The 57,229-nt window shown below is 42.7% G+C and overlaps 2 protein-coding genes across 2 annotated transcripts; both read right to left on the minus strand.

Moving 5' to 3' along the window:
* Positions 1-7,742: 7,742 nt before the first annotated feature.
* On the minus strand, positions 7,743-36,287 carry LOC119226183 (LIM/homeobox protein LMX-1.2-like). Its single transcript, XM_037483794.2, has 8 exons — positions 35,977-36,287; positions 34,759-34,945; positions 13,691-13,923; positions 13,419-13,594; positions 13,197-13,274; positions 11,576-11,642; positions 10,349-10,516; positions 7,743-8,678 (listed from the first exon to the last, which is right to left on the minus strand). Exons 1-8 carry the CDS (start codon positions 36,041-36,043, stop codon positions 8,521-8,523), a joined length of 1,134 nt encoding a protein of 377 aa, XP_037339691.1. The 5' UTR covers positions 36,044-36,287; the 3' UTR covers positions 7,743-8,520.
* Positions 36,288-43,999: 7,712 nt separating this feature from the next.
* On the minus strand, positions 44,000-56,603 carry mvb12ba (multivesicular body subunit 12Ba). Its single transcript, XM_037485285.2, has 10 exons — positions 56,338-56,603; positions 54,134-54,256; positions 53,249-53,356; positions 52,987-53,083; positions 51,278-51,407; positions 50,916-51,053; positions 49,156-49,250; positions 47,269-47,324; positions 46,987-47,046; positions 44,000-46,588 (listed from the first exon to the last, which is right to left on the minus strand). Exons 2-10 carry the CDS (start codon positions 54,242-54,244, stop codon positions 46,502-46,504), a joined length of 882 nt encoding a protein of 293 aa, XP_037341182.2. The 5' UTR covers positions 54,245-54,256; positions 56,338-56,603; the 3' UTR covers positions 44,000-46,501.
* Positions 56,604-57,229: the final 626 nt, after the last annotated feature.

Genomic DNA, 57,229 nt, shown 5'->3' on the forward strand with positions numbered 1-57,229 from the left:
TAGGGTTGATACTGTTCAAAAAGCTCTGCATCTGAGTCTGGTCTGCATTTATTCATTTACACTGAAGTTTATGCAAACGCAAATGCAACCATGTAGATATACTATAAAAGTCTAGATAGATAGATGAATAGATAGATAGATGAATAGATGGATAGATGAATAGATAGATGAATGGATGGATAGATAGATAGATAGATAGATAGATAGATAGATAGATAGATAGATAGATAGATAGATAGATAGATAGATAGATAGATAGATAGATAGATAGATAGATAGATTGATGGATGATGGATGGATGGATGGATGGATGGATGGATGGATGGATGGATGGATGGATAGGGATATGTGGATAGATAGATATTATATATACATATACAACATTATTATGGACAAAGCCCTGTTCAAAAAGCTACTCTTCAGAAACAAAAGGAAGTTCATGAAAGAACAAGAACAATGGGGCACATGTAAGAACAGTTGAGTATTACATTTTTGTAACACAAATCATTCCCCATTTTCTTTTCCTCACTGAAAGAACAAGTGGTGTGTTCCCCCAATTCTTTTCTAATATTTCAATTTCACAGGGAAAATCTTTTGCCTGGAGCAGCTTGCGTAAGCATCCACTGATAACATGTCCATAATGCTTTAATAAGGAGCTGAGTTTGTCTGGGGAACGAGGTCCCATTTATCTCCCTGTGTATCTAACTTGGGATTTCCGCACTGAAGCGTTCTGTTTGAGAAGCACCTAAGTCCGTTTTAGAAGAGAAAATATGAACCATGTGTATCTAAACTGAGGGAGAGTGCAATCCAACATCACCATTTGTTCCAATGTTAATGTGCCCTCTGGGTTGTGTTTTCTGCTCTGGAGTCAGAGGACCTTCAGTTCGGGCCTCATATAGTACCAGAAACTCACCTTTATATGACAACGTGAAAGACAAAGCTGAAGGTAAGCAGATTTTCAGGTCAGGTGTCCATGCGTACAGGATTGATTTGTTGAGAATTGACGACCGTGACAGTATCCTCCTGATCCCCTTAAGTTCAGCAAAAGAAAAAAGAGGATCAATCAATCCTGACAACACCTTTCGATTAAATACGTTTTAATCTGCATTTAATCGGTACCCAAAGAACATTTATCTGTATGTTACAAGTTCACGTTAGTGGATTCAATACCATTTAATGTACAGTAATCCTTAAATGTCATGAATATCTATACACAATATCCTTGTCATGACAGTGACAATGAAGTGTTGTTTGGACAGACGAACACGGCTACTAACATAATATTTGATTCAATTTAGATATCATAATGACAATAGGATTAACATAAGTAAAGAATTGAATAACATATCATTTGAATATCATTTGTAATAACATAACTAAATAATAAAATACTGTGCTGAAATCAGTCAGTTAAAGTTACAACTTCCATCATTTTACACTGGACATTTTTGGGTCTTCCAGGCTTTTATGTGTATAAGAAAAGCTCTTCTCCTCCAGAGCTCTGTCCGTATTCCCCAACTAATAACAAACCAATCAATATATTGAGCGAAGTTAACGCTGGAGCCGTGGGATTCAACCATGTTATGAGAAGACGCAGAAACCAGGGCGTCAACTGACAAATCTCTTTGGTATTTTAGAATGTTTTCAAAAGGCAGCATAACGCGGTAAATCATTAAAAAGCTTAAAGTAACTCCTCACCTGAACACTAATTAAATGCACAGTAAATGTAATAATTAACTTAATTGTTGTCAACTTTATAACACAACTGCAAAAAAGATCAAATATAAACACAAGGAGTAGTTTGCACACGTGAGAGAGACTATTCATGTTCAACATTTCGGAAGGATATTCACTCCCAATGTTCTGTGACTAAATATTGTGTTTATATAATGTGGAAACAAAATTACATACAATAATACGCTTCTAAAAACAAATTATGAAAATATACTAAATGTGAGAGTCATATTCATTCTCCGTTTAGCTCTGTTTGGGTCTCCACCTACTGCTACGTCTCTCAGTGACTTAGGAGGGAATGAAAAAACACAATCTGACCTCTTAGGGTATAAACCACTGGTCTGCCTCTTAGTGCCGGCTGGTGACAAACGTCTTTCAGACTCACCTGAAGCCGCATGTGACAGAGAGACGAGCCTTTTTGGTGCACTCCAAGCAACCTAGCACAATGCTAACGTAGCCGCAGACAGGTGTCAGCCTTCTTTAATGTTTATGACAGGGCTCTCTTTCCCTGCTGATGTCATCAGGAGCCTGTTGTTATTAATGAATAATGTCTGGCAGTGGGAGCTTGGGTTTCAGTGCAAGTTCAGACCTAAAATGAGCCCATAGCCTCTAATGATGTCATCAGAGAAGGAGCTCTTTGTAAGACAATAAACAAATCAGCGTAATAAGTCGGGGAAACAACTCACATTACAGACCACAACAGGGCCACGGGGCCTCATGCAATGACAGACTGCAGAATGGGGCCATGACCGTGAGCCTCAAACATTAGGTCCATATAGCACTTTCTTGCCTCAGAAATGTGTACTTTATGCACACGGTATATTTCTGAACAGAGCAATTTAAGTCATTCAAACTGTAAAGAGATTTCTTCAGATTGTGCCGCGTTCTGCTCTGACTGAATGTTTACCGTCTCCCGGAGCTAGCATGCGCTCTTCTCTGTTGAGAACGAGCCGTAGCCATGCTAGTAGAATTTATATAATTTCTGCCACTTAATTAAAACCAATTAAGATACAATATAATACAATAGTCTCTTTCTAGTCACCAAAATTCAAATTGTGTCGAGGCACAATGATCAGATATACTATGAATATGTGTCTCTCATCAAAAGGAAATGTTAACTAAACATGTGAGCAGCCCTTAGGACAATAGAGATTGACACACTGTCTACCATTTTGTGTACACTCCAATGACAATAAAAAGAAAGCAAACAAGAAGTTTCAAGAGTGCAGCCTTGGTGTCGAAGGGGGAGGGGCATCACACCTGAAAGGGCCAAACACAACTACCTGCCCTCTGGGAGCCATTCGTCTGCCCGAGACGCAGACTAAATCAGTGTTTTTCTCCAAAGTGCGTGAAAGTATGGTAACAATGTGAGAGAGGGCAGCAGGTCACAGGCCTGAGCTGAAAGTGAGTTTGATCTGCGTGTCGGACATCGTCTTCAGGTCAGCCCACAGCAGGTTTGCTTTCGACAGCCATCTCGTCCCCAGGGGGGAGAGCGGTTTCGTGCCTGCGCGGCGGCTCGGCCTGATTGACTTCTCTGTTTGCTCACACCTGTGATGTCAGATTCCCCCCCCCCCCCCCCCCCCCCCCGGATAAGACGCGCGGTGCCAGTGCATTGTCAGAAGCTGTCTCACAGCTCAGTGCGGCAGGCCCAGAGCGATGCTCGCAGGGCCTCCAGCACCCGACACTCACCTTTTATCTCATGTTCACAGCGCCAAGAATGTGGCATGTGTGAAGATTAGGATTCCTGATAGTGAGATCAGACTTACAGATGTGGGGAAAAGGCAGGGCTACCTTCACTCGTGTTCAACAATCACATCTCACTTGATTCTTCACCGCAACACGCAACCTGTTCTTTGGAAGAAAAAAAAAAACTCCAGCATTCACTTGATCTATTTCTGAGCTTGACATGGTGAACTTTTTATTGTGCTCCGGCAAATGAAAATAAGAATTTTGAAGAGGATAAACACAGAAAGAAGCATTATTTATCAAGCAAGAAATTATACATATAAAACATGTACATCAAGGTTATAAAGGTTTGGTTTGAAATGACCCAATAGCTTTAGCTTACTGTCCTTTGCTCTCAAAGATCTCAAAGAGAAATCCCTTGCCAAAGTTTACCTTCAGTGTTCCAGGTGTAGTATGGAGGGAATCATCTTTCACACGCACATAAAACAAGTTTTTTTTACATAATGATATATCGATCAAGCTAGATGAAATCAAACAATGAGTAAAATGAACTCCTCATGGCACACTTTTATCCAACCAATACACGGTGCCTCCAGAATACAGGGCCACTTGGGTTTCCTGGAGTCTCTATGTTCAACGGGAGTCACATTATACATTAATCTAGCACTTCACCTGTCGAACCAGTTTCCAGTTCCAGTCAGGGCGGCAGAACCCCTCTCCGCATTAACAGAACTCTTTCCTTGTTGTTAGGGCTGGCTCAGGCTTGCCTCGGACTAGCACCTACCTTTGCTGCTGTAGGCCTTGACTGTTGGGGGACTTAAGGGCTAATAACACTGAAATGCGTTGGTACATGCTGCTGCTTCCAAAAAATAATCTTGTTTATGTTAATCGGGCATTACAGTGATGTGCACCTATGTAGTGGGGCTGGGTGCACAATTGATTAAATTGGAAAAAAAGGAATTTAAGCAGACGCTAAGTTCTTCTTCTTCTTCTTCTTATAATAATGGGATGACCTTGAGTAATATTTCTTATAATACTGCTAATAGTAACCTCTCTTTAACCATTCTTATTTACCACGTCCTACTGGCATCAAAATGGAAATGAAGTGGCAGTGATGTAAAGGTACTGTATAAGAAAAAAAGGCAATTGAGTAGTACAATAAAGTCACATTTTCATTTGGTTTTTACATGTCCTCAGCAAAGTTCTTGCTTGCAATAGCCGTTATTATACCACGTACCTCTCACACAATGGGGAGGCTCATTGGTGGAGCAGCTCGTCTAATGATCCAGTGGTTTCCAGTGCCGGCTCTTCTGGTCCATGTTGATGGTGCATTGTAGCACCTGTGTGTGAATGGGTAAGTGACATGTAGTATAAAACTACAGCTGTTTTGTACTTTATAAATCAAATTTGGTAAACTTGAGATAATAATACAGCCATGTGCCAATAAACCACCAGAAAAAGAAAACTACCTAAGCCATAAAACTGCCGCCGTTTAGGAGTAAAACAACATAGAAAACCTTCCTGAAAAACAACGTGTCAGTTTGTTTTGACAAATACATAAGACACATGTTACTTTACTTCATGTTACTTCCTCTCCCGAGTTGTCTGATGAAAGCTCAGCATGCAGCCAGCAGGTCCTCTCCCCTCGGCCTCTGAATCACCTGAGAAACGCTTTCCAGTAACGCCGAGGCCGAGCGTTGTTGGGTGGCAGGTTTCATCGTGCAGAAAGCCCCTGACATCTGTCTCCCTCTGTACCTTCCACCTGACTGAACTCAAACCATGAGCTGCCTTTGTGTGCTGCAGTGTATACGCATCAATTTTTTATGATCAATTGTTTGGCAAGAGGCAGCTGTTTGTCTTTCACCCTGCAGCTTGTCGGAGTGGAACAAATGGCAGTAATTCCACTCATGCTCACTCACAGCACATGCAGAGGAGCAAGGGCTTTGCTGCGCAGAGGGTAAATATTGTTGCTGTCTGTCAGTCACGAAACCTGCAGGTCGAGAGGTGAGAGAACCTCGTGTATTTTCTAGTCGACCAAATAATGCATGTAAGCCTTCAGGTGTAAATTACAGAAGAGAATTCTGGACTCAGATCTGGGGTGTGAGGGTTCAAAGAACCTGTCTGGGCTGATGGAAGTAGTGTGTGTCTGCAGGTGTGTGTGTGTGTATACTATGAGTTTAGGGATCAGATGTCCCAAGGTCACAGAGTGAGGACACCAAGGGATTGGGTCCAGGTCAGAATTCAGACAATAAGGTTTGGACAAGGTGTAATATTTCATTGGTTCTCTTATTGGCCGCACACACCATCTGCAGTACACACACACACACACACACACACACACACACACACACACACACACTCTGTACAACTAGTTCTGGTTGTCAGTTGTTTCTCCTTTTAATTAATGTCCTGATGCACAGAACACTTATTTGCATGTTAAGACATTGTTCTCATTCCACCCTATTCTGCACTAGTTATTTTGACATCCTTTAGTGTCATTTAGAGTGTCTGAAACACATCGAGGTCACATGGTCCCGAATAACTATGTACTGCATTCTGATGTTATCGCAAATATGAGACCCCTTTTGACTTGTAATCCAATCCAACACAAATCAGAGATCCTTGCTGACAGAGAGGTGTTTATTCCCTTTTGTGGTGACCACATTGAAAGATGCTTCTCATATCGTTTCTTCTCGATGTGTGCATTAAAAATGTGCAAAATACCTTCAAAGGTAGTTTGTGCGTCTCTAGGCCCGAGTTTGGGTTCTTTATAGATTTTAAGAGAAGCTCATCCAATCATTTAAAATAGTAACAACAAACTATTCCTATTATTATTTTTTGTTGATGTAAGCTCTAAAATATTGTTTGGCCGTAGTGTATTATTTACTTTCTGAAGTTGAAGAGAAACGCTTTGGAAGAACACATTGGAAAAACACGTTTTATATGAAAAAATACCTTTGTAATACTTGGTGTTAGTGGCGTCGGTGCAGTTCTCGCGCTGCAGTGGGTGAGAGGGGAACAAACCAGTTCTGCTTATCAAGATAGATCTCGGCGTAGGTTTGGCAGAAACGAGGTGGAGCACAGATGTGGAGCTGATGTGCCGTCAGGGTGATTGGGGAGGCGGCCAGGTGTCGCCTCGCGTCTCTCCGTGTTGCACCTCAGGCACAAACTCTCAACTTCTAATTCCTGTCATTTCTTCACTTGTTTTTCTCTCCTGCAGTCTGACTCTCTCCCTCCTTGGCGTTTAGCTCTGCCGTTCTCTGTCTCATCCAACTTTTCTGCTTACTATGTGGTTCCTTCCATCCAGCTGGTGGGGATCTTCCCTCAATTCACATTAAGACATCAGGATATCTTTTTGGGCTTAAGGATTCTATTGCTGCTCTACCCCGTGCATAAACGCCAACACGTGGGTGCTGAAGCTAATGCACACCTGTCATCCTCGCACACCAACTTAGTACAGACTCTATGAGCATGTGATGCATACCACGTGCTAGAGGAATAATCATAACACCGCATAAATCATTTCATAATGAGGTTATATGTCATCGGGGAGCACCCGGAGAAAGCCCATGCAGGCCCAGGGTTAGGGTCAGGGGGTTAGGGTCAGGGTTAGGGGGTTAGGGTTAGTGGCTAAACTGTAGTTTATTTTAGAATAGTTTGTATAACTAGACAGAGCTTTAGCGAGATTATAAAGCCAAGCCAATTTTTAAAACTTAGTTATGAACATGTCCGCCATAGAACGAGTTATGCCTCTGATCTGTACGCCCGAGTAGGGTCACACAGGGCGTATCATTGTATAAATTCATAACCAAATATGTTTCGCTGTCTGTTTTAAAGGACAAAATTCATTTGACCTGTTTTATGCTAAGTAAAAAAAAAAAACCTCTTTGTTGTTTCTAATCAACCATAAAGTTGGCGTTTCTCACACACAAAGTCCACAAACTATGCAATTGCATATAATAACTCTCATGTGATTGTTTGGGGTTCCATGTTTGCAAGGAATAAGTAATAATGCAGAACTTGTTCTTTCCTCTATGTACCACTGTAAACTGATGGTAGATGGACTGGCATCATTACAGCGCTGTGCACTTTGCTTGGACATGCACACTGATGGCGGAGGAAGCCATACAGGGTGCAACCTGTCATCGGGATCAAAGCCAAAACACATTCACGCGCACACCCATGTCACATCGATGATTAGAGGCCCGCCCGCTCAACACCCGGTGAAATGTCCTGCCGTTGTTGTTCATTGACGACAAGAATTCAAGAGAATGCATTTTATATTTTTATTTAAGCACCAACACTTTTGATAAGTTAACAAATCTAAAATGCCGTCTCGACAAAATCCATATGATTTCAATGGAAAAATAAATAGCAAAGCAATATTAATTTACACACTCACTAAACAATTGAAATAACATGATAAATAGCAGAATCAAATCATCAACGAATTAGGTAAGAAGGTGTTTTTTTGTATGGGATCTTATTGCCAGAATTGTTTTTTCTTATTGTGTACCAGTACGTTGGGGAGAAATAAATAAACCGCTGTCTAACCTAACATGCAAAACGGGATGTGTCTGAAGAACAGTAAATACATTTAGAACATTATTTACATTCTGAAACAGGTATCAATCAGTTGGCTCACTGCTTTTTTTACACAAGTGCTTGGCACTACATTACATCACCAAAACTACATTTGCCTGATTGTCCCATTAAAATAAAGTACGTATTAAACTGTGTTACAAACACGCAGCCTTACTTTTCTGTGACAGTCTGATTTTCATAGCACTGAACACTCCCATATATCTGTACAAAGGTCCACATCCAACAAAAGAAAGCCAGTTGAAGACGGAGGCCCCACGCCTTCCAGACTCCTGCGCAGACAGCGGGTGGCAGGAGAAGTTTAAGTTTCAAGTTTTCCCCCCTCCTTTGACGGGCCGAGGCCGCTCCGTTATATTTGGTGGATTTGGTCTTGGAGTCACATTTCCCTCCTTACTGATTCATGTCTTACCGGACATGTGTCTGGTGTCCACTCCGGTGCAGGCTCGCCTGTTTGTGGCCCCGGGGCCACGGTGCTGTGGGCTGGGACGGTAGCACTTCTCAAGAGGCAAAGTAGGAGCTCTGCATGGAGTACAGGCGGTCGATGGGGTTCCCCGCCCGAGGATGCGAGGAGCTGACGTCTGTGGGGGCCATGAAGCAGTCATTCAGACTAGTCAGAGAGGTGTCGCTGTCCATGTCATGGAAGATGATGTCGGTACCTTCGAAGAGCAGAGAAGAAACGGTGACGTCCAGCACGACGGCCGTGTGTTGACAACAGCTTTAAGAAGTCCACTGAAAACGGAGGGACGAGCTGCACAGCAAGCTGACACAGCTGAAAAAGGCTGATGTTTGATCTGTGGGACTCAACTGTACAGAACCTTCCATGAGAAATAACAAGGAGTAATGCGGTTGGAAATAGCTCTCTTTTGGGTTGCTTCCGATCATCGGGTATGTCCGTATGAAAGATTGAAAGATTTAAAGTTGAATAGTCTTTAATAAAAGTTTAATGAATACAATTATTCACAATAGAATGGGCCCTCCTTGGTTGGCTGTCTGCACTGACGAGGTGGTATATTTAGCATATTATTCATATAATGACGGGCTACAGTTTGATTTTCTATTGTCCTGCTCCAGATGTCGAGAACAAACTCCTTGCAGGTCAGCTCAGACATTTCAGCTGACTTTTCTTTTTGCTGCTGCATTCAATTGAACCAGATTTAATGATGTTGCTCTTTCAAGACCTTTAGTTCAGGGAACTAAACCCAGACTAAGGTAAAGCCTTGGTTCTGGGAACCTAAAAAACAGTTCAGTGAAAACCTAAAAACCTTGGTTCCAGTGGTAACCTTGTTTCTTGGAACCTAAAACAGTCCCAAGTAAGACTTTTTCTTTCTTTAATAAACTGCACTGCAACATTTTGGGCTTGTTTATTTTGTCCTTTTCTTTGGCCTTATGTTTTGAATCTTTTAATGGGTTAATGTGAAGCACTTGCCTTGTTGCGGAAATGTGCTAGACAGGTAAACCTGCCTTGCTATATTAATTAAGTACTCAATTTGACAAAAAACCTCTCCTACTTTTATTTATTTGTTGCAATTGCGTCAGTCTGATGACTGATGGAGGCTTGGCTTTATTTGTTGGGTGAATGTGTTACTTTTTCCTGTTGCCAAGTTTCAATTGCCAATATCTCTGCAGACTATTTTCACACGTGTGGCCCCTTCTTTCTGAGTTGTGATGCTGTGTGGGCAGTGGTTGGTGTATTTCTGCTGAGTTCTTGCTTGATTGTTCTGCAACCTCTTTATCTGGAGCACTGTGTCATTTAGCGAGTGCTTTGTTTGTGCACTTTTCCACGGCCCTGTCGCTGTAACACATTGTTCTAATGAAAAAGCCAAGAAGTCAAAACGCAGGAGAAATTAGAAATCATAGCTTGCATAAGAGTTAACCAGATTGAACCACTTACTAAGATCAGTTAATTCATTGAAAACTAAAAAAGCAATATGAGTTACAGTATGTTCCAAAAGTGCTAATAGGATAATACTTAAATGCAAATAACTAAAAGTCAGGCCTTACATGATTCAACTGAACAGGTTCTTAACGATCAACTATCAATTTTGTATCTTGTACTTCCCATAATGCAACTTGGCAATATCTTAAATCAACATGTTTCATATGGAGTATCGCAGGGATGTTGAAAAAGAATGCACTTCTCTACTGCTATCTAATGTGTTTGAGTGCTGCAGTTTTTCCCAACATGCACCGGGGCGCAGCTAAGGAAACACCTTGGACAGGTCTCCAGTTGGAGACCTCGACATCACCATGAAAGGAAACAAGGAGACTACAGAGAACGCCTCAAAGCAAGGCAGCAGGTCCAGACGTGGTAGAGGGCGGTGCTCACCGTAGGGGTTCATGTGGTCACCCGGCATCTGTGGTGGCGTGAGGCCCTGCTGGAAGGGATCAGGGTGGTAGCCACCATGCTCCATGGTCACCAGCTGCTGCTGCTGGTTTGGAGGTAGATGCCCTGAGTAGGAGCTGAGCAGGCCCTCCATACAACCTGATATCCCCTCTGTAACAGATGAAAGAAATGGGAGCAGGGTAACAACTCTCAGCTATAGTGGTGACGATCCATTTTCACCCAAACCTCGTTCCAGCTAACGGTTTTCATCAGTAAAGTTACAGGGTTTTGAAGTACATCGTAATGGGTTGGCTTATTCGCTTCCTTACTGGACAAAAGTTGGAGGGGTATTATTAGTTTGGTCCATGCAGAGCTCTCCCGCTCCAACAGAAAGAGCTAACTGTAAACTGCTAGTGGGCTAGAAGATCTTGGGGCTGCTGTAGTCCCACATAATCAATTCATTAAATACACTGTTATTGTGAAATACTGTATAATGTTAGTTGCCCTAAATAAGGCTACTTAATGACCACACCGTACTATGAATGCTCCACAACAAATGGTTCTCTTAGAAGAGGGTATACTGTAAATGAATTGTCTAAACTGACTGGCTGTTTGATCTTGAAGATATCTCACCAGTCATCCGTGAGGCTTCATCTCATCCGAACATCAATGTCAAACAACCCCCCGTTTGCTGGTTTGCTTAGCTCATTTGGTTAACAACAGCATTTTCCACTATAATAAACCCCGCTGCTATGCCAATATTGACACGCTGGAAGTCCCAGAACAGATAGAGGCCGTGCTTGCCAAAGCACTGAGACACTTATCTAAACTGTCTGCTCATATACGCTGGGAGACCACAGTGGCAATAAGCCCTCAGCTATGAGGAGCTGTGCTGCAGCCAGGATCCCGGCTGCGTCCCTCCCTTTATAGCTCCACTGACGGGGAAAAGTGATATTTACCAGCGGAGATGTAACTCTGGCTCCCGAGTATGGGACTCATTTCTAAAGCCTACAAAACTGGAAGTGTTTGCTGAGTGACTCCACTCAGTTTATTGCTTCTCTAATGAATGTAATATTTCAAGCTGTTTCTTCAAATAATTCATGAGTTACCTACGTGACTCTGTCCTTACGGTTTGAATGGACGGATCAAACCATGCCGCTGGACATCAATTGTGCTTTTTTCAGAGAAGTCACTAAGCGCCACAATATATAGGCACAGATAATTCCTCACCTTGGCTGAGCCTCTGGCTGTTGTGCTGCTCCTGCTGTTGCTGTTGTCTACGGGCTAGCTTCTTCATCTGGAAACAGATTAACAGTGGAAATGATATGCGGCATTTGCATGAGGAGAGACATACTAAATAACGAGACTTAAAACGTCATCACTAGAATTTTTCAGGATGTATATTTGTAAGCCAACCTGAAATCTTTCAATTAGAAAAAAGGTGAATTTAGATATTCAACAGTGTGATATGAACTGGCGTATTTCATGACAACTTGTTTTATCACCATAAAGCTTATTCCAGCCAACCAAAAGTCCCTCAACACTTGCCTTTCCTAAAATGTCGGTTCGCACCGAAGATGTAAATCTTAGAAGGACTTCCTCCCAAGTGTACAAGTTACTACGGTGCTCTACTAACCTGACGGGCCAGATGGTCGCTGTTACACACAACCATCTGAGAAGCCACTCATTGGAAACTGTTTGGTAAAGGGCGTGCCCTTTCAAAAAAAATACTTGGCAGGTGACTGGATGAACCATCTGTCAATCAAACTCTTGCCAACGCAAGTTGAGAGAACAGCAAAAAGCCAATAGCGCTGTTCTTTGCTCTTCTTTCAGCCATAGATCTCAGTTAAATCAAGCGATCCCAGCTCCACTACTACTGATGCCGATGCAGCAGACAGTCGCCTCCCTGTGTCACAATCACCTGAGGATGCTGCTCATTTCAGGCACAAACGCACCAATTCCAGTCTGATTTGAATGCTTTGTGTTTGATCTTGTGACAATGTATGAATCCAGCTGCCATTGCCAGGGCTCTGAGGCATGGTAAAAGGAGATATAGAATGACACTTACTAGGAGACACATTCAGTATTTTCAGTAGACATAAGGAGCCAACTAGTGTACTGACCATTTCTCCCCAGCAGAAAACAAATTCCATTAGATCAGCTGTCTTATATTCAAAAGAGAAGTGGTTGAACAGAGACCATCAAATCATAATACATCGTTGTCCAGTTTTTCAGGGTCCATTGGAATATGGACAAGGACTATGTGACTTGCTAAGACAGATAACTGACTTCAGTAAACGGCCTTTTGGATATTCTGACTTTGATGAGCTCATTCTCTCAGATGCCCCCAAGCCAAACAAATAGTAGATTATAAATTCTTGATCCACTGGAGCTTAACTGGTTTAGACAATTAAGCACTTTTGGCAAAAAAAAAGCAGTAAGACCCCATTTCACATGTAATCCAGATCTGGATAATGACATCACTTCTGCCAGTACTGTGTCTTGTCACATGTTAGGTAGTTCGACTTGGTGGACCTGGCAAAAAATACAGTGCTTCTAAGGGCAAGTTAATCAATGTGAGAGACTCTGAAGAGACCACTAAGAGACTTTTGCCCAAGAGATGTGTATGTGTCCTGTGTAAAAAGTTCCATACTTAACTAACATACCCAATCAGATAAGACATACATTTATTCCAGCCTAAATCATCATCTTTTTTTACTAATCTAACCAATTCAACACTGAACTAAAGCTAACTGATACATTGGAAGTTCCTTTTGAAATGAGCATAGAGGCCACTGACTTATTTGGTGATAATTGGTGATTTGGGAGATAGAACATTTTGGGTACTGACCTTTGCTCTCTGGTTCTGAAACCAGACCTGGACCACCCGTACAGTGAGTCCTGTCTCTGCTGCCAGGGTCTCTCTCACCTGTGAGACACAGCAGAGACACACTTTCAGCCATTTCTACATATTATTATCATATGTTTGCATCACAACTTTGTTTTTATTTCCCAAATACCAGACAGGTGTAATTTTCACTCCATTAAAGGCACAATAAATCATTATCGTCACCTTTCTGCAGGGTTTGGAAGACACCTCGAAGGAGGCCTTGAAGGCCCTCCTCTGCTGGGTGTTGAGGATGGTGCGTGGGCGTTTGGGGCGGCGAGGGTCCTTGCCATCGCTGCTTCCTTTCCCTGCTGAAGGGCACTTCTCTGACTTCACATCCATATCCTCATCCTCACTCTTCTCTGTAATCAGACGGATATGAACAAACACATATCATTTGGACTCATTTTTAAACGGTTTTCGCTCATAATAGCCTACGACGGTATCCCCAATGTTACCTGAGTCCGAGTTGTCTGGGCTGACTGCGCTGAGCAGGTCCCTCTCCCTCTCGTAGTCACTCTTGCAAAGCAGCTGACCTCCTTTCAGAACAAACTCGTCTCCTTTGCACAGCTGGCGATCACAGACGCAGCAGCAGAAGCAGCCGAGGTGGTAAACACTCTCCAGTGCTCGCATCACGAACTCTGTAGGCGCTATCTTCTCAAGACAGCCACTACATTTGGTGGCAAACAACCTGAGGACACACAGGGGAGAGGAGAGTTTTAACCATGAATAACGAATGTCAGGGAAAGGGCTCTAGAACCACATGGTTTCCCACTGGGCTTGAGGCCGACTGTCACTAATAGCCCCATTTATATACTGGGAAGCAGGGGAGAAGGTGGCAAGTCATATTTAGAGTCAAAACAAAATTCAAATGAAAAAGTCTTGATTAAATGTGTGAGATTGGGGGTGAGGTAGTGGTTATAGTTAGCATCATTGCAGATGGACAGCATTTGAAAAATGGTGGAATATACTTTAATTAATCACTACTTTAATGCACCACGGAGCAAGCACGCTCAGTGAACTAAACCAAAGAAACCATGTGATACGAGTGGATCGCTACGCTATCAGAAAAGACCAAGAACGTAGCGGGCATTAAAACAACAAGTTGACAGGAACACCAATGTCTTCTGAGAGAGACTGACAATTAAAAAGCACGACCTTTCCTCCGGACCTAAAGCTACAATGCTGCTATGATTTAAACTTTGATGTCCCCAGACTCCGGTCTTGCAGGCCTGCAACATTCCCACGTAGCCTAGCTCGCTAGCAAGCGAAGGAGTAATTCATAACCATAACAAAAATGATATTTCACTCACGGTTGTTACCGTACACATTATTTCTGAAATAAGTACCGATGGGGACACATTGTTCCTCATGACAGAGGGAGAAGCTCTTCAGAGAGAGCGATAAATCGGAGTGGAGAAGCCAAGGAGAGAGAAAAGATAAATGACGGACGGGGGAGGGCCTTTTTGGAAGTCCTAACAATGTGGGGGGCTGTTTGTGTAAATATGCCTGTATGTGTGTGTGTGTACGTTGAGGTGGAAAGATCCTTCTTTCTGTTCCCTCTTTCCTGTCTCTGGATGGTGGCAAGTTGTCAGGTTTTGAGTATAAAGCAAATGAAAAAAAGCATATCTATGAATGAATATGTAGTTGAGCAGAGGAACATTATATTTCAGATTTATCATTTAAAATGCATTCATTCCTTCAAAGTTACTGGCAATGCCGACAGACCAACCAACAACATCAATGCAAGTAAATGTTCACTACTGGATCTTTTGCTACAATCTGGCAAAACCTAATGCTGCGTTCGCACTAAAAGCAAAGCAAAGTATTGGCGTGATTATATTCCTTTGAAAGTGCAGCAGAACCAAACTAAACCAACTGCAACATTTCACAACGTTAACCACGTGGAACTGAATGTTTCTGTGGGCGCAATGAAAGGCTGATTAGAAAAGAATTATGGGAACGTACTTTTGGTTCAGAAACCTTTGGTTGGGGGAGCTGGTTTCTGTTATTTGAAAGTATCATTTATGATTAGTAAAAAAAAGGTTGTATTTTTGTAACCATATTAGTATTGGACTGATAGTTTGGGGGATTTGTCTCTTCCAAGTTGGATTTCACAGTGGCAGAGAGCTGTTCATCATGGCCTTGAACCCCCACACGGTTATCTGCCGTTCCCCCAGCGCTGTGAAGCTTGAAAGGTCCTCTCTTTGAGGCAGACCAAAAACAGAAATTAAAATCAGGGGTGAACATTGGTTACATTCATCAGTTAGAAACACCAATTAATATCAATGATAATGTTGCTGTGTTAGCGCTTCTCCAAAAGATTTGTTTTTTCACAGATCCATCTACTAGCTAAATGAATTTTAGAATACTGATCATGTGAGATATGATCAGTATTTCACGTTAAATCAAGATGTTTTTGAGGTTTTGATGTTTATTATTTGGGGAAAATAAAGCACACACACATCCATATTGACATGTTATTAGCATGTGGCCCATAATGCAAAACAATTACCTAGAGCTATCTGTTAAAATCTAATGAAAGACCATCTTTTCCCATATTTCAATGTGATATGGCATCGGCTGCTATAAAAAGACACGTGTTACTCAAATGTAATGCTGTCTACTTTGGTCAGTTTTGCAGTAACAAGAGTGTGGATCAATGGTGGAAGTGGTGGTGCGTGATCTGGGAACTGGTTTAAAGGAGGATAGGCTCGAGGGATGGAGGAGGTAGCTTAAAGACAGGTACAGAAGGGCTCAGTGTTTGGACAGCTGTCCTCCTCCTCCTCCTCCTCCTCCTCCTCCACCCCGAGTGTGACTCCCTTTCTCTATTCAAGTTATTTCCCCCTGCTGTCCACCAGCCTCCTGCACGTTTACACCACAGGCACATCACAGGCTTTGAATGTGCACGACTTTTTTGAATGTCAACAACAAATGGACCTATTCAGTCAACATAAATTTGAAATGATGTACCCATAAAATGAAGTACTTTCCCTCCGCTGACAAAGAAGCACACTAATTTAAATGAGCTGTTAAAATGAATAATAAAAAAGCTAAAGCTAAATGAAGGGATCTGAACCCGAGACCTCAGGTTTCCACACGTGTAAGTTGTACAAACTCATTAGCTGTAATCACTTCAACACTGTGGTTGGTTAAATAAGCAAAAGGCCAATTCAGGGGCACTGTGTTGGTCAGTTACATGGATTCATTATGATGCTAATAGTTTTGGTGCAAACTAACCCAACACATGGCAAACACATGGGACTACACGAAAATCTAACGGTTACCAAGGCCTGGAAAAGAAAATAATAATCCAATACTTTTACTTACCAATACTTAAATCTAGTCAGAATTTTCTTGATCTTCTTGTTTTGTTGCCTACAGCCCACACATTGCTTCACAACAACGAGGCGGTTATGATAAACACATTTGTGATTCAAAAATGACCTTTCACCTGGACAAATGTATCATTAATAATGACATTGACATAACATTAGCATTGTGCGGTTGGTTCTGTGCTCCACATGTGCGGCCTGTGGAACCTCGCAGCTTCAAGGAGCAGCTAGCGAGGCTTTTGACCTAAACAAACAGCTTCTACCAAGTCTGGACTCTTAAGTCCTGTTTGTTGTGTGCTGCAGCCCTCGATGTGAGCGAACGTTTGTTCCAACAGAGGACTCATGAAAAGTCCTCAGCGGTTGATTTCAGTGAGGACCTGGACCACCACTGCTGGGGGCCGCCTCTTTGGAGGAGCCTCCTTGACCCCTGGCCCTGTGCCCTATGCTTCCACACTGCTCCAGCAGCTTAACAAGCATAAAGAGGTACAGGATTAAAGAGGATAAGAGGAGTGGAGAAAGGATGAAGCAGAAAAAAAACAGACTGTGTGTGTTCCTTCACTGTTCCCTTGTTTGCTCCCTCTCCTCGGGGAGCCGGGTGACCTAAAGGAGGAGGCTGGGTGGCAGCTTCGGGTGGCAGCTTGTTGGAGGTTTAATTAGTAGGCCTAATCAAAAGACGATTGTGAAGGATGCAGGAGGAAATAAAAGCTGCATTCGGAGAGTGGGGATGTGCTGTTTGCTCAGTCAAAGCTCAAGAAGTCAGAGTAAGGCCTAGGATTCTCTGGAGACTCACTTCAACATGTTTGTGAGCAGCGAAATGATCTCAACAAGCAATCAGATGCACTCATTTATTCACCTTCTGGAGGGTCACGTTGCACTGAGGGAGACTATCAGAGGTGGTGTTGTGAAGTGAAGGTGAGTGATGTTATGAGAAAATAAAACAATTTTAATCTAAAATGTTCACAGCAATATGCGATAGTTAAAGATGTGATTATGACAACATGGGCTTTCACCAGATGTTTGAACCTGGCAGCATAGCTTTCTCATTCAACCACTGGGACATTGGTGAGGTCCTACACTGATGTAGGCCCAGGAGGTTCTGGATCGGTCTCTGGGCCGGTTTCATTCAAGTTGTTCCCCAGCAGACTGAGGAGACCATTTCTTTATGGACTTGGCTTTGTCATGCTGGAACAGGAGAGGCACAAACACAACCTGCTGCCAAGAGGCTGGAGGACCACTGTTGTCTGGACTTTCATTGGGTGCTGGAGCGACACAATTTCCCTCACAGTTTTTCTCAATTGTTTACACACAAACACTGGACCACAAACTGCAGAGACAACTTGGTCATCTTTAAGCACCGATCACCGAGGCGCAGGAGAGGCTGTCGGGGGGGCCTCCCCGAATTAAAGAAAATAAACAAGCTAGTGGTTTAGGATTTAGCTCATCTACAGTATGTAAACTAGCCTGCCAGCCTGCATATGTTTTATGCTTCTATTACTAAGAGGAACCTGTATTCGTGATTGATGCAGTCTGTGTCTTTGTGTGTGAAACCCAAATGAGTGGGCTTGTTCTTTATATCTTCTCAGTTGAGTGTCAATGTGACTGCTTTGTGGGCTTATCTGTATCATTAACCTTGCGGCAAAATAAAGGTACATTGCTTTTACACCACATACTATTTTGCTGGGTATGAAGGTCCGCATGGCAAAAACAACCGATTCAAAAAATATATGAATGTTCTAATTAATCACCCCAAATGAGTAAAGGCCTTAATAAAGTTAAATTAAATGTCAATTCTTATGGATTATCCGGCTGCCTTCACCTCTGGTACCTTGTTTTAAAGGTTGGGATGAGCTTAATAATAACAAAGTATTGATGTATGCCATTTCATTAAGCCACAAATCAATAGCCAGAGTGTGCGACTGTGAGGCAATCCTTCAGACCACACATGTCATCAAACTTACACCCAGCTGCTTATTCTAGACTAAAACTCTGTCATTTACAGATCGAGAGAAAGGAGACTTTGTACTTAAGAGCTCAGGGACAGTGGGGAAATTGCATTGTGGGAAACAGCAGGTTGCCATGACAGCCGTTGGCAGGTTATGTGATATTAAATCTTGGCTGTGACAGAGTGGTGGTGGACACCCTGTGTGAGACGGCTGGATCCTCCCAATCTTATATATCAATGCCTAAGGGAATTCATGTGTTCCAAGATTATTATTACATATTGTGTTGGTACAAACTAATGTACAGTATATTTAATATATTCTGTATTGAAAGAGCAGTGCAAGAGCAAGCCCACTGCCTGATTGTAATGCGCACGTTATCACATTAAACTGCAGCATCCCTCGATTGTGTATTACACCGATGCAGCAGAGCTGATTTGTAAAGAGAAGGGAGAGAGAAGCGGGAGAGAAGGGGGAGCTGAAGTTGCTATTGCCTTCTTTTGGCAACAAGGCACAACAAAATGTGATGCCAAGTCCCACACAGAGAGAGTCAAAGAGAGGGAAGGAGGGTGTCCATAGCCAAGAGGTCCTTAGGAGAGCCTCTGGTCCAACGAGTGACAGTGAAACAAAAGAAAAATGCTAATTTGTTGACGTCGACGTATGTAAAATCCCAACAGCGGGCAGTTGTGAATCAGGTGATCTATAGATTTAAACTCATCAAATACCAACACTTGGTTGGTGCCCTTGGGCTTCTGATCATAATGTTTGCTGGTGACTCCAATATAAACGCATCGTGTGTGAAAACAAGCAAACGCTGACTAATTTACATGAATGATAAACATGATGTTGTTATTATTCAAACCAAAATCTATTCCTAAACCTATCCAAGTACTTTAGTGGCAGACGTAAACCTTGATTGGAATTTTATTTTGAAAAGCCCTTGCGCGACAGACAGGTCCAAACGTGACAGGGTTATAGTCTGAAGCTCGGGGCCACTGGCGGCACTTGGCGAGATGGGAGCGAGAATGTTTTGTTAAATGGCTCACCCACCTCCGCGGTTCCATCTGACCCGATCAGGGTGGATATCTGCACCTGACTGTCATTCAGAGAGCAGGACGAACCAACCAGCAGGACACAGAGAGACAGGGACACAGAAAAAGACAGTGGTCTCCGAGAGTATTTCCCGACGACAACAGGTCGATGACAGTGAGCCGAGCCAAGACACAATGCTGTAACCTACTGAGAGCCAGTGTGCGCGTGGGTCTGTGCTGATTGGAAGCCAGCACATACTGTCTAGACATCGCGCCACAGAGCGACAAAAAGGGCCCTAAAAGCAAACCACAAAAAAAAGAGTAGAGGAAAGAAGAAGAAGGAAAGGGGGGGGGGAGCTGCAGTAATTCTGTTCATCTATATAAGGGAGATTGCTAACCTCTCTCGTTTTTCTATCCTTTTGGGGTCCACCACATGCCATATCACACAATTTGTTTTACAGGCACAGTTACTGTAATCAATAGAAAGCTTCCTGCTGAAATTCCTGGTGAAGTTTTCTATATATAAACATTGGCTAGCTCTGCCTCTCAGTAGTGTGAATTCAATCAAAGACGTGCACGTGAGGACAACATTGTACGACTGCTCGTTGGCCCCTGGGTTGCCAACTCCAAATGTGATTAGTGCCACTTTCCTTTCCATTCACTTTAAGCTAAAGGCAACCCCCTTCCCTCGGATTCTGAAGGCCTAAGGGCAGATTTCTTGTACCCCGGCAACACATGATGAGTGAAGTATGATTGGATAAAAGCTCTCAAAGGCCGGCCCTCCCGATCTCAACCCGAAGGCTGGATGCAACGCAACAAGGAGGAAAGCTAGGAAATGAAAGAAAAGGGAATGATTATATACATATTTTTTGTAATGTAAATGTAGCAATATATATTTATTATATAGATGTTTAGGCCAGCAGAGACGGCCTATGGATCGAGTATTTGATGCCCTCAGAATGAGACCAGGCAGAAAACTCACACAAAGATTTGGGCCGATATGTAAATGTAAATATAGTTTACACAAGTGTTGTCATGGCAATTTGGTGTGTTTAATTTAGGGCCAACAGGCTTTCTGGCCCCTGTGCATCCCTCCCACAAGCATTGCTTTGGGTCATGATGGAGTCATATTTCCAGGCTGATCACGGCTGCTGCTCATTATTGCTTCTTGAAGTGATGACAGCCTCAGGCTCAGTGGCTGGTGGGGGCGCTGCTCCAGCTGGCTGTCACAATTCATTTGTTTCCCGACACGTTGCTGTCCGTCACTACACAATGCCTTCAACAGCCCTGCCTCCAGGCTGCTAACCCCTCCTCCCCCGTGGCCCCCCTCTCACCTGAGCTCCACACCGCTGCTGCGCTCACATGAACACAGCTTTGACTGTGCCACCTCCACCTGCAGCCTGCATGAACTCACCAATATATATATATATATATATACCTGTAATGCCAATGAAGGCATCTGTGCTACCAGGACATAACATTGTTAAAGTGTATTGTGTTTTGAACATGAGTCCCATCTTCCAAGAATGCGCCATTCCTCTGATTCTTTGACCAGTCAAAGAAACTTAGAACAAAACCAAACCATGAGACTGCTTTGTGAAATAAACATGAAAACTTCTAAAGGTCTTCAAAAAGGCCCATCACCCTCACTGATGAAGACCATGATTAGCAGCTAAAAGCTCCAGAAAAAGTGAAGCTACTTAATCATTTACTAGAACGAATACACCTAATATACATAACACATACAGATGGAGAAATTCATTTAAATTAAATTAAATAGAGAAAGCTTCATAAAAAAGATCTCAACAATGATGATTGTCAGATTTCACATTGAAATGGATTATTTATAAATAATACATAATCTAATAAATACATTATATGTGACTCTAAAATGTGACTCTTAAAATAGAGTAATTCAATTTAGAAAAATGTATTGAACTAAATTTTAAGTGATGTCAACCAAAAATGCATAATATCCGTATTCTTGTCATCTTGTAGAAGATAACTTTGTGTGGTTATTAAACCATTTGTTTCACTCTATTCCTCTCTGTTCACAGCATTGTTGGGCAGTGAATTGTGAATTGTTGGCGCTCTGATCATATTGGGCTCACTTTCTTTTTTTAGGTTTGCTCTAAACGAGTCTTAGTGGCCCTTATATCACATTTTAATGATTGCCATGTTCTCTGAACACATGAGACATTCTGGTTTTAAACTGCCTGTGGGAGGAGTTAACGTTCAAGGCTCGGTCCATCCTTGGTTGGGCTCCACACTGTACTTTTTGGGGAAATACCTTCTCCAACTGTTGGTCTCTCCCGTGAGTTACAACACTTATTGGAACACTCATATTTGATTGGCTAAAGCACCACATGGTGCAGTTTACTAAGTATGGAATTAGTCCATGTGTTTCCTGGACCACTGAACAAACGCTTGAGGGCCAGGAAACTGTTCCCATTCAAACAGAAGCACTCCAATCAAAATGAGATAATACTCAACTATTGGTTAAAGGTCAGGGGTCGGCCTAGTAGGGACCCCCGGTAGACAGTTACAGTGTTGGAATAGAACTATTTGTTTGACTGTCATCGTCCTTTTGTGTGCGAGAGGACAACAGACACCCTCAGAGGACGGGTGTCCCAGCTGCAGACGGAGAGGTGGTTACAAGCCTGTGTCCCATTGAACCAGCACACCCACACTGATTCATCATGTTTAAGATCAGCGCTACATTCTAAAGACAAAAGGAAGGTGTGAACCAAACTGAGTTTCTTCAAATTAAACACCAAGTGATGATTAAGAAAACATGGTGGTTTGTTGTTAACATTAGCCTTGGTGATGTGTGTCCAACGTGTGTATGGCCTAGTTGGCTTGAAAGTAGCAGAGTGTTTGTCTTCTGCGAATTTTGACCCACAGCTTCAGATTTGCCTCTTAGTGTTCATCATGTCTTAGTTTAAAAAAAATGACTTCACGCATATTATTCAATGTGCATTAAAGGTGAGACATAATTTCCATTCTACGTGTCAATCAACTTGGACCTGCTACTTATACACATCCTGGAGGCACAGGGACTTAACACCACTTATACCCTCATAAAAAGACACAAGAGTGGAGGAGGGTTGTGAATGGAGGAAGACTTTATTTCCCAGGGGATACCCCATCTCCAGCGCCAACATTTATTTAAAAAAGAATGCATCACTGGCAGTGCAGGTTGTCTCTGAGTCCCCCCCCCCCCCCCCCACCCCACAGCCTCCACAGTCCACTCCCAAGGCAACACAGAATTGATACACAACCGACTGATACATGGCTCAGTCTGACAGAGAGGGCCAAGGAGGGATGAGATGTGCCGCTGGTGCTGCTGATGTGTCTTTGTTCGAGACAAAGAATAACCAGGACTGTGTGGGGACCCCAGTCCTCAGATTAATGCTAGGAATCTGTCCAGGAAGAACCGTTGTTTTCCCTCTAATTTGACACGTCTCACAAAAAAGTGAACGCAAATTTTGGATCAATTTAAGAGATGGAGAATGCAGGGGGGAAAGAAATGTAAATTCAAGTTTGATTCAAAGCTAATAAGAGAGGACGCTGGGGAGGTGGAGGCAGCTACATCCCCAACAGCGGGCAAAACCACCGTGTGTTGCAGACCGAATGAGCTTAAAATGCTTGAAATTAACCATTTTCTCTCTCCATAGGTGCAGACCTGCTCTGACAAACGTTGCTGCTGGTATTTGAACTTACCAGATCAGATGACCTCTGTGAACACTTTGACACTAACTGCATAAGTGGATAATGGTTTCTGAATTTCAAAGGGCTCAATGATCCAGTGCAGTAGGCTCGGCGGTGAAGCTGGGGAACTAGGTGGAAGATAAAAGGAAACCAAAGTCTTTAGCAGTGTTCTGGGTCACGTGTGTTTAGCCTGCCACTGCTGCTGAGGTTACCGACCGTGTTGCCCCGCAGGTAAAGGCGTGAACACACACGCATACATATATGAGATTGCCACAAAAAAGTGGACAAATGTGCTGCCTCACCATTTCCACCCTATGAGATGAGATCATTATTCTGTGGCCCGGTAATAAATGAGGAAAGGGTGGGGGTGTACGTGTTGGGTGGAACAACACCAGGACGGGTCCTTTTTGGGCTGTTTGTTTAACAGCAGCTCCTTGTGAAGGGGAGGAGAGCCCACATTCAGATTAGAAAATCCTGTGTTCTCACACACTGCTATGATTCATCAATAACGTGAGCATAATTCAGGAGGATGTCTGCTGAGGGGAGAGGACAGAAGTGATGTCTACCCTCATGTATTTATTTGTAACTATTTATTTGCATTAACACAATAAGGTCTAATTTTTAGACAAGGGAAAGAAAATCCATGAAAAGCAATAAGCATGAATGCTTTTGCTGTGTGTGGATGAGTGTCACAATAATGGAATGAGAAAAATATTCTCTGGGTAACATATTCTCGTATGTAAATTACATTTAGAAATGTTGCAAATATAGCAGAATATTGATGCATGTTTTCATCTCTTGCTCCGTGTTAAACAACTAGTTTCTTTGTGCAGATACACAAATGGGTACAATCACTGGTGAGCTCTGTACTCTAGATTGTCAAAAGTGATGCAGCACTGAAGAAAAAAACTCCTAGTTTACATAGTATATTTGCATGGTTTGGAATTGTCTCCTTAAAGCTGCACTTGGCAACTTTGGATTTTGGTGGGACCAAATGGCAGCAAGTGAGAAATGCTGCACAGGAACTGTCAGTTAACTGTAGACAGCGACACCATGTTTTCCAAAACAAAAGACATCGGACATCAAGTGAGATAAAAAGTAACCGTATAATTTAAAGCCAGAAAAAACAACCTAGGTCTTGAAATGTCTGCTGTTGGGGGCATCAGAAAGGAGCTCCTGCATCACTCCATCATTAATCAATCCTATACCCATCCCACAATGGGACAGTTACAACTCTCTCCTTTGACAAAATGAAATGATTCAATGTCTACACTGTTAAACGTTTCCCACAATAGTTGCATTAGTTGTCTCATATCCTTTCATATCTCTGAGCCAGTGGCCTCGTTGGTCAGTGGGTTGCTCACACTGGTGTCACAGCACGGCCCTCAGAGGGAGAAACAGGCGGCAGGAAAGAGAGCGACCGTAATATATGCAGCCGTGAAAGAGACCGACGTGATTACAGACGTCTGTTTGTGCTCATGATTAAAAAGAGGGACGCGGTTTATGCAAATGATCCGCAGCGGCGTAATTAGGCGAGGAATATCAATGAAGTGATTACTGTTACACTGGTGGTGGAGATGCTCTGTGACAACACACATGTCTTCCTGCTGCTCCTCCGGGGGGAACCACAGGCACAACACAAGAGATCGCACAGAGAGCAGAGAAGCATTAAGACCCAGTCAAGGAGTGTGTGGTGTGTGTTTGTGTGTGTGTGTGTGTGTGTGTGTGTGTGTGTGTGTGTGTGTGTGTGTGTGTGTGTGTGTGTGTGTGTGTGTGTGTGTGTGTGTGTGTGTGTGTGTGTGTGTGTGTGAGTGTGTGTGTGTGTGTGTGTGCGTGCGTGTGTGTGTGTGTGAATGTCTCCTTCGAGAGCAGGGAGCTAATAATGTGGACAGCTTGGAGCAGGCAGGTTTTGGATGAGCCCTTGGGGTCTTGAGTCGTCTCAGCCTTGTAAATGCCAGCCAGATTCCCGGGAGAAGCCAGCAGCGCTGATATAACGATTAAACAGGGGGGAGAGGGAATGCAGAGGGTGGAGGGAGTGGGGGGGACACAACCACAGACTGGCAAACAGGATTGCGCCAGAGCATCGGCCATACCAACCATAATGTCCTTATTACAGATAGAAGGGAGCAGACGGACAATGAGTCAGGTGGGAAACCCTCCTGGGGGAGTCCAATGGATTTGGAAGACAAAAACTCACTAAGTGGACGACGGGTTCATTTACAGCCTGGACACATCCATCACAGTTCAGGGGTCAAGCTCCCTTAACTTTCGGTGTCATTCCTCTGCCATGAGGGATTATTAACAATATGTCAGGTATTTTGGTATAAACAACACATTGTGTGTGTAGACAGTGTTGTCCAGCAACACGTGTCAATCTCTGCACGCTTCTGTCTTCTACGTGTTAGTTAGAGAAGACATCAGCTCAGTTAGGTCTCGGCATCACTTGGCTAAAATAGCCATGCACATGTGACCAAAGACCTACGACCAAAGACGTGTGACCAAAGACCTATAATGTGACTGAAAGTTCTTGTTTCACACAGGGAACGAGCAGCAGCCTCTGGACTGAACGGATCCCCCCATCCCCAAAGGACCCCCCCTCCGTCCGGCCATTGATGTGCAGAGTGCCCAGAGGAGAGGAAGTGGGCCGTAAGTGCCAGAACAGACTTTCAAGCAAAGACTCTAAAGCAATGAACCAATCAAACTGATATATGTTGATGTATTATTTTATATGAACTATTGTTGTGAGGAACAACAAGGATTTGATTCCTATTTTCCTTCCAACTTGTCACTGGTAATGAAAATAATGATTTACACACACTGCGCAGACCCCCCGGGACCCTCTATGAATCCGAGTGTTATGGCCCACAAAATAGCCGGTGCACCCTCCAACCCCAACCCCTCACTCTTTGATCATCAGGCCCATTAAGGATCTACTGCATGGACGCTTTCATGTCCGGTACACATTTAGACACTCAGACATGGATGAGGTGCAGAGGTGAAGTCAGGGTGGAGAAGTGAATGTTCACAGATAAAAACTAAAAATGGTAAAAATGTGGCATGCCTGCTAGAAAGTGAAAAGCAGCCGGCCACTATATATTGGCTATTGACGTTCGGTCAGGCTTAACTGAGCTGGGGGAGTTGACACAATCATCGAAATGTTCCCTTATTATACTAATTTTACAATTTAACTTAGCGTTAGTAAACTAAGAAAGGTTCATCAGTCAAAAAGAAAAGTATTCAGATTCTCTTTTGAAACAATACTATGGACTTTAAAATATGGATAATATAATATTAAGCCATGACATTTCAAAGAAACATCTCTCTCCACAAACAATGCCCCATCTACTCAGTTAAATCCACAAACCTTCCATTCATTGATTTTATACTGAAATATTCCCCTTCAAATATTTCTTTTCATAATGGGACAAGTGGCAATCTCCTGTTTTGGTAAGTGAACCAATGCAGAAATATTTCCCCCTCGCATTTTCTCAAACCTCCACCAGGGGTCGACTCCTCGGGGGGTATAAAGTTCAGAGAAAATATCGCTACTTCTCTCTTGGCTCATTCCCTCTGAAAAAAATTGCAAACATGAGGTTCTAGTTTCAAGTCTTCTTCAATAAACAGCCTGATATGAAGCTTAGGCAAAATATTCAGCCAGGAAGACTGGACAGGCGTTGCCATTCCCGGGAGGTTTCCTCTCTCCATGGGGGCACACAGCCAGCTGATTAGGGGCGGGGTCAGGTAGCACCAGCCAACCAGATGTGGGTGATGTTACCGTAAACCAATTGCATCAGTGCTGGCAAAGGTTAAAAGACTGTTCTCTCTCTCTCTGCTGTCAGTTGTCACACCAAAGGCGACCCGCCACCACCCCCCTGACACCTCCAACTTACAGCAGTAACTGGCACATCAGGAAATTGGAGCAACTTATTCTCTACCACCACCACCAGTGCCTGGACTCCCGAAGGGGGGGGATATGGCTCGGCTCAGCATCCCGGCCCCTGGTCTATCCTACGGCAGGATGGAGTCCAAGCCCCAAACACATTGCAATATCAATATTAATGCATGTTATAATAAAGCAGTGTTCAAACTTCAACAAGTCTTCCCGGATTGAAATATATTTAGTAAGTAAGGTCCATTTAAAGTCAAAAAGACCATAAAGCAGGGTATGCCTTAGACTGCAGCAACTTTGATTGACAGGTCGCTGACGCTATACAGTGTCTCTATTTTATTCGACTCTACTCGACATTCCAGGTACGGTGACTTGTGTTCACTGGCAGCAAAAAAAACAAAATAGCAATGACTGTAATCCATGATGGCGACAACCAAATAGCAGAATTAATACTTCTCGGCCAACAAATCTATTGGTGTCTCCACGATGACTACGTCTACTTCTTATATGCAGTTGATGTATCTGTAGTTATGCTAATTTGTGACAGCTGTAACACTTTCAGTAAAAACTTTGACTTAAAAGCGTTCACACATCAGCCGATTAACTACCAGTCATCTCTCCTTTTAGCTAACTTTGTCATATTCATACACAAATGTTCACTATTTTCCCCTGACGTGTATTATCCCGTTACCAGTTATTCCTGAATCGTAACAGACATCCCTTTTCAATGCACAGCCTGTGCTACAGTGAGCTATTGTTGAGCTCCCTCTGGTAAACAGGTACGCAGTGTGTACTGTCTGCCCAGGGTGTTTACTTTGGACGTTAGGGACATGGGGAGTGGATTTGTTTAGGCTGCCTTAAAGAGAGTAAATGAGATTGACGTCTTGGTTCTGAAACATTCCCATACTTGTTGTCATGTACTAGCGTGTAAGTGTTAAAAAAATCAAGAAAGAAAATGACGCTACCGCAGAACGCTGGTGTCCTGATGACACTCAATCAGCTGATAACATTCGAAACGGGCAAATATTTCAGCATTGCAAATATTGCATAGTTAAAGTTAGGGAATTTAAACTTGGATAAATTGTGGTTACAACTAATAAAGATGCTACTCGTAAGTTAGTGGTCATCAAGTGGTCATGCCCGTCCGCCACCAGCTCACCCTCCCTCGTTGCCTCCCATCATCGTCATGTCATCCCTTCATCATCATGTGACTAGTAAAACATGAATTCTGGAGGACTATTGGACATGCATGCTTGTGGAAAGCTTCCACTACTGGCCGAGATGCTCTGGAGAGATCAACACTACAGTTAACATACAAGCCCCATGTAGCTATGCATCACGAACCACGAGCCGTCTCACTGTAAATCCTGGAGAAACTAGAGAACAGAAAAAAGACGAGGAAGTCATTGACACCTCGTTTTACTTAGCACTGTACGTGCACCGGGGATAGGTTCAAACGGCCAGCTCTGGTATTAAGCCTTGATGGATGGGGGGGCATAAATGTACAGATGCAAATTCATCATCATCCTCTCAGAGCGCCTGCATTCAGCTGGGACTGCCAGAGGCCCCTCGATGATTTGTGGCTCCCTCAACTTTTAGAGTCCGTCCCAGTGTGGTAGAGGAATGCCAAGCTGTTCTGAGGCCAGCGGGAAGAAACACAGATCAATTCCTAATTGACTAACACCGGACTTTGTGTGATAGAACATCAGGAAGCTAACTGTGTAGGGGACGTTGTTACCAAAGGTATCTGAAATGGGCATTTTGTCACAAGGCTCCGTCATAGGGACAAGAGGCTGAAGACCGATATTTCCAATTGTTTTCATTTTTTTAATTAATTGGATAGTTGTTTGGGTTTCAAATATATTTAGTCTGTTCTCATATTTAATCATAATTATTTCCTGTTGTGTCCTCTTTGTTACCTTTTCCCTTTAACCCTCAATTGCATGGGCTTCAACGGTCAGCATAGGAGGTATACTTGGAGACGCAGTGAGGCTCCAATCACTTTGTTATGTTATTAAGTTTGGATTTCATCGCAGAAATACATTTGAGCTAAAGCAAGGTTCATGAGCAGGACGTGTCCCAAAGCGGCGGGTCTAAGAAGCAGTTAGCCAATCACTGAGTGAGTGACTTAGTGAGTGACATTATAATTTCAGCCTCCTAAAATACATTGAGATTTGGGCTTGCCCTTTGCCGCCCAACACTGCAATCTCATCAGGATGAGTCTCAGACGCGCTGTTTAACAACACAACAAGAGCGACCTCCGGCAGTGTCCTTCCAAGAAGACCCAACCCAAACTTTGCCGGAGAAACTAGAAACTAGAGGTAAGACATCTGGACCCAGATCAGCCTGACCTCACAATCAGACAATGGACCTTTTTTGGGGATATTTACTGAAACTGATTGACTGGCCCTACCAGAAGAACATCCACCAGCCGCCACTGTGAGCATGTGTATACTATACATGCTGCATTGTTTTTGCAGTATATATACCGTATTTTTGCGACTATAAGGCGCACTGGATTATAAGACGCACTTTCAATGAATCGCCTATTTTAGAACTATTATCCTATATAACGTTATTAAGCGTTCTGACAACTCTTTACTCCCATGGTAACGTTGTTCATACGTTAATGTGGATATTAACAATATCTGTGAACCTCCAACTTTCATTCTTGATTAATGAAAACATTCTTGGCAAATGCTTTCGTGCATCTTGGGCAGCGCTGGAACAGACGGTGGCGCCTCGGACCGTCAGCTCGATCCCGAGATCCAACTACGAGTTTTTTAACTACAGCAGCATTAATATACGCTGTTGGAGCTGGAATTACCGCGGCTGCTGGCACCAGACTTTCCCTCCAATGGATCCTCGTTAACCAGTATGGATCAACCAATTGATCCATAAATATGGCGCTCCGGATTATAAGGCGCACTGTCGTTTTTTGAGGAAAGAAAAGGATTTTAAGTGCGCCTTATAGTCGCGAAATTACGGTACTTTATAAACATGTATATGGTTGTTAAGATTAGTATATATATATATGAGCAACTCTCAGTATATCAAACAACAGTTGTATGATCTGTATATCACTTTCCTCACTTCTTCCTCATTCCAATAGGCCTTAGTCTGATTTTGAGTTCTCCTGTGACAGTGGCAGTATGCTCACTCTGCTGGAAGCTCCCTCCTCTTCTTCCTGAGAGCCACGACCACAGACGGTGCCAAACGGAGGCAACTCATGTTTCCTGTGTTTGAAGTCAAAGTGCGGTCACAGGACCGGTGGCATAAATCATTGGAGTGAGATGATGTTGGAGACTGTGGGAGAAGCAGCAACCTGCGGCTGCCAGGGCAGGAGTCCGGAGAGGCGATGAAACCCAATCTGCAAAGCTTTCACGAGGGCTTGTTTTCTCAGCACCGCGCTGGGCCGCTGATCAGCTGTGGTATCCAAACAGAACAGCGCTTTAAGGAGCTCCCGCTGGTTCCTGTGTTGCTGCTATGGGTTGGCTTTGAACCCACCCCCCTCTTCTTTTCTTTGCCCCCTGCTCTCGGGAGAGGGGGGCATGTAGACTCCTGGACTGGGTCCAGGATTTACTCATGGACCCTCACCTTAGGGGGTCTCTCCTTTGGCCATCACACTGCGTCGTCGGGTTTCTAATGAAATAAACCTGCTCCATTTTGCAATGAAATAAGAAATAAGGGAGGGCAGGGAGCAAAATAAATGTACAAAAGCCCAGGAGCCACGAGAGGCTATTTTGATCCAGACAGGAAGTGCAGGTATACAAGGTGATGTCTAGATTTAGGTCACCTACAAGTTGCACAAACTCCCTCTGCGACCTATTCCAACCTTAACCATTTAACGTCAATGCCTAACCTAAATCTCCTAGGTAACCTTCTACAAACATGACCAGCATTTAGCTGTTAACGCCAGGCATTTTAGAAAATACGACTGAAAGACACCCGCAAAACCTTTTCAGTCCCCCAGACTGGATTATTGCGACGCACTTTTACATAAGATTAACAGCAAAAGACAGCAAAACTCTGTATTCAGAGGGGGCTTACTGTGATTGATATGTCGCTGGCGTCTCTACGTCACTCCTCCACATTCCAAACATGCTAACTTCTCTTCACTAAACACGGCGACGGCCATAATCCAAGATGGCGGTGACCAAACCAATGGTTGGCGCCTTGGTTACCAAGTCTACTTCTCAAAAACAATCTAGTCCTGGCCAGTCCTGGCTACCTTTTCCCTGGTCACTTAATGAATGGATTAAAGGATTTATTAAGCCTCGAGCCTTCGAAAGGCCACATGAGACATAGGAAGGAACGACAAGTCTCAAAACGTTTTTGGATCAGGTAACCAATAAAAACACAACAGTCTTAATCCATAGTGTGGAAGACAGAAAAGGTTTTAATGGTGTGAAAGACAAAATACAAGTAGAAACCTGAAAATGAGTCCCATGTTCCCTTAAAATAGAGAACTAAGAACTCAGTGAGCCAGGTTTTATTGAGAAGTTCAATGGGACTCTTGGGGATGTAAAATATATCAGATTTGGAAACGACCTTTGGATTAATGTCCGTATGCTCTAGTAAATGAGTGAATGTAAAGTGTTGGTGAGTCTACTGATCATACGTGTGTGGGTTTGTCTCTTTCCCGATTGTGAAAACACGACCATAACCCTGCTAGCTGCAGAGCAGCAGAGTTAACCTCCTCTAAGGCTGAGTCTGTGAGGACTACAGAGCCGTGATTAAACCCTCAGTCACTACTTTTATTGCCGTTACATCAATATTTTTCTTCCCTGAATGGCAGAGGAAGATGAGGCAAGCAATTTAAGCCACAGTATAAAACAGCGAGGCGGTAGCCCCAGAGAAATCCTCCCATCGCTAACTCTGACCCGGATCCCGAGCTGTACTTGATTAAAAAACAACATTTAATAAGACGCTGCCCGGGTAGTCAACAAAGACTGTGGCGCTCACCGAAATGCACATGGAGAGTAACGCTGTGTTTTGGTCCCGTTTTTTAGCATCAAATTGACAAATAATAAGTGATTTCCAGAGGTCACTCCCTAAGACTGGGTCGCAAAAGATTTCATTTGTCTTTGGGGAACCACTTTCTTCCATAGTGTTCTTTAATGTATATCCAGAACCCCGCACAAGGGGGCCTGAATGTTGGGGCGTAACAGTGTGAGAGGCCAGCATATTTGGTTTGTTAGACTGATGCCTGATGCCTTTAATCTGTTTCATTTACATAGCGTATGTGTGTATGAATTCAATAACAGGAATCAAAGGATGTTGTGATTTATCAAACCTAAACCTCTTCTGAATGGCTGGCTTAACCTTGCAAGATAATAAAAAACGATAATTTACTCACAAATAGGCTTGTCTCCTGATTTATAGATGATGGTTTGTCTTTTTTTATGGTTATAAATAGGAAACCAAATATCACTACACGTCTCCTCCGCACCTTCACATTCACTGATTGGAGTATTTCATCTATGGAGTGGTATCATTTTAGAAAATAACAATTATGTGACAGCGATGCATTTTAAGTGAGCACTTTGAAGATATTAAATATTCCTACACAATATTTCTCTCATTCACTATTGTGTTCACGTGACTTTAATAAATTGGTTTAAAAATATTTTTATTACTAATTAATAATTTCTCATTTTCATATACGGAGTATATTAACTCCACAAAGTGAATGCTTTTTTATGCTTGATATTTGTTTAGCATTTGGTGATCAAAGTTAAAGACATCTAATAAAAGCATTATTTTATATGAAGATTATTGATAATATGAGTATTTTTATCTGATTAAATTATTCAAATGTGGCTTAAAGGCTGGTTGGGTTTCTCCTTCATAATTACCTTAATTTATTGCATTGCACTTCCATCAAATGTAAAATATATAAGACACCACGGCACTTTTAATTAAAAAAAAGAAGGGACAATTAAACACACAAACATTTGAAAGACGTCGACTGTTTTTATTTTACTGAAACTAATCAGATGGCCATAATTCATTCTTAATTAGTTTTCCTGGTGCATCTGGTTTTAACATTTTTGCAAGATATGAAGGTAAATTTAGATTTTATTATGGTTTTGGTGGAATTCTGTTTATTATTATGGTAATATCTAAATTATAAAATAATAGATAAATATATAACGTACACAAGCTTATATTTTTTGGCATTTGTTTGATGAATTTCATTCGATTTTATTTTGATTACATTGAGGTATAGCATAGCATTTGAACATAATATTTGATAATAATTCTTGTATCTTTGCATTTTTCCTTTTTAAATAAGGCTTTTTTAACTGTTAGTCTGCATTTCTTTGTTTATTGCACCTTGTATATTTGCAGAATGAAGCCATTCTGAATGTTCAGTTGTATTTTTCTCATAGATTTGCATTACATCTCTTTTTAGGACTTGTTTTTAAGCCTTGAGCAGGTTCCAGGGCTTTATATTAAACCCGGCACATTATTATCTAAATATTCCTCATCTTCATCATAGGTGACAATTGTTGAGATGATGTTACACATAAGGTAAAGAGGTTAAAGGTCAACCTGTATGAGGAAACGTCTGGGCCGTGCGATGCCGTGTGGGAGATGTGTGTTGCCCATTGTGGTTAGCGGACCCCCAGCATGCAGCGGTGGTGCATGGCAGCGAGCGTTTGGGGGACAAAGGGCTCTTGAGAGAAGCAGACAGGCTCACAGAGACACCCGGCCGAGCGGCGATGTGACAGTCAGACGGCCCGCTGACAGCGCGCTGCACTGGCTGTCTGGGGGAAAGAAAAACCTCAAGAAGCGAGACCACCCAGCTGCACCCCCACTCCAACCACATCCAACGGGCCGTCGCCACTCTCATGTTGCTCATAACCTTATCCCTCCTCTTCTGGGCCGTGTTCACTATATTCTCAAATAAAAGGACTGACAGCAAACTGTAACTCGGACGCTATGAGTTTAGGCCTAGGCCGATACTGTGTAAACACAACACCTGCAAACACACACACACACACACACGCAGCAGATGCCCACAACCTCATCCTGCTTGCGTGCACAACATTATTAGATATTCCATAATTACATTATATTTCAAAAGCCCCCATTGATTCCTGTAACCAGGCCTCCGTTTTCAGTTTTCACAAAGTTGTCCAGGAGAGATGCAATAAGTGTGTGCTTCCTTTTATTTGCGTAACTACATGATTATTTGATTTGCCCAGCAATCTTGTAATTTCACAAATAAAAATAGATTTGCTTCGTTATAAATGGCATTCAAATAAAGATGTTACAATGGAATAGTTAGTCTGTAGATACACAAATGATGGCGTTTGTTTTCCTGGAGTCATTAAACTCATCCATAAAGAGCTCAGCAGCCCGACAATCTTTAATTTAACTAATATTTTATATTTTAACAGGCGGTCGTCGGGAGACCAACGTCTTAAATGCTCCCCACGTGTATGCAGATACGCACGTTGCTCCGCGTGGGCCCGACGAGCCATGAGCACGCGCCTCAAACACCGAGCTACACAATAAATACACGACAAGCTTCCCCGAACGACCCCAAACACACATTCATTCCCGGGGGCCCGGAGGCCCCGTGGGGGGGGGGGGGTGGCCGCTTCTTACTGCTGGTAGTCGCTCCTGCAGTAGAGCCTCGTGTCTCTGACGTAGCAGGTGGTGGTGAGCGGCCGCTGGCACGCGGCGCACTGCAAGCACTCCTCGTGCCAGGACGCGTCGTTGACCCGCAGCAGGAAGCGGTCCGAGATGACCCGCGTGCAGCCCTCGCACACGGCCCGCTGCAGAGAGTCCCCGCCTGGCGGGCAGGAAAGGGGAGACAAATGAAGCGCCGCGGCGTCCATCGGAGTAAAACAATGTATTCACATGTATTGAATGAGTTTCTTTTCTTCTGTTCGCTCGTTTAATGGCACCGTTTTGGCCTTAAGAAGAAGTCAATATAAAGGGACAATAATGTGACTCAGAGCCAGTCCGCTCTGTGTGTTCCCGCTCTCCATTTGAACGTGGAGATCAAAGATTCTATCATCATCATCTACTATCATCTAACGTTACCCTCTATATTAGATCAATAACCACTCCATCGGCTGCACTGTTAAGGCCAGCCGAGGCCTCCTCCGGTACTATGAACACACCAACAATATAGAAATGGCTTGTGCAGTTTGGAGATCCAAAACACCTGGGGGAGAAAAATATGTTTTCTTGACCAGTAACCCCTCTAAAAAAATAAAATAATTATTGTTTAAATTGATCACAATGTTTTTGTATAATTATTGAAATGCAGAATACAGTCCCATTTTGCTACAAAAAAAAAAAACGCATGAAAAAAAATCTTTATGGAGAAGTGATTTCTGACAAGCTGCACAGAAGAATGGAGCTGAGAGACAAGATCGAAATTTTGAGTTATGATTTTGAAATGTTTTATTTTAATCTAAAAGACTCCCGTAAAGATTAAAATGAGCAGGCAGATCTGAAAACAACTTGTTTATTCGATTGAAGACGTTACAGCAGATCTCCTTTCAGTTCTCTCATCACTAAGGACTTATATGATTATACATGTTTTATATATATATGTATGTATTTATATATATAATATATAACGTGTATTAATATTACATAAAGATAATTCGTTGTAATTTTGTTCCTCAAATATGTGTATATACACTACATATATATATTTAGGAGTGTGTGTGTGTGTAGATACAAGTGTATTAAAATCAATAATTGTATATGCCTTAATACTATTATATATATTTATATTCTTATATTGCACGCCACAGCCTGGAGCAGGAAGGGGGAAGCCCGTAGCAGCGCGCGGTCCCGTGGACTCACCGATCATCCCGTCCAGAGAGCCCGCGTCCGTCCGCAGACGATCTTCTATCTTAATGTCGTTCAGCATCGTTACGCGGCGGATCGATGACCTGTTACGAACTTCCACAAGGCGTGAGATGGCGGTCCGCGTGACAAATCCCCCACAGAGCGTCGAGCAGCGGCACACGACTACAACAATGGAACTAAATACAAATCCTCCAAGTGCTCAAAGCCCGAGCGGGAAGTCGGTGTCCGGTGAGGGGGGGGGGCGGAATCAGCAGCTGTACATCCAGAGGTTCCGGCGCTCTTAACCGTGGTGTTGTATCCCGAGCTCTAGCCGCCCTTTCAAAGAGGGTCACGGCGGAGATAAAAAAAAAAGCCCCCCCCCCTCCCCTCCCTCCCCCGGCCTCCACCGAGCGCCGTCCCCGCCGCGCTGCAGCGGTATTGGTGCCCGGAGGTCCGGATGGATCCGCCTCCACGAGAGGCTGCATGCGCAGTGAGTGCGCGTGGGCCTCCTGACTGCTGCTGCGTGTGAAATCACATCACCTCACGGCATCACTTGTGTCCCCAAAACATGCCCCATGCACGAGGACAACCAGCCTGCTGTCCGCATTGTTGGGCATTTTAGTTTTAGCAGCCAGGTGCATTCGCTGCAGCACATTAGAATAAAGCAAAGCCTTATTCCTGTTCTGTACTGGCAGCATCTTTCCTATTAAGAAGTGAGCCCACATCACACATCGCAGCAGTGGCCTACAGGCCAGAATCTGCTGCTTACATGCATGTACACTGGAAGGATCAATTCACCTTTATCTGAATTTATAAATATGAGAATGTCCTAATAAATGCAAAAAAATTGGGGAATTTTTCGAAAGTGTCCTTAATGACAATGCAAAGGGGGTGAGGGAGGTTTTCTTCATGGTCACCCCTGATTTCACATAGAAGTGTTCTACAGTTGGGTTTGATATGTTCCTGCGGCCCGTAATTGTTTTCCTTCTATTTCCCTGTGAAGGCCTTCAGTCTGAGCTCCCTTGGTCAATATCAACTCACAACATTCAATGCAGCAGAAGAGCTGCTCTCTTATTGGAACCCGTGTGCACGTGCAGCCTGATGGGGAACTGATGCGCATCGTTAAAAGGCAACTTTTGGCTTTCACAATACGGATAAATATTCACGTCTCCATTATTGAATATTGTCCACTGATAACATCACGTGATTGTACAGGCAGATATGGAACACAGGCGATATATCCGGTGGTTTCAAATAAAGCCTCGCAGATTTATCAGCCCCCCCCCCCTCCTTTCCCTCTTTTTCTTATCTCTCTTCCCCCGCCAGCCCGAGATCAGCTGTGTGAAAAGCAATATAAAGTCATCAGCTGTCTGCTCTTTGGCTCCTGCTGCATTTAGCAGTTTGCTCGCAGATCGGAATCATCATGATGTATGAGCGGCGCGAGGAGCCTTTTATTAACGGGAAATGAAATCTATTGAAAGATGCGCGCGGGTCAGGTTCAATTAAGAGGGTGTGTGTGTGTGTGTGTGTGTGTGTGTGTGTGTGTGTGTGTGTGTGTGTATTTGATGTAGTTTACAGAAAACAATAATGCTTTTTTTCATTTAAGAATGCAGCATAAACAATCGGCAATGCTTAAAGGTTTATTTATAGAGGAACTTCGAACAAGGTTACATAGTCAAATAAAAGAGATGGATTCCAAACGAGAAATCACATTTAATCTAAAGTTTAGAAATAATATTATGGGAAACTTGTTGTTATTCATTAATTCTTTAATAGTAAATAATAAATGCATTTTTTCCTTTTAATAATTATAGAAATCGTTTAAATCACAGCAATAAAAGTATCTCTTTTGAATCGGTGTGAGGGATCATTGTAGCCAGTCCTGACGCCCTGTGGTCAGAAGATGAAGCTCACTGAGACAAAGTCACTGAGGGCAGAATTACAGCAGGGGGAATCCCTCAAAAACGACCCACGGGGTTCCCTTCAACCAAAGGATTGTATTTATTTTAACTTACTGCATCCAAAAGCAAACAACGTCTAATAAGTCTCCCACGATCTTAGAAATGACTTGTAAAAGTGTAATGTCAAACAAATGCAGCAACGTCCCCTTCATTGAGATGATCATGCACAGAAAGAAGGACCGCCATGATCTTCACAAAACAAAATAAAGAACAATAATACTCGACTCGTCCTTATGTCAGTCACATGTGGCAACCAACGCTGAAGACAATGTGACAAGTGTGCTGCAAGTTGTAGCCACGTGGTAACGTCCAGCTCTGAAAGGGGAAGCCCTGCGTTCCCCCCAACGTCCAGCAGGGGGCGACTCCTCTGCTCCTATAGAAATCTATGAGAAAATAACTCTACTTCTCTCTTCCAGTTAAGGTCGAATAGGCCATAAAACAGGGTTTGCTTGATAGATGAGGTGTATGTGTTTTTCAGCTAGGCCTTTTAACCTTTTTGCATTTTTTTTCTTTAACTGAAGTTTTTTGTTGAGTCTTTGTTGAGTTCTACAAACCTAAGGCGCGGGTGGGGCGACCTGCCCACAGACAGTGGAACACACCACATGCCTGCAACAGGATCAGCAGCTGCAACCCTGTTCACTGTAATGGGTGGATTCAACCTCAGCTCTATCTGCGCTGCACGGCTCATGTTTACCCCGGGGGTTAATGAGACCATGTTGCCACGCATGACGTCCAATCAACAGCTCATTCTGCTAATTAGACAGCAGCTGTCTTACAGCACAGATGCAATGAAAAGAGGTGGTTTGAAGTTCTCAACAATCAAACGCCGCTTTACTGCCTGTAAATCGAATGCAACGCATGTACACAGGAGGATGTGAGTATGGGAGCGGCAGAGACTCTTTGATGGCATGTGCCCCACACATTGACTTCCATCATGTCTATGATTTTAACCAGCAGCTTGAGTCTAAGTGACAGTTCCTCTGGAAACCAGCAGCAGCCGATGTCCTTATAAACACTTGTTTATGATGTCTGCGTACACAAAATGCTGTGTGATGGTTCAAAGCAGTTGGAAGGTTTAGTGGAAAATTAGGCAGCAGTCTTAAAGTAGTTGTGGTGGAACCAGCATGAAGCCCTCAGGGGAGACGTGTGCAACAGGACGCCGGCAGGTGGTTCTGAAAAGTGTCTGTACTGACCACCATGGGCTCCTCTGGCCATATAGGAGTCTATGAGAAAATGATTCTACTGCTCTCTTGATTTACCCCCTTAGAAACATTGTAAACATGAGTTTTATGGTCGCTAAACTTTAAAGTATTCTTTGATACAGCATGGTGTTCATTTAGGGAATTGTTAGGAGTCAAATAGACCATAAAGCAGGGGTGGGGGTTCGGAATCTTCTGTAATATAACCTTGTCTTTATACTTTGCATCATTATCTCTTTGAATAAAATGGCATGTATTTAGGTTCATATAAGCGTCTCCCACATCATTTTGTTTGGGTTTCTGCATCAGAGGGAACTAACAAAAGGACACATCTCTATGTGTCCTTATTGACATTACAATGTTCAAGTAACCAGCTATAAAAATGAAGCATTTATGGGCTTTTTAAAAATAATTTGAATTCTTAGGCACATTACGATATAACATAAACGAGCTTTGGCCCATTAGATGGCGCTTGGTGGTTTGCGATAACGGCTTGAGGGTACGCTCACAAGAGGCACTGTTTTTAAAAGGCGCGTAGGCTGCGTTCAAAACCAAGCAGCAAAAGGGTTTCTACTGTCTCTGTGAACCTGACCCGAGAACGCCACTAAAGACTCAACACGTGGGTTAGCCGAGCAGCAGCCTGCCTCTGCGTTTATGTGGAAACAAGTCAGTGCTCTATTAATCAACTAAGTGCAGCACCATCATCAGCCCATTACAAGTATTTATCTCACAGTAATTGCTGACATGTTAATTGCCCGTAATGACAATCCGCCTCACTCAGTGCTGTGCTGTAGGAGGAGGTGTGTACAACTCTAAGGGCCGCTGAGTGATGAGTGTGTAAGTGTGTGTGTGTGTGTGTGTGTGTGGGTCAAAGAGAGACAGAGCGAGAGTTTCCATCAGCTGGTTTGGAGCAAAAGGAGTCGCCTTGTAAGCGTCTAACATACGTAGCGGAGAAACCTGAGAGAGGCCCTCAGGGAACCGTTTCATTGGACACGTTTATTTGTTCTTTGATGTCAGCTAGTGTTGGCCATATTTCATGTAGTGTGGAGATAAAGACAATATAAACATATCATGGAGAACACGCTGACAGCAGGAACAGCTTATGTGGCAAAACACTTTGACTCTTTTTTTCACCAAAGGGCAAAAAAAAAGCCTGGAGTTGCCTTTTTTGCAGTTGCCATGTTGCTTTTTGGAAACCACTAAACAGAAGTCACCATATTTGGAACGTGGAGGAGAATGGAGGACAAAAACTTACCGACTTACCGTAAGTATAAATAAAAAATTTAATAATTAAATGTATAAATAAGTACAGGAATAAATAAATGCATAAAAAAATACAGTAATAAATAAAAAAATGCGTAAATAAATAAAAAATGTATGAATCAATAAATAAATGCTGAAATAAGTAAATGAGTGTAACCATAAATAAATAAAAGTTGATAATAAAACAGGTCATAAACAAATACATACCATATATTTATTTCTACATTTCTGTTCTCCTACATTTATTTATTTATTTATGGGTCTGTATCATATATTTATTTTGCCTGCATTTGCACACGTATTTATGCGTGTGTCTGTATGCTAATGAGGTGGGAGGTCCTAACCTCTGTCTGAAGCAGGATTGGTCAGAGCAGTGTGATCGTTCCTGGTCTACTCTTTCTGTCTTGAACTTCGCTCCCCGGCAGAAGCTGTTAGCATTTGGCTACATGCTATTTTCAAACCATTTCAAATGGATTGGGATCGTTAGCAAACGATTCAGAGAAGCACGTTAAGAAATGAAGATGGATGGATGGAAGCTGACCAAACAGTGGTCGATCCTCCTTAAACCACAGGAGCGTCCATCGGATATTTTGTTATCCTTTCGGGGGCACAGCTGTAGTACGGAATAAGGTAATAATGTCAAGTGTTTTTTCTGGTTATACTAACTATCTTTGAAAAGTGGCTTTATATCATTTTGCAAATTAACTGACGTTTTAGGAACTTTTTACACAGTTGCCATGGAATAAACTCAGTATATCAGAAAATTTGCAACCCCTCATTATTTATATATATATATATATATATATATATATATATATATATATATATATATATATATATATATATATATATATACACACACCTAAAGGATTATTAGGAACACCATACTAATACTGTGTTTGACCCCCTTTCGCCTTCAGAACTGCCTTAATTCTACGTTGCATTGATTCAACAAGGTGCAGAAAGCATTCTTTAGAAATGGTGGCCCATATTGATGGGACAGCATCTTGCAGTTGATGGAGATTTGTGGGAGGCACATCCAGGGCACCAAGCTCCCGTTCCACCACATCCCAAAGATGCTCTATTGGATTGAGATCTGGTGACTGTGGGGGCCATTTTATTACAGTGAACTCATTGTCATGTTCAAGAAACCAATTTGAAATGATGTGAGCTTAGTGACATGGTGCATTATCCTGCTGGAAGTAGCCATCAGAGGATGGTACATGGTGGCCATAAAGGGATGGAGATGGTCAGAAACAATGCTCAGGTAGGCCGTGACATTTAAACGATGCCCAATTGGCACTAAGGGGCCTAAAGTGGGCCAAGAAAACATCCCCCACACCATTACACCACCACCAGCAGCCTGCACAGTGGTAACAAGGCATGATGGATCCATGTTCTCATGCTCTTTACGCCAAATTCGGACTCTACCATCTGAATGTTTCAACAGAAATCGAGACTCATCAGACCAGGCAACATTTTTCCAGTCTTCAACTGTTCAATTTTGGTGAGCTCTTGCAATTGTAGCCTCTTTTCCTATTTATAGTGGAGATGAGTGGTATCCAGTGGGGTCTTCTGCCGTTGTAGCCCATCCGCCTCAAGGTTTTGCGTGTTGTGGCTTCACAAAGGCTTTGCTGCATACCTCGGTTGAGTGTTTTTTTTAGTCCAAGTCGCTCTTCTATCAGCTTGAATCAGTCGGTCCATTTTCCTCTGACCTCTAGCATCAACAAGGCATTTTCGCCCACAGGACTGCCGCATACTGGATGGTTTTCCCTTTTCACACCATTCTTTGTAAACCCTAGAAATGGTTGTGCGTGAAAATCCCAGTAACTGAGCAGATTGTGAAATACTCAGACCGGCCTGCCTGGCACCAACAACCAGGCCACGCTCAGAACTGCTTAAATCACCTTTCCCATTCTGACATTCAGTTTGGAGTTCAGGAGATTCTTGACCAGGACCACACCCCTAAATGCATTGAAGCAACTGCTGTGTGATTGGTTGATTAGATAATTGCATTAATGAGAAATTGAACAGGTGTTCCTAATAATCCTTTAGGTGAGTGTAATTGAAGGAAGGATGAATGGGCAAATTTACAGAGACATTCTTGACAGAAATCTGCTGCCATCTACCAGGATGATGAAGATGAAACGACGGTGGACATTTCAGCAAGACAATGATCCCAAACACACAGCCAAGAAAACTCAACTGGTTTCAAAGAAAGAAAATGAAGCTGCTAAAATGGCCCAGCCAATCACCTGACTTAAATCCCATTGAAGATCTATGGAAAGAACTGAAGATTCATAGCAGAGGCCCACGGAACCTTCAAGATTTGAAGAGTGTTTGAGTGGAAGAATGATCCAAAATCCCACCAGAGCAAAGCATGACACTAGTTTCTCCATCCAGGAGGCGTCTTGAAGCTGTCATTACCAAAAAAGGCTTTGGTACAAAGTATTGAATAAATATCAGTAAGCGTGTTCAATACTTTTTCCCTGTGTCATTTCACATTATTACACATAACTTCTGAACATCTTTGTTTTGGTTTCTTTGTATGTATGTATTATTTGGGTTTGTTAAAAAAACATATCAATAGCTCCTTTGGAAATATATTTACTGAGAAAAATGGTGACGTGTTCAATAATTATTTCACCCGCTGTATGCACTACTGTGATGTTCACAAAACCCTTTGGGGCCCAAAGTTCTCCCTTCTGCATTAGAGTGAGAACCAGTAACAGGACACACTTTGTCATTCGGTTGAATGACAAAGTGTGTCCTGTTACTGGTTCCACCGACCATCTGTTTTCGGTGCAGTGATGCAGCTCCAGATGTTGGATCGGCTGCTCTTATATACTCCACTCCATAAAGCAGCCGGCAGGGCCAGCCACATGTTTGCTGGAGAGCTAATTGACTTGTGTTTGTGAGTTAACCTTTGAGAAAATAAAGACACACAGAGATGAAAAGGACCAAGCCAATTCAAAGCAATGGAAGAGGCTCACGTTGGCTTTCGTTGTACGGAGCTGGCTGTAAACTGGGCTTTGAAGCTTTAATGGAACACAGAACAGAAGGACGACTTACCAGCAACTTGTATTACACCCAAGACAATTCTGTCATTATTATACCCATTTTCAACTAGTGTGATATGTTCTTAGACGACAACAATACAGTTGATTAAAGGTCATAGGTCTTTAAAAATAAATAAGGTTCATCGAGCTCAGATCATTTTCTGCAAATCTACCCTCATGAAGTATGAATCAATAAATATTCATTTCAGACTCAGGGTCCAGACTCCCGATTGTTTAAAAGAAATGATTTTGATCCATAATGGCTTGGGAGAGACGTTCCTTTTTCATATGGGCTGGATTATCTGCCAGTGTGAGTTGGAAGAAGATCACCAAAAATATAACCTCGGACTGGTACTTTACGTTGAGTTAACACTACTAACCAAACCAGTGCAGATGGGCCATCTCATACTGATGATACTTGATGAAACTGGTCCTCTTCAGCTGACCTGAAATCAGCGGGGGCTGCTGCATTATCATCGTCATACTGAGCACTGCTGTGTGGGAAGTATTTTTGAAAGTAGTAAAGAGATGTGCACTGAGACAAGGAATCACTGTGTCAGCATCCAGGCCACATGTGAGCCGCCAAGGCTTCGGACAGCAGTCCACCAAGATGGACGTTTATTGGTAAAATACAGTTATAAATAATGAGGTACTTGTCATATAGAAAGATAAACAAACCATTGTATGAAGATAGGTTGGACTAACTACATATAGGAAGCTTTAGCATTATGACTTCAACATTAAGAGATCCTTAATAGGGCCATGAAGGTTTGGAAAGACCCCGTTAATTAAATCACTTAAAACGGAATGGTGAATTTATTTATCTTTGTCAAATATAAAAACTAGTTTGAAGAGCTGAAATTTGTAAGTCTGACACGCATGCATAAAAGAAACCAGGAAGCAGGCACAGCATGTATATAAACCATTCGATGTAGGGATCAGGCTTGCTGTTGAATTACGTCACTAAATTGTCCACTAAATCAAGGACTCCAGTTAATAATACTTTAATAAAACCACCTCAATACAAATTCAACTGATGCTGTTTTGTTCATTCTTTAGTGGATGAGATCATTTGACATCTTTAACTTTTGATCGCTAACCTACAAAAATAATGGTCCTATTGAAACCTCTGACTCTGTACATGCAAACTGACATATCAAAGCACTGTTCGTTGTTAATGCAGACACAATATCACTTAGCTTTTTAAATGTTTTAGCTGAGAAATAATATCAAACACGCAGCTTCACAGGGACATGAACCCATGCCACATGCCCCCAGTGCTAATGATAAAGCGATACGTTACATTTCTGTGAGCCTTTAGGAGAACATGGTCACAATACTGAGACAATAAATTAGACACAAAAATAGAAAATAAAAAAAGGAGTTAATCCATGCATTTATGACTTGGTAGCAAAGAAACTTTAAACAAATGTGAAACAAAAAAGTAAAACAAGGTCACAGAAATTCTTAAAACTATTGAATACAATACTGCATTTACATAACGGAGTACTGAAAGTGGTACTAAAATACACACACACACATCTATTTGGAGTGAATGTAAGGGTAACCTCTCCCATAAAGGGCTTAGCAGGCAATGAAGAGGACGATGACCTCTGACCTACTGGTAGTCTGTTCACGTCAACAGTCAGCAGGAAGAAGTGGCTGGAGTTCAAAGGCGATTGGACCAGCAGCAGCAGCAGCAGGGGGAGTGTGACACGCCCCTTCCTTGTTGATGCTGCAATGATCCTAGGCAAGACCTTTCACTTTGTCACGGAGGACTGATCTAAATATAACTAAATAAAACCGCTAATTCAAGTTGTCCGACTTTTTAAAACAAATCAAGCTAAAAGCAACAAAACAAGGTGAATTAAAGACATGACTTAGTTAGGCTTTCAATGTGGAACCAATTTCTTTGACAAAAAAAAAAAAGAGCACTTTAGCTGGACTTTGTGCCAGCATGAAGAACAATTAGTAACACTTTCACTGTAAAGGCCTTCAATGCAGACTACACAGCATCCAAGCCTTCACACGGCTTGCAACATGGGGGGGGGGGGGGGGGGGCATCAAACCGTCCAAGTCAGTGGCACAGAGGAATTGACAGGAAGGAAGGAACTTTGAGAAATAAAAGCCAATATATATATTTATATACTCTCCCAAACATTTTGAGCGCAGTAGACACTCGACATTAGAGAGTTAACTGTAAATTGTGCGCTAGTTAAAGAAGCAAGTGTCAGACAGACAGAATTCATAGAACCCTGATTACATAAGTGAGTGTTTAAGATCAAATGAGCTGTTCCTCTTTCCATGACTTTTTATATACACGTTTCATTCCAAATGAATTGTTTGTAAAAGTATGGTATTGCTATCAAAACTCAAAATGATAGCCAGCCCTAAAAAGAAGGCAGAGAATCCATTAGTGATGGTTGCAAAGAATGGCAAGAGTAGTGGTAAGTGAGGTCCAGCAGCGTAACAGTGGTTCTATATGAAATGCCCAAACACATTAACAGTAACATCACTCCCAGTGCATGCTGGGACAACATGACATTTCCTTTTGTATTCCCAACACGTGAATGTGGACTACTGGCCCTCGTGGTGCTGATGACGCACCACTGCTTTCCATTTCACAGAGCGAAAGGCCGACCGGCAGAGCCCAGATTCTCTTACCTTGTTTGGAACAAGTCCTTCAGGTCAAACAGTTTATTCGTAATGTAGGCAACACCACTCCATTGTTCGAAGAAAAGTAAAGTGATTCTGAAATCATACCAGTGAGATTCCTCTCATTGTTCAGTTGCTTTTTTCTCCATTTCCTCTTAAAAAGCCAGCGCATCAGTTGTTGAGTAGTGGTTTCAGCCGGAGTCTCTCAGTGTCCTCCTTCTCTCCGTGTTTACAGTTTCACTTCCTTTAGGATCCAACAGAACCCACTTAAAGACAGTAACATCATCCAAAAGTTGGAGGAAATATTATTTGTAGTTGTTTTTGTTTGTTTTCTCCTCGGGGACTGTATGTTGTGGGCAGCGCCTCAGTAGTTGTGTACAGGTCTCTCCTGCCGAGGGGGGCCTCAGGCCTCAGAGCTCAGGGACGTCCTCGTGGGACTGGGGGGCAGGCGAGCTGCTGCACTGTGCTCTGTGCGGAAACTGTAATCATACTGACAGAGGAGAGGCAATCATCATTGTTATATAATGAGAGCTGAGAGATGCTCCACATTGTCTACCAATCTTTCTATTTCTATGGAAGAGCCACACTGGCCTCTGGTGGACACAGCGTGTCCCTACAGGAACCCCCCCACATGCGCCCTGTTGCATAAAAACATTCAACTGACGTAAAACAGCTTCATTCCATGACTAGGCACTTTTAAGGAATCGATGCATGTGTGTATATAAAAAAATGAAAGGATAATTCATGTTTGTTACATTGTGGTCTTAATAGTAATATTGCTACAAGTTCTCATCACTGTTCCAGGTGTTGACATCTAAATGCAGTTTTAGATGATAAATTGCTTGTAAGACTTTAGTAAGCCCAACTTAATTACGCCTGTCTTCTCACCTCCTTCTCAATCTCAGCCAGAGACTTGATTGTGATGCCCATCAGATCCACCTGCTGCAGCTGAAGAACAATGACAGTTAGTTTGTTGTCCAGCCAAGTAAACAAGTTCTGCTTCAACTAATGATTCCTTTACAATCATTTACTTTTGACAACGTTTACAGAACATCTACCAGCCACACAGGAGGAGCAGCTCCCAGGTTAAACAGTGGTGTTAAAGCACACCACTGGACTCTTGTAGGAGGATCAAATCTGAGCCATCAGAGGGCCTCAGGCTTCACTTACATCGGACGAGGCACAGGCAAACTTGTCAGAGATCATGAAAGGCACCCCGTCCATGGCTGAAAGAGAAGCACAAAGAAAAAAACATTTACCAACAGATGTCGCAGAGGGTTCCATCAGTATTATGTGAAGCTATTGACAGGTGGGATGGTCACAATCGTGGCATTGTGGTCTGTAATTAGTTGTGGTACAAATAATGTTTGACATGATCTTAACTATTTCATTGTCCTGTTTTGCTGATTTTATAACTCATATCATATAGTCTAAAAAGGCTGATCTTGAATTAACAGCATGCTGCCTGAACAACACCTGAATGGAGCCAATAGAAAACCAGGAGGGTTCACTCCAAGATAGAACCAAACATACCTCAAACAAAGGAAATTGGATATTAAGCTTTTAGCTTTTTTTTAAAACTGGTTTTAAAGAATAATTTAATACCAATGTCTCACAAATTCAAACAAGGGCTCTCTTGTGACGTTTCAGTAGGATATGACCTGGTCTTTAATATCACATTCTCAATCATAACCCATAACCAGCGATGCACCACAGTGTCAATCGGAACCATAACAATCAAATTCTTCTTCTTCTTGAAATAGAAAAAACATTTCTAGCTTTCGTCTTTAATACACTGTGTTATGCTGATTAATTGAATTAATAAGATTTGTTTGTTGTTATTTGCTAACTGCAAAAGCAATAACCAGGAGTTGGTATTGGGCACAGGACGGATTTAATGTAATCATCATAACTAATCTGACCCTGGACCAGCTATGCTAATACCGTATTTTTGCGACTATAAGGCGCACTTAAAATCCTTTTTTTTCTAAAAAAACGGCGCGTGCGCCTTGTAATCCGGAGCGCCATATATATGGATCAATTGGTTGATCCATACTGGTTAACGAGGATCCATTGGAGGGAAAATCTGGTGCCAGCAGCCGCGGTAATTCCAGCTCCAACAGCGTATTGTAACGGACTGTGTTTTCATGTTCTGGAGCGGCGTTGCACTTTACAGAGTTTTGGGATGGTCAGTGAAGGGCGCACAATGTGACGTCACTCATCTTAGTGCCACCTATGGGGACGCGGGAATTGTTGTTGTTTTGGAGAGCGATGCTGTGTTTTTGTTCGGCGCATGCTACGGCCGACAGTGGCCTGTTTCTCCACAATAAAACCCAGAAGATAAGCACATTGTCCAGAGACAATTAGCGAGAGTCGCTACAGTACATTAAAGCTCGTAGTTGGATGTCGGGATCGCGCTGACGGTCCGCCGCGAGGCGCCACCGTCTGTTCCAGCGCTGCCTCTCGGTGCAAGATGCACCAAAGCATTTGCCAAGAACGTTTTCATTAATCAAGAACGAAAGTTGGAGGTTCAGAGATATTGTTAATATCCACATTAACGTTTGAACAACGTTACCTTGGGAGTGAAGAGTTTTCAGAACGCTTAATAACGTTTGATTTAGCACAGCCCGATCTAGTGGATGCATAACGCAGCCCCAGTCAAACGTTTTACTGCAGTTACTTCTATGCGCCTTGTGATCCGGTGCGCTCTATATATGAAAATAGTTCTAAAATTGGCGATTTATTGAAGGTGCGCCTTGTAATTCAGTGCGCCGTATAGTTGCGAAAATACGGTAATCTGATGGAGTTTGAGCAGAAAAGCAGATTTGATTCTTAGACATATTTGTGGCTGGAGAAGAATTGGAAAACACTCCTAGCAAAATAGACACTGCAACTTTCTTGATCATTACAATGAATGCAATGTTCTATCCAAGAAAGGGAAGGGTTTATTCTAAGTACATTTCTCCACATACTGACACCACCATGAGTAGAATGGCAGCTTTCAAATAGACATTAGTGATTTGGTGGAGGACGCTTGGAAGAAGGCAAACTGCTGACCTGAGATGGCATACAGGTTGGAGTTCTGGTGCTCATAGTCCGGTCTGGTACTGTTCTTCCCTCTGAAGCTGGCTGGGAGGGTCATGGAAATGTGTCTTTGGACAAAAAGAAAACGGAAAAAAAAGCCCATGGTAAGGTCAATGAGGGTAAAGAATGGATCAATGCATCAGTGCCTTGCTGCTGCATGTCCACACTGTGCAGCTGGAAGTTCTAAAAGTCTCAGTCAGGTTACCGAGGAATATCGAATTGTTGCAAAGAACTTCAAAAAAGGTGGAGTCCAAATATGTCCAATTTAAAGAATACATTCTGTATACACAGCAGTCATGGAGAGAAGGCCCAAGTAACTTTGTTTGAGGGAGGGACCACCACAAAAACAAATCAGGTGGGTACAAAGCTGCTGAGCAGACTGTGGCTGCTTCAGGCCTCATTAGATCGGGATAAACTGGAGCAAGGTGGAGTTGAGAAGAGCTGAAGATGTTTCATACGAGGGGGTCAGGGATGCCATTATTTACGCTTACTTTCATCAGCAACCAACACTTACTAACAGTGAAGTGGGATCCAGATTTTGATTTTATGGGGAATTCATCCTTTTGATGTTGCAGTTAGTACAGGGGGAGCCACCCGTATTAGATGCCTTTGTTAAAATATGCTGGGTTTGTAATAACACTTGGTTTCATGCTCGTATATGGTCAGAGGTAACATAGTATCGAGCGGGCTTCTTTTTTTGCAATGTGCAGCAATAACTCAAATACTTTATTGGACATGAGATAGCAGCTGCTGCACTGGCTGGACCATCAAGTGCTGATGTTGTTTGTTCATTGGATACATGCCAGCAAAATGAAAAGCAAAGGTTTCACCCCCAAAGACAGAATGTCCTTCGTAACATTGTTCTCCTTCACAGTGGTCTGAAGATAGATCCGTTTGTATTCCCTGAAGGAAATAGAGTCGACGTGCAGTGAACATCCACTGTTCTCGTGTGAGGACTGAGCAGCATCTCCCCAATTCGTGTAAATGCATGTGTGGAATACACCAACAGCACATGGGTCAGCACCCAGGTAGCAAAGGGGAGGAACATTTACAGAAACTTTCCATTGGAAGTTTCAGAATATTTGAAAATTTCTACTTTTTCTTTGCAAAAGCATATAACAGGGAACTTAAAATGTTTTTGAGAGCCTGGATGCTGCTGGTTGGAGACGTTGTCTGCCGTAAACATAAACGTTGTGTTGGTTTTGTCATTATTGATCACTTGGTAAACTGAAGTGTTCATTTAAACACCAAGTTTATTTGTATACAGTAGGCTAATGTTTTACAGCAGGGCCACAACAGGGTACACCATCACCTCCATTATTCATGGCTGTTGGGGTCCATCAAAAAGCGGCGTTGGATGACTTAAATAAAACTAATTACTGCAAATGAAAGGCTGAAAAAAACAATATGGGATATAGGATGTATGGAATGCACCACATGCTGTTCTTCAGGGAAAACCAGAGGCCTGAGAAGCTTAACTCATTTCATGTTTAGAAGTGGACGTTTGTTGGGCGGGTGAGCACAGGGAATTCACTACTGTATACTATTTCATGTTTGTGTTATTCAATGAAAGAATAAACTTCTACTCACAAATTAATTAAGTAGAAAATGTCATTTTAAAGTTGTATTAGAAATGTCCGCATGCATGTCTGCTTATGTCAGAGACAACAAAGGAAATAGCGTTTAAGAACCCTAACATTTCCAGTGAGTGTGCATCCCTAGTGTGGACATACTTGGGCATGGGAGCAGCTGGGACCGGGGCCGAGCTGGAGTTCACATTGTGGATGTTGTTGGTGGTCGGGGTGTGTGCGGAGTCCTGGGCCCGATGAACGTTCCCCATGCGGTACCAGATCCCCATGTTGTTGAGCTCTCTGTGAAACAAAGCAATGAAAGGAAATCTCAGATGGTGTAGAAAGGTTAAGAGGCTTGACATAAAGCACGTCTACATTTTGTTTATTCTTTTCAAACCCCACAAAGAGGTCAAAACTTTGATGCTTCTGTTTTCTTAAGTCAAGAGGTAAAAAAGGTGTAAAAAGTGTAAAAAGAACACAGAGGAAGAGACTTCCCTCGCCGCCACGCAGGGCACGCTGCTCACCCTATGAAGGTGTACTGCGGGGGGGCCTGCTTGGTGCGTCCCAGGATGCGGATGTCACATATCGCTGCCTCAGTGGAGTCCCGAGGAATAAACTTGATGCAGAGTCGCCTCTTTCGGAAGGCCTGCTCCTCTGGGGGACAGAGACAGACGGAGCGTGATGAAGATACAGCTGATCCGATTGGTTCCCTGGGAGCAATTCCGTCTGCCACCTGGTACAATCTCCATGTTTGTTTCTCCTCCTTGCTAGCGCTAACAAAAACATATATTTGTGTCTGGAACAACAAAAACAGTTGTACGGTGTGCCGTACCGGGAAGACATTACGACACACGCACAGGCCCGTCGTGACAAGGCAACCAAAACAAGCAACTGCTTGGGGCCCCAAGACAACGACTGGTTAAGAATAAAACTGTGTGAGGCCCCTTTGATAGTCAATGCAGTAAAGTGCAATGACACTGTTATCGGGATCCCCCTCAAGGAGCCCCTCTCATGAGCAAAATACAAAACCTCGTCGGTCGGCAGTCATCATGAAGCGGAATTATGCTTCAGGAAGCCAGAAAAGGAAGAAGAGAAAAGAAGAGGAGGATAATAAAAGACAAGGTAGTGGTAAGTGATAAATTACACAGGATAAAATAGCTCTACTTATCGTGGTGTAATTTTGCAGCAGGTAGGCTAGCAAGAATATGTTTATGTTAGTCCGTTGGACAGAGACTTCCGATTGGGCACTCGCATGTGCTGTACCTGACTGCCTGACCCTCAACGTGCACCTGTGTTGAAAACAATTTAACCCTCACCCTAAACACTTCTAAAACACATTGCTGCCAGCGCTGTTTATCATAACAATACTTCTGTACTGTCACATCATACTACTAAATTGACTAAACTACGCTTAAACCCTTTTTGACCGCCAAGGGTGCATCACCAAAGTAGGACGTGATCGTAAATAAATTAACAGGTTTTGCCATTGTTATTAGATCTGAACGAGCGGAGCGCTTGGACCCAGGAGAGGCTAAATGTCACGTGTCACACGTGACATTTCATGATGTACCATAGTACCACCAAGAAATAAAAACTACTTTCACCCCTGACTATACGTCACATCGTATCATATTATGAACAGAAATGGACTAAAGTGAGCTCAAGTAGACAAGTTGAAAGCCTGAAATATCCCATTTGAAGTTCAATAACATTACAAATGTTAAGAATAAATACACAAGAAAGTAAACCGGGTATATTTTCTTTCTATAAGCAAGAAAGAAGTCTGTGCGTATAAGTTAATAAATTGCTTGTGTGGTTTTTATTGACTGTATTGCCTTAAGATTGCAATATTACTTTTAGATTAAAGTTCAGGGCTTAATTGAATTTAAAGTAATCGGAAAATGTTTTCTCTTTGCCTAAAACATATCATGCTGTGGAGGTGAAGCATATCTTTCTAAATTAAATGGAATAAGAAGATTACCATCTCTATCTGCATTTGGTTTTTCAGTTCAAGGCTTTCACTGTCACGCGCAGCAGGTTGCTAGGCAACAGGAGCAGGGGTAGAAAAGCTGATGATGCAAGCAGAAAGTCCCCCTTGTAGGCCAGACCGTGCCATCTAAGGGACTGCTTGGTTCAGCCAATCATTAGGGCAAGACCTCTTTGGGGATTTAAAGATCAAATTGGATCCTTTCCGACAAACCGACTGGATGCTTTCAGTGACTTGATAACTCACGAGTGTCGACAGTCTCCTGGATCGGGATGAAACCCACAGGCAGAGTGTCCTTGATGTCGATCAGCTTCATGTCTACAAGGACATTGCCTAAATGGCTCTTTGGAAGAACAACATGAAGAGGAGGGAGGAAGAGGAAGAAGAAAGAGGAGAGGGTTGTGAATCTGACATGCTCCAAATCTTCAAAGGGTTTATTTCCAATACTTGATGTATACTATAAGATAGTAACAGGCATCAGCGATTCAGGAGGGGAGTTTTAACTCACATTCTCTTTAGAAAAGGCCCTTGTGAAGCACAGGTAGCGGGTCACCTTGGATTTGAAAAGGCCATCTTTCCATAGATCAGCATCCAGGCCGTCTGTTGTCGTAGCGACCTGGAGGCAGATGAGTAAAGGGAGGAGGGGGGTCATAAAATAATCGTTTTTAACAGGCTACACACCTGATACATGTATTTGCTACTCATCAGTAGTTTAGTATCGAGCTTTGAGTGATCACCATAATGGAAATAATGAAAACTTAAATGCAGCTGTAAAGAAGGTGTCTCAGTTCAGTATACAGAAATCAAATAAGTGCTCCTTTAGCAGTAAAATAAAGTTAAATGGTTGTGTATGGGGCTGGTGGTTTCAGTCACAGCAAACACACTGGTCCTTAAGTCCTCTTGTTCAACAGCAAACATCACAGTGCAACTTACGTTACGTTGGGTCTGCATGAATATCAACCTACACTGTATATTTCTTGACTTTGAATTGGTCAGTAAACAATGCTGCAATTAGTATTATTTGTTCATCTTCTGAATTGTGTTTAATGATGAAGAAATGCATTTTTTGACAAAGCAAAAGGATAACAAGTCGAACTTTAGAGCGTTGCAATTTTCTGGCAAATTAGCAAAAGTCTGGGTCTGGATCCTTGTAGACCAGCTGTTATAATTAAACAATAAAAGGGATCTGTATATGCCAATATGCTACTACTATATTATCAATGTTCTAAAATGAGTACATTTTATGCTGATCTGATTTTAGTGGCTTTTGGTGGCATCTTTTAAATATCTAGACAGTGCAGCTTTTTATTAGCTTCTGTAAATCCAAATCGGTGAGTTCATTAGCGTCTTGTTATTCAGCTGCCTTTTTGTGCAGATGTGTTAAATAACACACCACATCATATCCAGTGGGTGCCCTGTTCCTGGAGGCTACGACCCCGACTCCAGTGATGGGGTCCATGGGCATCTCTGGCAAAGCTTCAGAAAGGTCCCGCACCTCAGGCATCTTTGTAGCGTTCTAAAAACAAAAAAGCATCATTAAAAGGTTGTTGTGTTTACAATGAGGCTAAGGTATGTCACTATGCTAAAATGTTTTTCATTTACTACTACACACATTGAGTGATTCTGAACCACCAGGCCACCACCTGGTACCGGTTATTAACTGGGCCACAAAGATTTCATCTGACAAGAACCATCATCCTTCAGAACCAATGGAACGGGTACGGGTCAATATGCTGAAGTGGTGTGCACGTTGTAGCATTGTTCCCAAGTAGTTATTCTTTGGTGGTGACCAGCCACAATATCAATTCATTTTATTTTATTTTGTATAGCCCAAAATCACAAATCACAAATTTGCCTCAGAGGGCTTTACAGTCTGTAGACATGCAACATCGTCTGTCCCGAAACCCTCACATCGGCACAGGAAAAACTCCCTAAAAAAATGAAAAACCCCTTCCATGGGGAAAAAAGGGAAGCAACCCCTTCAACACTGCCACATTTGTTTTATTGTCCAAAATGGGTCAAATGATTGTATTGTGGGGCTGAGCGCAGTGCACGGCCCCTCCTTCACTCCTTTCTCAAACGCAACACAGCATCCTGAACAGCCACTTCACTGTGTGAACTCTCGGAATCGAAAGCACGATCATGCGTGGTGTTATCTAATAATTCATTTAGAAATTGAGCATAGAAGAACTGGTGAACTGAAGTGAGATTTACACTGACAAAGGAGACCCTCTTGAAGCAGAAGGGACAACAGAGACCTCCCACATAGTATCTCCTTGACTACCACAGGCATCTGGGCAAAGAACAATGACACTCCGTAGAGAAGTCTGACTGACTCAATACCCGTCTCAGGTTGAAGGGCAAACATCTTAAAGTCTCTTGTGTTCTCAAAGACGTTTCTGTTATAAATGGACCTTCCAGCCCACAGTTGGGTCTCTCATGTAGCTCTGGCACAAATCACAAAGGATTGGGATGTGTATTCTGAAAATCTGTATCACAGTTTTGGGGAATATACTGAATGTTTCAATCCTGAGCCATATGGGCTGAGCAGAATGGGTGTATAGCCTCACTATGACATTGTTAGTCTGCAGATTGCTGCTTTAGGGAGCTAAATCTACCAGATGACGGTTCATTCCAGCTTTGCATCATGTTCCCAGCCGACTGGACCCCATGTGGTCCACTGAGGTCTGTCCATCAAAATGATCAAATTCAGAGGGTTTGCTCCTAGCAAACTAAGACACAGATGTAGGGCAGTACCCGACTGGTCAGTCAAGGCTTCTGCAGCATCGCTGTCATATTTAACATCACTTGAAAGCCATATTGCATTAAAACAAATTCCAGTTATGTAAATACACCTTAATACTATATTCAAACATGTCATAACTTTTATAGTAAATTAATTTTAGTAAAACAAAAATAGTAAAAGTGTGTCATCATTAATCTTCTGTTTTGTCTCAATGTTTGTCTGTTGTTATACCTACTGATAATAGTATTTAATAATCTATAACATAATACATTTATTGCTTGTGGGTATAGGAAGCCTGCCTGTCCTCGGTTGGAAGAATATCTAATGTGAGTGGTGTTGAAGCGGATAAAGGGTTAGTGAAAACAAAACATAAAATGTAATCATCTGCGCCCGTGTAGCAACTCAATTGGACATGTCCTCCTCACACTGGGCAAGGCAAGCATGGGCTCCGATGCTACACAGCCAACAACCGTGGAGACAACCAACCCAGCCGCTTATCTCGATCCATGGCACGCCAACACGCCGCTAAACCATGACCAGTGTTCACCCCGCACTCGGTTAGAAGAGGAGCCGACACGGCTAACGAGCTAGTCGGCTAGCGTTAGCACGCTAACGGTGGTAACCGAACACCAGCTGCGACCAGCCCGTAGCAAAGGCTGTCAGGCCGTAACGATGGGTGTCCCTGACCGGGCCGGTATGCGAACGTCCGCCACACGTATCTAATGGAGTCATTGTAGTAACGGTATCCCACAGTCTAAGAGAAAATGAGTTTACGTGCAAGTGTCGCTGACGCCGAATCTGCGTGCGTTGCTAATGGTGGCTAGCTAGCCGAGAAACGTTAGACCACTTACCGGTTAACGGTTCACTTCGGTCGATGTTTTTTCTGAGTTTTCCTTTCTCGCGCTTTTTCACAGCGTCGGTGAGACGCGCTTTTTTAAAAATAAATATATATAATCAACGAACCAATGCGAAAAGTAAGCTCCTGTGTGTGCATTTGCATGGTGGTTCTCCAGCTAGCGGTTTCGGGAGGGGGGCTTCGATGGAGCTGCTGGAAGGGAACCGGGCAGTGATCACTGAACCGACCGCTGGAGCCTCGCCCCTGCTCCCGCCCCGGTGCTTACGTATTATCCAAACGTAAACAACAACACTCTGTAATGGTGCAGTGTGTTGAGACGCCGGTGGAGAAATCAGTGTACAAGTTGAGAGGGATGTTAGAATCTGTACACCACTAAATCACATTATCAGCTTAAATAAATGGGACTTCAGCACAAAACTTGCAGTTACGTGTTATCTGGCTCAATCTATAGAGGGGCCCTGAGGTAGGATCTAGTTGTACTGGTACTGGTACTTGTGCATTGGATTATATACACCTGTCCTCAATCAACTTACCTCAAACAAATTCATTCAATTAATTGTATTTTGTATAGACCCAAAACACAAATTTCCATCAGATGGCTTTACAGTCTGTACACATGCAAGTTCCTCTGTCCTGAAACCACATCAGCACAGGAAAAACTCCCCTACCAATGAAAGCAAGCAGGCAATATAACTATGGACGTGTTGAATATAAGAATAAGAAAAGTAAAGACATTTTGTATTACAAGGTCTGCGAAAAGGGATACCTACCTACTAGAAGAAGCTGTGATTTTTCCTATTTGCAAACCAAACAAAGACTCGTGTCAGGCTGGGAGTTATTGGCCTGTAGCTCCGACATCAAAATGTGGGCAAAATAATGGAGAAAAG

This window comes from Pungitius pungitius, chromosome 18, assembly GCF_949316345.1.
Source record: "Pungitius pungitius chromosome 18, fPunPun2.1, whole genome shotgun sequence".
Lineage (NCBI taxonomy): Eukaryota > Metazoa > Chordata > Actinopteri > Perciformes > Gasterosteidae > Pungitius > Pungitius pungitius.

Bases quoted from the DNA above. Each gene is read 5' to 3' on its own strand.
- mvb12ba (XM_037485285.2), bottom strand. From the start codon at position 54,244: ATGCCTGAGGTGCGGGACCTTTCTGAAGCTTTGCCAGAGATGCCCATG. The intron at 51,408-52,986 runs GTGAGTTATCAA...TCTGTCCCCCAG, and splicing joins CCAGGAGACTGTCGACACTC to AGGAGCAGGCCTTCCGAAAG. The intron at 51,054-51,277 runs GTGAGCAGCGTG...TTTGTTTCACAG, and splicing joins CCGCAGTACACCTTCATAGG to AGAGCTCAACAACATGGGGA.
- LOC119226183 (XM_037483794.2), bottom strand. From the start codon at position 36,043: ATGCTGAACGACATTAAGATAGAAGATCGTCTGCGGACGGACGCGGGC. The intron at 13,275-13,418 runs GTGACGATAATG...TGTGTCTCACAG, and splicing joins CTTCCAAACCCTGCAGAAAG to GTGAGAGAGACCCTGGCAGC. The intron at 10,517-11,575 runs GTGAGGAATTAT...CATCTGTTACAG, and splicing joins CAGCCAGAGGCTCAGCCAAG to AGGGGATATCAGGTTGTATG.